Source organism: Vicia villosa, linkage group LG4 (genome assembly GCF_029867415.1).
Source record: "Vicia villosa cultivar HV-30 ecotype Madison, WI linkage group LG4, Vvil1.0, whole genome shotgun sequence".
In the NCBI taxonomy this organism is placed as follows: Eukaryota; Viridiplantae; Streptophyta; class Magnoliopsida; order Fabales; family Fabaceae; genus Vicia; species Vicia villosa.
This window is the reverse complement of record NC_081183.1, coordinates 128,717,006-128,789,094: the sequence shown is the minus strand read 5'-3', so window position 1 is coordinate 128,789,094 and position 72,089 is coordinate 128,717,006. Positions and strand designations below refer to the sequence as shown.

The following is a 72,089-nucleotide window of genomic DNA, read 5'->3' as shown; positions in this document are numbered from 1 at the left end:
TCACAACCTGATCACTCTAGGAACAAATGCTTAGACACAAGCTAAGACTTTCTTAGAGTATCCTGACCACCACGTGATCACTCTAATTACAACTGCTTAGACACAAGCTAAGACTTCCTAGAGTATCCTGATCAACACTTGATCACTCTAGTTACTTACAAATTAATGTAATCAATTCTAAGAGTATTACAATGCTTCTGAAAAGCTATAATCACAACAGTGATATTTCTCTTAAAGTTTAAGCTTAATCTCACTAATATATTACAACAGCAATGTAGTGAGCTTTGATGAAGATGAAGTTTCTGAGCTTTGAGTTGAACAACGTTTCAGCAAGTTAAACAGAATAAGTTCATTCAGAATTCGTAACCTTGCTTCTCATCAGAACTTCATATTTATAGGAACTTGAGAAGATGACCGTTGGGAGCATTTAATGCTTTGCGTATTCCGTACAGCATTGCATTTAATGTTTCACTCTTTTGTCAACTACCTCGAGCCTTGTTTACGCTGTGTCTACTGACGTTGCCTTTAATAGCTTCTAACGTTCCTTTTGTCAGTCAGCGTAGCCTGCCATCTTGTACTTGCTTCTGATCTGATGTTTGTGTATACAACGTTTGAATATCATCAGAGTCAAACAGCTTGGTGCATAGCATCTTCTTGTCTTCTGACCTTGAAGTGCTTCTGAGCGTGATACCATGAGAACTTCAGTGCTTCTGCTTCTGATCTCAAGTTCTTCTGATGCTTCCATAGACCCATGTTCTGATTCTGCTTTGACCATCTTCTGATGTCTTGCCAGACCATGTTCTGATGTTGCATGCTGAACCTTCTGAGACAAAGCTTCTGAGCGCTGATTTGTGCATACTCTTTATATATTTCCTGAAAGGGAAATTGCAATGTATTAGAGTACCACATTATCTCACACAAAATTCATATCCTTGTTATCATCAAAACTAAGAATATTGATCAGAACAAATCTTGTTCTAACAATCTCCCCCTTTTTGATGATGACAAAAACATATATAAATGATATGAATTTGCGATCAGAAAGAGCAGACGGCTAAAGACAATTACACAGCTAAAGTATAAGCATGTGAATATGTCTCCCCCTGAGATTTATAATCTCCCCCTGAGATAGATAATCTCCCCCTGAAAAAAATACTAGAAGAATTTTAATAATAAAAGACTTCCCTGAGTATTTTCAGTAGAGACGTTCACAGTGCTTGATCTTCAGAAGATTCACAGCGTCTGATTCCTGCTTCCATCGGACAACTTCAGAACTTGAATTTCTCTGATCTTCAGAACATTCATGGCTTCTGATTGTTGCTTCCATAGGACAGCTTCAGAACTTTGAATTTCTTTAGATCCTCAGAACATTCACAGCTTCTGATTCTTGCTTCCATCGAACAGCTTCAGAACTTGAATTTCTTTGATCTTCAGAACATTCGCAGCTTCTGATTCTTGCTTCCATTGGGACAGCTTCAGAGCTTGAATTTCTTCTTACATCACTTCATGCTAGATTGTATCAGAACATTGTTGAATGTACCAGAGCATCATCAGAGCATCTCTACATCCTGAAATGTTACAGAACAAAACTAAACGACAAAAGTCAGCATGAATGAGTCAGAACATAGAATATGTTTCAGAACACATAATATGTATCAGAGCCATATAAAATGTATCAGAACAAATAGACATAATGTTTCAGATCATATTCTATCATCAGAATATCTGAACATTCTTCCTTCTTGCTTCTGATCCTGAAGCTTCATAGCACTCAGCTTGCTTCAAGAATCCAAGAGCTTGATTCATCTTGTTGCTTCTTATGTTGATCTTGAATCTTCAATTTCTGCAACAACACAACTTAAAGCATAAAACTTTGCAAGTTCTGTTAGTAATGTGGGGCCTTTTTACCCGGTAACTGATAATATTAATCAGATCATTTATCACATTTTCTCCCCCTTTTTGTCATAACATCAAAAAGAATATAAAAGATTCAGATGTAGAAAACGTCAAAGGAAAGAAACCGAATAATTTTTCATTGATTAAACAAATAGGATTATAAAAGATGTATGCAGGATAAGCAGATGCAACAAACAAAGAAAACTACAAAGACTAAGACCCTAGCTTAGACAAAATCTGCGCCAGTATGTCATGAATCCTGTCAGTGCTTGCAGTTTGCCTTGCCATGAAGGAGCGAAACTCAGCATTGGTGGCTTCTTGCGTGTCCAAACGAGAAGGTTCACCAGATGATGAAGCGCCAGAACTTCTGCCAACAGGGACAGCAATCTCAGCAGGGCGATCTTCTGGAAGGTCTTCAGCTTCTGCACCTTCCATCTCAACATCTGAGTCTGACTCAGAAGCAGCCTCAGCATATTCTGGTTCGGGCAACTCAGAAGCTCCAACTTCCAACGCCTGAAGAATAGCTGCTAGGTTGGTTGGAGGAGTTGGACCAGCAACTTCTGCAGGATAAACCACTTCTGGAAAGACCATGTGAGGAGCGCTTTCAGAAGGGTTCATTATGAACCAATTGAACAGCCATTGAAAATCTCCAGTCAGCACTGGATACCTTGGTCTCCATACCACGATGTCTCTGCAGGGATTTCCTTCTTCCATCTCATCTGCAGGTATCCTTTCTTCAAGAACTCTTCTGTTCCTGATGAGATGGGGATAGCTGCTTTCACCAACTTCCAAGAGAAGACCACTAGCACCAGGTGCTTCTGTCATGATCCTTCTCTGGACATCCGTAGCCCTAACCAGAAAATCCTGGCGAAAGGCTTCCCAGAGGTTGCAGGTAGCATACTCATCCAGATGATTAAGGTGAGCAGCACCCAGAATCTCCAACCAGCTATTTACATCTGAGTGTAATAGCTCTAGATAAGCATGAGTGGTAGGTGTAGGAGGGTTAACAGTGAATCTGGAGTCAGGAAACACAAAACTGTAGGGGTTAGGTGTTCTGGTGGGAAAAGGGTGTGAGAGCGGTGAGGAGATATCTGTGAGATGGGTTGAGGGGGAAGGGATATCAGATGGTGAAGATGGTGGTTCCAGAGAGGTGAATGAAGAGGAAGAGGTGGTGGAGGTCTGTGAAGAGGGAGGTGATTGAGGGATACCTTCAAGGGGTTGATACACACGTCTAGAGTAGTTTCCAGACATCATAGCTTCAAAGGGATTCACCTTGAGAGGATCGTAGGTGATCCTTACCCTTTTTGGTTTGTTTTCAGGTTCATCAGTTGCCTTTCTCTTTTGTTTGCGATCAGTTTCTTGATTTGATGAGCTTGACGAAGGATTCATGGTGACTTTGCAGATAGTGAAAACCGCTAGGATTTATGATATGAATGCAAAGAGAGAGAGAGAGAGAGAGAGAGAGAGAGAGAGAGAGAGAGAGAGAGAGAGAGAGAGAGAGAGAGAGAGAAAAGAAACTGAATGCAAGAGAGAGAAATATAAGAGGGAAATGAAACGTTTGAAGAGTATAAAAAGAAAAAGAAATAAACTGAAATGATGAATGGCATTTAATGTTACGTGACATGAGGAGAGAGACTTATGACAAATGAAGTGATTAGCACAGTTACCTAAGTAGGCGTCCCCTCAACTGCACGCATGCTTTTCCAGAAATAGTGAACACGTGTTTATTTTCTGGAGAGACTGGTGACATCTGTTTTGCTTTAAAAGAGCTTCTGAATCAACTTAGATAATGAAACGTTAGTAATAACAGAATCACTACTTCTAATTGATTACAATCAGAACTTCTTATAAAAAAAATCCAATCACATTTCAGAAGATACTCATACATAAGATCTTCTCATCTTATCATTCTGGGCATAAATCCATACTGATATTCTTCAGAATGAACTTAAACCTATCTTCAGCAAGGGGTTTTGTAAAGATATCAGCCAATTGATGGTCTGTATCCACAAAGTTTAAAGATATAACACCCTTCTGAACATAGTCCCTTATGAAATGATGTTTAATCTCAATATGTTTAGCTTTTGAATGTAAGATAGGATTCCTAGATAAACATATAGCAGAAGTATTATCACAGAAAATAGGAATGTTACTCTCATATATCTGATAATCTTCTAGCTGACTTCTCATCCAGAGCATTTGTATGCTACAACCAGCAGCAACAACATATTCTGCTTCTGTTGTTAAGAGGTCAATAGTAGCTTGCTTCTTGCTGTACCATGAGATCAGATGACTTCCAAGAAATTGACAACTTCCAGAAGTACTCTTTCTTTCAATTCTATCTCCAGCATAGTCAGCATCACAGAATCCTACTAAGTTGTATTCTTTGGATCTTCTGTAAACTAAACCAACATTAGTAGTACCTTTCAGATACCTCAGAATTCTTTTAACCGCAGTTAAATGAGATTCTCTCGGATCTGATTGGAATCTAGCACACAAACAAACACTGAAGAGAATGTCAGGTCTAGAAGCAGTTAGGTATAGAAGAGATCCAATCATACCTCTGTACAACTTCTGATCTACCTTCTTACTTACCTCATCCTTACCTAGGACACATGTTGGATGCATAGGAGTTTTGGCTTCTTTACTTTCAGAAAGATTAAACTTCTTCAGAAGTTCTTTCACATACTTCGTTTGATGAACATAGGTTCCATCAGAAGTTTGGTTGATTTGAATCCCAAGGAAATACTTGAGTTCTCCCATCACGCTCATTTCAAATTCAGCCTGCATAGACTCAGCAAACTCATTTCCAAGTGTAGCATTAGATGTTCCAAAGATGATATCATCAACATATATTTGACATATTAAAATATCCTTTTTAAAGGTTTTACAAAAGAGAGTAGTGTCCACTTTTCCTCTAGTGAAACCATTTTCCAGAAGGAAAGAACTTAAACGTTCATACCAAGCTCTAGGAGCTTGCTTCAATCCGTATAATGATTTCTTTAATTAAAAAACATGATTTGGAGACTTGGAGTCTTCAAAACCAGGAGGTTGATGGACATAAACTTCTTCATCTATATAACCATTTAAGAAGGCACTCTTGACATCCATCTGATAAAGAGTGATGTTATGTTGAGTGGCAAAAGAAATTAATAGACGAATAGATTCTAACCTGGCCACTGGTGCAAAGGTTTCTGTGTAGTCAATCCCTTCTTGCTGACTATAACCTTGAGCAACCAGTCTGGCTTTGTTTCTTACCACTTCTCCCTTCTCGCTTAGCTTGTTTCTGAATACCCACTTAGTGCCGATGATGTTAAATCCTTTTGGTCTAGGAACCAAGTCCCATACATCATTCCTTGTAAACTGATTGAGTTCTTCTTGCATGGCAATTATCCAGTCTGGATCTTCTAGAGCTTGATCAACAGAAGTTGGCTCGATCAAAGAAACAAGACCTAATTGACAGTCTGCATTGTTCTTAAGGAATGCCCTTGTTCTGATGGGATCGTCTTTCTTCCCAAGGATCACATCTTCTGAATGAGCTGAAGCAAGTCTGGGTGATCTTCTGACTGTTGGCTCTTCAGAAATCCTGAGATTCTCTAAAGATGCAGCAACTTGATTTTCTGATCCATTGCTTCTGAGACTATCAGCTTCTGCAGCTTTGCTTCTTGGTTCTACTGCTTCTGATATATCAATATCAAAATCTGCAAAATTCTCAAACTGCTTTGGTTTTTCAAGACCAAGCTTATCATCAAACCTGATATTGATTGATTCTTCTACAATCAATGTTTCAGTATTGTATACTCTGTAGCCTTTAGAGCGTTCAGAATATCTAAGAATGAAACACTTTTTTGCTTTAGAATCAAACTTACCAAGATGATCTTTAGTATTCAGAATAAAACATACACATCCAAAAGGATGGAAATATGAAATGTTGGGCTTTCTGTTCTTCCACAATTCATAAGGAGTCTAATTTAGAATAGGTCTGATAGAGATTCTATTCTGAATATAACACGCAGTGTTTATTGCTTCTGCCTAGAAATGCTTAGCCATATTGGTTTCATTGATCATGGTTCTGGCCATTTCTTGTAGAGTCCTATTCTTTCGCTCTACAACTCCATTTTGTTGTGGAGTTCTGGGGCAAGAGAAATCATGGGCAATACCATTTTCTTTGAAGAACTCCTCAAAGAATCTGTTCTCAAATTTGCCACCATGATCACTTCTGACCTTTATGATTTTGCACTCCTTCTCAGATTGGATATGAGTGCAGAATTCAAAGAACACTGAATGAGACTCATCCTTGTGTTTTAAGAACTTTACCCATGTCCAGCGGCTATAATCATCATCGATGACTAATCCATATTTCTTCCCTCTGACAGATGTTGTTTTGACAGGGCTAAACAGATCAATGTGCAAGAGTTCTAACGGCCTTGAGGTAGACACAACATTCTTAGACTTGAATGCAGGTTTGGAGAACTTGCCCTTCTGACATGCTTCACAAAGAGCATCTGATTTGTATTTCAGATTTGGGAGTCCTCTGACCAGATTTAGTTTGTTAATCTGAGAAATCTTTCTCAAACTAGCATGTCCTAATCTTCTGTGCCAGACCCATTGCTCCTCAGAAACAGACATAAGGCATGTCACCTTCTGCTTCTCAAGATCTGAAAGATCAATCTTATAAATGTTGTTCTTTCTCTTGCTTGTAAATAGGATTGAGCCATCCTTCTGACTTACAGCCTTGCAAGACTTTTGATTGAAGATTATATCATAACCATTGTCACTTAATTGACTTATGGACAATAAGTTATGCGTTAATCCTTCTACAAGAAGTACATTAGTTATGGAAGGAGAGTTACCAAGACTTATGGTTCTAGAGCCAATGATTTTGCCCTTCTGATCTCCTCCAAACTTGACTTCTCCACCTGGCTTAAGCACCAGGTCTTGGAATGTAGACCTTCTTCCCGTCATGTGTCGCGAGCACTCAGAGTCCAGGTACCATGACATTTTGCTTTTTGTCCTCTTTGCCGCCAAGGATATCTGCAACAGAAATTATCTTCTCCTTAGGTACCCACAATTTCTTGGGTCCTTTCTTGTTAGTTCTCCTCAAGTTCTGATTGAACTTGGGTTTAGCATAATATTTAACAGGAGGAACAGCATGATATTCTTTAGGTTTGTCAGCATGATATTTCTTAGGATGTGTCACATGCTTCTTGGTGTGAACAGTGTTAAAACTCTGTGCATGTGAAGTGAGCCTAATATCATGTGCATGGCCATATTTGAACTGATCATACAATGGCTTGTATGTGATCTTCAGATCATCAATAGGTTCAAATTTATGTGAGGTATCACCCTCATAGCCAAAACCAAACCTTCTGTTTCCAGAAACACCATATATCATAGAAGCAAGATGACTTCTGCCAATACTTCTAGATAAGAACTTTCTGAAGCTCGAGTCATATTCTTTCAGAATATGATTCATGCTAGGAATGGATTTTTCTGTTTCAGAATGAGATCCACTATCTTTGGATAGATTTAAAACTTTTTCCTTCAGTTCAGAATTTTCCACTTCCAGCTTCTTAGTTTCAAATTCAAACTGCTTCTTCAGCTTTTTGTATTTGATGCTAAGATGAGCCTTGAGTTCCAGAAGTTCTGTTAAACTGGAAACTAACTCTTCTCTAGATAGTTCAGAAAATACCTCTTCAGAATCTAATTCTGATGTAGATTCTGATCCATCATCTTCTATAGCCATCAGCGCGAAGTTGGCTTGCTCTCCTTCAGAGTCTGATTCTGATTCTGATTCAGAATCATCCCATGTTGCCATAAGACCTTTCTTCTTATGAAACATCTTCTTGGGATTCTCCTTCTGAAGTTTTGGACACTCGTTCTTGTAATGTCCAGGATCATTGCACTCATAGCAGACAACCTTCTTCTTGTCAGATCTTCTGTCACCAGAAGATTCTCCTCGTTCAAATCTCTTTGAACTTCTGAAGCCTCTGAACTTCCTTTGCTTGCTCTTCCAGAGTTGGTTTACCCTTCTGGAGATCATGGACAGTTCATCTTCTTCTTCAGATTCTGATTCTTCAGGATCTTCTTCTCTAGCCTGAAAAGCGTTAGTACATTTTTTAACATTTGATTTTAACGCAATAGACTTACCTTTCTTCTGAGGCTCGTTTACATCCAGCTCTATTTCATGGCTTCTGAAGGCACTGATAAGCTCTTCCAAAGAAACTTCATTCAGATTCTTTGCAATCTTGAATGCTGTTACCATTGGACCCCATCTTCTGGGTAAGCTTCTGATAATCTTCTTTACATGATCAGCCTTGGTGTAGCCTTTATCCAGAACTCTTAATCCAGCAGTTAGCGTTTGAAATCTTGAGAACATCTTCTCAATGTTTTCATCATCCTCCATCTTGAAGGCTTCATATTTCTGGATTAGAGCAAGAGCTTTAGTCTCCTTGACTTGAGCATTTCCCTCATGGGTCATTTTCAATGACTCATATATATCATAGGTCGTTTCCCTGTTAGATATCTTCTCATACTCAGCATGAGAGATAGCATTCAGCAAAACAGTTCTACATTTATGATGATTCTTGAAAAGCTTCTTCTGATCATCATTCATTTCTTGCCTTGTAAGCCTTACGCCACTAGCTTTCACTGGATGTTTGTAACCATCCATCAGAAGATCCCATAGTTCACCATCTAGACCAAGAAAGTAACTTTCCAGTTTATCTTTCCAGTATTCAAAGTTTTCACCATCAAATACTGGTGGTCTAGTATAACCATTATTTTACTCAGCAGAGCCAGATGTAGATGCAGGTGGATCTGTTGGAATTTCACCAGCCATCTTTTACTGAAGCGTTTTTCTCTTCCTGAATCTTTTCTAAACACGGTTAAGTGCTTGCACCTTAGAACCGGCGCTCTGATGCCAATTGAAGGATAGAAAAACACTTAGAAAGGGGGGTTTGAATAAGTGTAGTCTAAAAACTTGAACGATAAAAACAATTTGCACAGTTATTTTTATCCTGGTTCGTTGTTAACTAAACTACTCCAGTCCACCCCCACGGAGTGATTTAACTCACCTGAGGATTTAATCCACTAATCGCAACAGATTACAATGGTTTTCCACTTAGTCCGCGACTAAGTCTTCTAGAGTATCCTGATCACAACCTGATCACTCCAGGAACAAATGCTTAGACACAAGCTAAGACTTTCTTAGAGTATCCTGACCACTACGTGAGCACTCTAATTACAACTGCTTAGACACAAGCTAAGACTTCCTAGAGTATCCTGATCAACACTTGATCACTCTAGTTACTTACAAATTAATGTAATCAATTCTAAGAGTATTACAATGCTTCTGAAAAGCTATAATCACAACAGTGATATTTCTCTTAACGTTTAAGCTTAATCTCACTAATATATTACAACAGCAATGTAGTGAGCTTTGATGAAGATGAAGTTTCTGAGCTTTGAGTTGAACAGCGTTTCAGCAAGTTAAACAAAATAAGTTCATTCAGAATTTGTAACCCTACTTCTCATCAGAACTTCATATTTATAGGCATTTGAGAAGATGACCGTTGGGAGCATTTAATGCTTTGCGTATTCCGTACAGCATTGCATTTAATGTTTCACTCTTTTGTCAACTACCTCGAGCCTTGTTTACGCTGTGTCTACTGACGTTGCCTTTAATAGCTTCTAACGTTCCTTTTGTCAGTCAGCGTAGCCTGCCATCTTGTACTTGCTTCTGATCTGATGTTTGTGTATACAACGTTTGAATATCATCAGAGTCAAACAGCTTGGTGCATAGCATCTTCTTGTCTTCTGACCTTGAAGTGCTTCTGAGCGTGATACCATGAGAACTTCAGTGCTTCTGCTTCTGATCTCAAGTTCTTCTGATGCTTCCATAGACCCATGTTCTGATTCTGCTTTGACCATCTTCTGATGTCTTGCCAGACCATGTTCTGATGTTGCATGCTGAACCTTCTGAGACAAAGCTTCTGAGCGCTGATTTGTGCATACTCTTTATATATTTCCTGAAAGGGAAATTGCAATGTATTAGAGTACCACATTATCTCACACAAAATTCATATCCTTGTTATCATCAAAACTAAGAATATTGATCAGAACAAATCTTGTTCTAACACAAGGTTCAGTGACTATTCCATGTACCATTGGGGATAGGTCTTTCAAGAAAGCTCTTATCGACTTGGGAGCAAGTGTAAGTCTCTAATACGATGAACTGACTTTATTGAAAATGTCGCGGTTAAGCATGAGTCGCCACCGACTTTTATTTTATCCAAATTAAATCAGAAAGGCTAAAAGAACATGAGAAACCTTTTAAATAAAAACTGAGTTCGGGGGGTAATTATGCAAAGGGAAGGTGTAAGGCACCCTTTGCATCCATGGTTTTCCATGGGCTCTTAATTGCTTTGCTCTTTGTTTTCAGAAATGTAGAAGAAAAGAATATGGACTTTAGCTCGTAAATGAGCGTAGCCATCTTGAAGGCAACCAGAGGATACCTCAGCCTTTCGTAGGCAACTTCCGAGGGTCGAGGTCATATTAGTGTATCGAAGGCAGCATCATTAGGGTCGTATGACCTTTGTATTTATCGAGGCAGCATGGCTGAGGTATCCTCGTATTCGAGGGACATGGCTATTCTGCAAAAACACAAGGCAACAGGCAACAAGGCAACAGGCAACAAGGCAACAGGCAACAAGGCAACAAAGAGGTTACCCCAAAAGCGTGCGTGGGTGCAACAATCACGTGATTTGATTCGGTTATTTATCTTATAATTAATTATTCTAAGTTGATTACAGGCTTGCACTCCCTAGAATTACTAACCACGACAATTAATATTAACAATTAAAATAATAATGGGGAAAGGGAAATTGAAACCAGCGGGATAATAATGCTATAGGTCTAACACAAGTAATAATTAAGATCAGGTTTTAGGGTTACCGACTATTCGAAGCTTTGGCATTTGGCAAACCCTGAAAGGTGGGAAAAATAAGAAGCAATAGTAGGGTGAGTGCATTATCGGTTCGGAGGCAAACATGGCTATCCCTAAAAAATAGGAGGATAAAAGAAATTAAAATAAATAAATAAATAGGCACGTAACTTTGAATTTGATCTGATATGGTTGGCGGTCGAAGGAAACCTCGGGGTTAACCCTGAAAATTGGCAAAGGCAAAGGCAAAAATAGATGTGAGTGTATGCGGAGTTCAAAAGGTAAACCTTAAAATAAAAGGAAACAAAATAGACTTAAAAATTAAATTGAATACTTAGCTTCGGATCTTGATCAGGCGCGTAGTCAGAGCGTATTTAAAGAGCAACCCTGAAAAAGAACGCACAAAGAAATATTCCTCAGTGTAGGCATGATCTTCGCCAACCTTGATTAGGGTACGAATGAATTTACAAAAAACAACATAATCGGTTTAATTAATTATTGGTTTTTTTTACCTAATTAATTAAATTGAGGGAAAAACAAGTTTCAATTAAATTTTCTAAATTTCACAATATTGATAATTAATTAAATAATTTAAACAATTTAAATTAATTTAAATATTCCCCCATCTAATAATAATTAAAATAAATATCTTTATTTTAAATAGTTTTTATGAAAGAAAGAAAATTAGAAATAAGTTTTATAAAAACAAATATCAATTATATAAAAAAAACAAAAAGGAAAAAAACAAATTATATAATTACAAAAAGAGATTGGAGTGACTCGGCTTTTGATCCGGTATGGGTTGGCTGAGGACGTTCATGGTGTTCCAGCGTTTCTTCACCCATTAGATCTGGAGAGAGAACAATTTGATGGTTGATCATTGGGGACGCATGGTGGTCATGCGTAGGTGAGGAGCGCATAATCCATGAAGCAAATGTGGCTAGCAAATTGGTAAAATCAAAAAGAAAGGCGTGCACCCCCTGGGAATCGAACCCCAGTCTTTTGGGTAAACATCAATATGCCTCAACCATCTGCGCCACGTTTCGTTTCTTGTTAATGGGATTCCTGCTGCAAAATATATATAAAAACGAAATAATTCAAGATTTTTAAAAAAACTGGACGCGCGCCATGGCCCTTCGTCTTCTTCCTTGAAATCTTCATGACCCTATAAATTACACCCACGCCCATAGTTCGATTGCAAACTTTCCCCTGGACACCGTGATAGCTTTAATTTGCTCAGATTTTACCTCTTTCGAGAAACCCCAACTTGGAGCTTAAAAACCCTAAACATGGTAGATTCTCATACCTGTCCTTAAAAAGCAATTAAACTGCCCAGAACTTATCGAAACACATCCATGAATACAAGTATACATTCAAAATCAGTTAAATATGTATGTATGTATGAATTCGATTGAAAAATCAAAAAGGCAAACCGTGAGTGTGAAAGGTGATGATTATGAATGCCTTGAACCTTGATATCGGTTGGGATAGGTTCGGAGAGAGTCGGAGAAGCTGATTGGATCCTTGGAATCCCTTCAATTGGCCTGGAATTTTTATTTTGATTTTTCACTTTCCTTTGAAATTTCAAGACTTTTTCATATGAACTTGTCTGCGAAAATTCCACCTCTTTTTTCATCAGGGTTTGTCAAACATATATAATGGATGAATTTTAGGTTATAACTTGGAGCAAATTTCTACTAAATCATGAAATTGGATTTTTTGAGAAAATTCATTGAATCTTTCTCTTTTTGTCCAATATTTGATTCAATTTGTTTCAATCATTTATTTGGCCGATTAAGAGAAATATATTTGATTGATTCATTAACTTAAAATCAAAGCAAATAATGTTTCATATTTATTTTATTATTTTATATAATTTATTCATGATTTAAAGTGATATAAACCATAAAATAATTAATAAAAATAGTAAAAACAACATGACTCTTATTTTGGGGCGTGCATGGGCTTATGATAGAGATTCGATGGAAAGAATATAGGCCCATTTGTAAAAATAATCATTTTGAACCAACTTTGTTTCACATATTTCCTTCAAAACCGCCCGACTTTGACAAGGCATATCTCCTTCAATTTTTGAGGTATGGAGAAGTTCTAGGACTTTTTAGAAACCTTAAAGAGTCCTCTAACCAATGTTTTTGGTCTCATGTCAAAATAATTTTCCATGCTCTTTGTATGTTCTTTTGAAGAAAATGACTTTTTGTTGACCTTTGAGAAGGACCTATAATGTTTTAGTCCATATCTCTCAAATGAACCATTTTTAGACTTGGCATGTGAGAGACAAATTTGTAGATGAATCAATTTCCTTCAGAACGAGCTTTGGATGGGAAATTTTTTATGTTCTATGTGAAAGTTTATGGCTGGTCAAAGTTCAGTTGACTTTCTCCTAAAAAACCCTAATTTAGAAACTTTTGGAATTGTTGATTTCTGATCTTTCCTTGATGAACCATGATCAATTCTTGATCAAATGGTGAATGATACTTCAATATGAGGATCTTGACAAAAAATCAGGAGTTTTGATTGTACTTTGACCACAGTTGACTTTTAGGTTAACCTAGTCGACTATTAACTTTCTGAACAATTGAATGACCAATTCTTTGAGCTGAGACTTGATACTTGTTATAGAGATAATGTGAGATGTTGTAGGGCATATGGAATGCCTTGGAGCCATAGATTCATTGATTTTCCCTCAGAATAACAAAACCCTAATTCTCTGATCTTTGCTTAAGAGAGTGTATCTTGGAGCTTTGTATCTTATTTTGACTTTGGAATAGGAGACATAGCATGGGCAAATTTTGGGGTATGACAGCTGCCCCTGTTCAATTTTCTTGAACCTGAAGATGTAGAGTGGTTTGTATACCAGTGGGTATCTGAAGGTGGAAGAGAATTGAACACTAGAACACCCAGAAATTTGCCCTAGCTGAAGTAGGGACTTTTGTCGGAGATGGGCTTAAAGATGCCATCCATGCCTTGATAGAAAGTTTATTGGAGATGGGCTTAAAGATGCCATCCAAATGTTGAGAGACTTGATTGAGATGGGCTTAACGATGCCATCCATCTTGATAGGCTTGAGAATCAGAATACGTCGTGCGTTAGATCGTATCTGAAGGATATACTTAGGATGAGTCGTGCGTTAGACTGAATCCAATTTGCATCCGTGGATGTCTGGAAAACCGTGCGTTAGGCTGAAGGATGATTCGTGCGTTAGACCGGGTCCTATGTGTTGATGGTTGTTAGAATACACCGTACGTCAAGTTGCATCCTAGGATGGGTCGTATGTTAGACTGAATCCTTTTGAATTAAGAAGTGTTGGTTGGAGTTTGATCGTGTCAGCGCCGTTCGTAGTAACTGAATTAGACCTTAGAAGGATGATCGTGTCTACACCATTCGTGATGATAGAATTAGATCTTGGGAGGAGGATTATCTCTGAACTATCTCTGGAGAATACCCGGAACTAAGTATCAGAATTAAATCTTTGTCTTGATTATCTCTGAACTATCTCTGGAGAATACCCGGAACTACGTATCAGAATTAAATCTTCGTTTTGATTATCTCTGAACTATCTCTAGAAGATATCCAAAATTAAGTATCAGAATTAAATATCTTGGTCTTGATTATCTCTGAACTATCTTTGGAAGATATCCAAAATTAAGTATCAGAATTAAATATCTGTCTTGATTATCTCTGAACTATCTTTGGAAGATATCCAAAATTAAGTATCAGAATTAAATATCTATCTTGATTATCTCTGAACTATCTTTGGAAGATATCCAAAATTAAGTATCAGAATTAAATATCTGTCTTGATTATCTCTGAGCTATCTTTGGAAGATATCCAAAATTAAGTATCAGAATTAAATATCTGTCTTGATTATCTCTGAACTATCTTTGGAAGATATCCAAAATTAAGTATCAGAATTAAATATCTGTCTTGATTATCTCAGAGCTATCTTTGGAAGATATCCAAAATTAAGTATCAGAACTAAATCTCCATCTAGAAATGAGCGTCAGAATTAAATCGTTTGACTTGATTATCTCTGCGCTATATCTAGAAGATAATATTCATTTGATTGTAGAAGTAGACTGCAAAAGAAACATTAGTTTTATGCATTTGTAATTTTTTGAAATGAATGAGAGTGTTATGCATATGCAATGAGACGTATGTATGTTATGTATGAATTTACTATGATACATGATGTATGAACATGATTTATGCTATTTGGAGTATCTCGATTGAGAAAATAAATCCTTCTGCTGTCGTAATTTTGATGTTTGATCTTATCTTGAAGATGCTCAGCTGGGATTTATGATTTCTGCTTGGGGGTGCTCAGTAGCTTGATGTACCCTGATTGGGGATTAGAGATATTAATAAACCATGTTGGAGAAGAGCAAATTGTTGGAGAACCGATAGTGTTGAAGATGTAAACTCTGTTGGGAAGCCATCTCTTTGTTGGGACGAGAGCATTTGAAGATATCTTAATGATTACTCTGTGGGGATATGATCTTGTGAACCCGAATTTGTGGGGAGACATGAATGCTTTGAATATTTCCCCCAGTGATTTATAGCTATTGTCATTCTTGGACTTATATTGATTAGAACACACCGCTGAGTATTGGTCAAGATATCAAACTGGACTTGCATAGATTTGCCCCTGCTAGTAGGGACTTTTGGAACGATTCGCCTCGCGAGGACTTTATGAGATATGCACTATGGGCGACATGCCCCTAGTAATCGTAAACTTAGGATGATGCCCCTGATTGTTTTGGCACCCTTGAGAGATTATCCGAGTCTTGACTTGATTGCCCCAAATTGATCGGGAAATAGCTTGAAATCCACTTGGGATGTATGCCTTTAACTTTTTGGCATTTGAGAGATTATTCGAATCTTGACTTGATTGCCCCAGATTGATTGGGCAAAGCGTGCCATGCCTCTTGTATACGTAGGAGACATTGCTTCTCGGAGTAATCTTGTCTGTCGGGATAACTTTCAGTCATTAGTTGTACCCTGTGCAAATTCTTTCTGTTGCTAACGTTTGAAATTATGTAGCAGAATTTGTTTAATAATGAATTCATGAGATGCAATGCATACGTTTGTCTTGAGTTTTTTTGAAAAACAGTAAAACAGGAGATGTAAAAGCGTGACATTTGTAAAAACATGCTATTTTTGTAGAAGCAAAATATTTACTCAGCATGTTAGTAAACCTCAAGGAATCGGGATACCTTTTTGGTGACAGTATGCTTTCGAACTAACCATGCTTCAATTAGGACTTTCAAGGGTTGTAACGTGGCTTGGTTCACGGTTTAAGAAACAAAGGATAAAGGCTCAAAGTTTATTTGTACCCACCCCTCTTCGTGATGATCTTCAATCCTAAGCTCAGTTAATTCAACTTACGCATTCAGGTTCCAAGAGGCTTTTGGATTTGCACCTTTGATAATGACGATAGTTCACAAGCAAAGAGAACTTTTGAGATGGCAGTCACTTCTTCCTTTTGGTAGTCACAACATTGTGTTGTTCAGGAATTTATTCACTTCTCTTTTTCATCTTTTTGATATCCCTAACTTTTGCCTGAACTGTCTATTTTGAGCTTACAGTCAGCGGGGTGCCTTGATTTTTGCCTAGGTCATCTTTTTGATTTTTGACTTAGCAGGCTTTTCTTTGTATATATGTTTTTTTCATTTTTTTCTTTTGAAAGATATTGACTGCCTTGCTTAATGATTGATGAACCATCATTGGCTTTTGATTGACATCTCCAACGCTTCTTTGATGTGTGTGGATGAACGCTTGTGATTGAAACCTTTGTTGAAAGGTGTACTGAATGATTCTCTTAAAATAGAATGCACAGTCAAATTAACTAAGAACTATCCCGCCCCAGGTTATGATCAAGGGTTTTAATTAGTACAAGAAAGAAACTTCTACTTCTTAGGCTCAAACGGGGTTGACGAGGGATTAACATCCTTATATCTCCACTGTTTAGGAATTGAAACAATGCCTGTACATCATCAACATAGTCTGTTCAAAAGCATACTATATGAGGTTGCGGTATCATTTTCGTCATCCTCCCTTAAAAGGCTTATAGCTTAGCAGGAGTTGAATATCACAAAACATATGCAAAGTAAAGACATAATTTAAAATGAGTGACAGCGAAATAATTTATTCAAGACAAACATATGCAGTGCACTGATGATGATTATTAAAACAGATAATGTCTATCATAAGTCGAATGTTTAAACAAACAGGAAAGAAATTGCAAGTGAAAGTAAATCTAATGATCTAAAACTTCTAGCCATCCACAACATTAGCAATCTTGTTGTGATTAGGCATGGGAGCAATGATCACATTAGGAGTTGCAGGAGAGTCAAACTCAATTTCACCAGCGTCGATCATATCTTGGATCTTATTCTTCAACGGCTAACAATTCTCTGTGTCGTGGCCAGGACTATTAGAATGATATGCGCACCTCACATTGGGCTTGTAACTAGGAGCAGAAGTGTTAGGATTCTTAGGAGGATCCCTTAGGGTGATCAAATTTGTCTTTAGTAGATGTTGTAAGGCTTAAGCTAGCGATATATTGATCTTTGTGAATTGACGACTGGGTGTATCTTGTTTGTTTTGACGACCTTGTTGAGGCGTCGGTGTGGAGCTCAGGACTGCCCCAATAGATTGATCATGGTTTATCCTTTTCTGCCCATACACAGCATTGGAATCTGACCTCCCATTGAAATGCTTCTTTGTAGTACCTGAGGATGTAGCCACTTGAATCTTACCACTTCGAATGCCACTCTCGACACGTTCCCCAATCAGTATGAGTTCAGTGAATCCAGATGATGAACTTCCCAGCAAATGACTATAGAAAGGACCAGTCAGTGTACTCATAAACATATCGACCAATTCTCTGTCAGCTAAAGAGGGTTTGACTCTTCCAGCTAGATCTCTCCATTTTTGAGCATACTCCTTGAAACTTTCCTCGAGTCCCATAGACATGCTTTGTAGTTGCATGCGAGTTGGTGCGAGGTCAGCGTTGTATTGGTATTGCTGATAAAAAGCAACAACCAAATCTTCCCAGGTACGGATGTGGGTACTCTCCAGTTGATAGTACCATTCGAGTTGAGTTCCAGATAAGCTCTCTTGGAAAAAGTGGATCCAGAGCTTCTTATCAGCAGTATGAGGTTGAATCTTCCTTACATAAGACCTCAAGTGTAGTTTAGGACAGGAGACTCCATCATACTTAGCAAAGGTCGGAGTCTTAAACTTGGGAGGGATAACAACTCCAGAGATGAGTCCTAGCTCTTCGAAATCCAGTCCAGGTATCTTCTGAATTTCCATGGCTTTCATACGCTCCTCCAGCAACTTGTATTTGTCATCAGGATGTTCATCCTCATGGTAATAGTCCTCTTATTCTTCAGAGGGCTTGGCAGAATCATGGTTACTTTTTGCATCAGTTTTGATACTAGCATCATCATCTTGCTCATCCTCGTCACTGTCTTCAGAGGTTTCGGCATCCCTGAGTTGCAAGATCGGTCTAAGCTTTTTCACCTGAGTCTTCTTACCCTTCTTCTTCTTCTTTTTAGTCAGCATGGCTTTCAGCTCTTCTTGCCCCTTGGACAAATTCAGAATCAAGGCTTGGAACTCAGTGTTTTGAGCTTGGAGATCCTTAACTGATTGTTCGAGATTCATGATGCTGAAATAAACAGCGAGGAAGGATGAGAAATCCATCATAAGAAACCTGTTATGCGATGTTATGAATGCAAATGCAATGTTTCTCCAAGGATCTTTAGGAAATTTAGTTCACGACATATAGAAATTAAATTGGTCGCAGCCTTGTCTGAAGAACTCTGACTTTCGTCTTGGAACATCCTTCTTTGAGAATCAAGCTCACCATATCGAGTGGGTCATCGCCTCTGATTCGGGATATCTCTGAATTTTAAGGTACATGGCTAGAGGAAAATAAATCCTCTTGCCCCTTGATAGGTATGATGTCTTTTAAACTGGAAGGCTTACGGCCAGAGGAAAATAAATCCTCTTGCCCCTTGATGGGTACTGTGCCTCTGATTTGGCAGACAAATGGCCAGAGGAAAGTAAATCCTCTTGCCCCTAGATAGGAATTCCGTCCTTGATAAGAGCACCTGAAACTGTGCGCCCTAAATCCCTAAGATCCTTGAAAGGGTTAGTTAAATTAAGTTATGCTTATGATGTCATGATGTCATGATGTTATGCGAATGCAGTTCATTAGGCATAGTGTGAGATAGTAAGGACAAACGAGTCCATTCAACAAAACCTGCGAGGAAACGAAGGTTAGTAGCAAACACAAACAAGTCACACAAGTCACACAATTCACACAAGTCACACAATTCCCTTAGGCTCGGCTTGCATGGAGTTTAGATCATGTGAGGTACCCTTCCCCAAAGGTATTTCTAAGGATAGAGATGATATCATAAATGGGTTCTACCGAGTTACCCAGAATTGTCAGCCCTCCTAAAGCACCCTCGAACATGATACATACATACCATGCAATGATACTTTGAGAAAGGACCTATCTGAGTTGTAGTATCGGGTAGCGACTATGCTCTCAACATACATCAAGAGTAGTCCCCCCACTACGTTCCTAAAAGTCAGGATGGGTTAAAGGTAACTAAAGGTCCTTAAGCTCCGACTCACCCACGGACATCCGCATGAACCTCTCTCATACAAGAGAAGCATGCAAACACCCATAGAGGCCTAACTTAAGCGTGAACTCTCATATTGACCAATCCTCCACATACATGAAGGAGGTCGCCATGACTATGCCACTTCCTATCTTAGATGTACTTGAATCCGGGTGTAGGATTCGTCCTTCAGTTAATTCCCAAAACAGCCCTGAAAAATAAAGCAAGCAAAGCAAACAATAGAAAACATTTAAAGTGTTCCTAAACTTTTAAGGTAACCCCTCTTTTTATCGAAAAATCCCCAGCAGAGTCGCCAGTTCTGTAATACGGTGAACTGAATTTATCGAAAATTTCGCGGTTAAGCATGAGTCGCCACCGACTTTTATTTTATCCAAATTAAATCAGAAAGGCTAAAAGAACAGGAAAAACCTTTTAAATAAAAACTGAGTTCGGGGGGTAATTATGCAAAGGGAAGGTGTAAGGCACCCTTTGCATCCATGGTTTTCCATGGGCTCTTAATTGCTTTGCTCTTTGTTTTCAGAAATGTAGAAGAAAAGAATATGGACTTTAGCTCGTAAATGAGCGTAGCCATCTTGAAGGTTTATGAGAAAGAATATGAAAAAAGAATTTTTAAAGCAAGGCAAAGCAATTAGGGGCAATTACCTTATAGTTTTGAAAAAAATAAGTTCTTTTAGCCTTTCAGGGTGAAAGGGTCTATTCTTGCCATAAGAGGGCAGGAAGCCTTTCATTTGGAGGTTGAAGGGTCGTCGCAATGTCGTTCGCCATAAGACTGTCCCGTGCCATAGGGAGGCAGGTAGTCTAAGGGAAGGACCAGAATAGCCTTTTCGTAGGCAACCAGAGGATACCTCAGCCTTTCGTAGGCAACTTCCGAGGGTCGAGGTCATATTAGTGTATCGAAGGCAGCATCATTAGGGTCGTATGACCTTTGTATTTATCGAGGCAGCATGGCTGAGGTATCCTCGTATTCGAGGGACATGGCTATTCTGCAAAAACACAAGGCAACAGGCAACAAGGTGTTGCACCCCAAAATTTGCCCTCTTTAGTTGAACTATAAGTTATCAAGGACGTTTATTTCATCGCTTAAAAAATCAAGAAAAATTAAAGAGTTTTCATTGTTTTGAGATTGTTAAGTCAAGAGGTTTGTGAAGTGAATTGCAAAAGAAGAAGTCATGGTACAAGGTTATGAGCTTAAGGTGAGCATTGTGTTTAAGGCCTCATTATACTTCCAATTTACTGGTGGCTTATTGTACAAGTTTGGTTTGAATTAAGGAAGTGATGTTGAATTAGGGTGCTATTGATTCGAGGGTGAATTCGATGTGATGATCTAATTGATTCTATTGCTCAAATTTTGTTCAAGACATTTTTGTTCATCAAGAATTTAATTCAAGCTATTGAGAAATGATTCTTTTTAAGGATTGTGGGTTAAGTATGTTGTTGTTGCAATGCCCTTATGGAAATCGGAAAATGTTCAAGAGTTGGATTTAAGTTCATTCATCACAATTACAAAATTCCAATATCCATTACAAAAGTCGAATTACAAAAGTCAAATTACAAGGAGCATTCCACAAAAATATTGTTAGCTTATTGTTAGTGTTCTTAATCCTGCTTCACAATCTTCAAGACCCTTCATCAAATATCTCAACCTTGATCCATATTCTTTGGATAACGCATAGCCAAGCCAATGCAGTCAAGATTCTGCCGCCAAAGCCAATAAACCGACCCTGCACCAAGGTCCCCACCTACAAAATAAACCAGCCTGCAGATAAACCGAACCGGTTTGAACAAGTTAGTCAACAGCAATCCAACACAAGTAAAACCGATTCAGCCAAGATGGGAGTAGCAATTAAACAAAAACTCAGTTCACGAATAAACCGGATTCACAACAAGAAAAGAGAAGAGAAATTGATAATCAAAAAAGGAGAAGCGTAACAGAATTTCCGGAAAGGAGAATCATAACAGAAATTGGGGGGAGAAAAAGTATCGGGAACAGAATGTAACAAACCTTCATAACAGGAAAAAACTCAGAATCAAGAAACTCTCTTCAATCATCATCTTCATCCACCTCTAACAGCCTTCATCTCCACGCTTCATCCTCTTCATCTCCATGGAATCACCACCAAGGATCTCTCTCTGAACCGTACCATAATTTACAGAAAATCTTCAATAATCCATCATCATCCTCGCTTGAGATTCATCGCAAGAACAGTAACATCTGCAATCTTCTTCCTCATTAATCTGCAAAAAGCTTCATCAACGCAGCATCAACATCGATTCAACCATCGCTTCCATTCAATCATCGTCGCTGCAAACTTCGACGTCGTTCATCATCAATCATCACCTTCGAAACAAATCGTCATCATCCTCGTAGCAGTTCTGCAACGACTTCAATCATCATCATCATCGTCGTCGTAACAGCTCTTGCACAACGTCACTGAAAACAACAACAACGATGCATATCGCATCGCAAACAGAACATTGACGTCATCGAGTGTACGGAAGTGGAAAGAAAAAGATTGGAGTCGGAGAAAATTGAAGAGGAACAGACGAATCTTACCAGAACTCTTGGTGAATCTCTGGACTTCTCTTCATCTTCATCAAATTGGAAGAAGCACCGGACTTCTCCGGTAGGTGAACACCTTCACTCCCTTGCGTGTTGCGTTTTTTCATGATTATTGAGAGAGGAGATCGAAAACGAGAACGAGACGGTGAGAAATGATGAGTGAGAGTTGAGTTCGGAGATGAGATCGAGAGAACGGAGAGGGAGAGTTCGTGGTGGCCGGAAGGCGTCCACGGCGGAGCGTGACCGGAGAAGCATTCATCGGAGACGAAGCTTGAGCCGTCGCCGTTGCTGTTCGAAAGAGATGAGTCTGAGAGTGTTGAACAGAGTGGAAACGTCACAAGTAATTTTGACCTAATCCTCTTTGTTAATCATTTGTCTTTCAATTAATATTAACTGATGCACTAATCTGATTTTAATGTTACAATCTAAACGTGATTAAGCATGGGTTAATAATATTTGATAAAGTTTGGATATGGAATCAAATTTGAATAAAAAATCTCCATGGACCTTGGGCCAAACGAAAATTGCTGTTACCACACCGAAGAGGCCCATGCACCATTCTTTTTTTTGGCTACAAGAAATATGAAATAAAAAACAAGTTGTTGGACAATTTCCTTGGGCTCAGCGCCTGAATCTCTCCCTGCTGCACCACTGTTTCCAGCAATAAACCCCCTTGATCCACCATTTTTCACGTTCAGAATTAGTGCTTGTTTCTTATTTTTGGTAGGTGATAAAATGACATAAAAAACAATATTTGTTAGACTTTTGCATGATAAAAAAATAAATAAAAATATGTAATCTTTTCTTATTAGAATTGGATTTTTGTTTTTCATGTTTGTTTTAGATGTTAAAAAATATATTTTCTTTGTTAGAATTTGAATACTTTGTTATATAGTTTTGTTCTATTATTGTTAGATGAAAATGCCATAAAAAACAATTTGCTCATGTTAGATTTTATTTTAGAGTTTACTTAGAATTTAATTGCTATTATTTTCTATGGCGGGTGCATGCTTCCTTGTTACTACTGATTTGTTTGCTGAGATGTGCGAGGTGCTTCGAGAGAGCCTTCGATTGCGATTCCACTTACTTGGTGTTCCACTTTATTTGTGGGACACGAATTCGCTTCCAGTGCGATTGATTTGAGTCGTGTTCCACTTTATTTGTGGGACGCGAACTTATTCCCGATGTGATTCACCTGATCTCTCATTCATTGAGATGTATATCCCTGTACTGTCTGGATTGTATTTCTTGCAGGTTGCTTGTGTGGTTGTGTTTAATACGCACCACATAGTGGTTGTGATTTATTTTCACACCGCTCGCTTTGACGCTTATGCTGGACTCCTGGCTTTGTTGGATGTTAGATTACGTGAAGTTTCTTAGTTCTGCTTGCGTTGCTAGCTCACTGTGGATTTGCTATCCGCTCGGTATCCCCTCGTCCCTTTTACTCTTTCACGCACCATACGATGCCATGAGAAGTAGGGTAGGCATGCAACATCATATTTGCCATGAGAAGTAGGACCTAGGCATTCATCTGGCCAAGCCCTCGAAAGAGGCTCTGTTTTTGTTTGTTTACTGTTTTCAGTCTATTTCTAGTTATTGTCTTGTTCAACCGTCTCGGAGGACTTTCCCCGTGGACGGTGGCTTCGGAGGACTTTCCCCGTTAGCTAGAACATTTATTTCTAGTTATTGTCTTGTTCACCCGTCTCGGAGGACTTTCCCCGTGGACGGTGGCTTCGGAGGACTTTCCCCGTTAGCTAGAACGTCTCCCTAGTTCCCAGGTCACTACTTCGGTAGTTTGCTTGCTTTACGAGCTGAGCTCGTTTGTGTGTTGCATTTGCATTGTTTACTACTACGGTAGTTTGTTTGTTTCTCGAGCAGAACTTGATTGCATGCCATATGTTTGTGATACTTGTTCACTATCTCCTTATCTGCTATGCCTGTTAGTATGATATCTTTGTGATGCTTGTTCACTATCTTCTTATCTGCGATGCCTGTTCGTATGATATCTTTGTGATGCTTGTTCACTCACTTGCACATGTATGCCTGTTACATGTTGTTTGCGATGCCTGTTCGCTTTATCACTTGTGATGCCTGTTCACACGCTCACATTCGTGTATGCCTGTTACATGATTGTCTTTCTATCTGCGATGCCTGTTCGTATGATATCTTTGCGATGCCTGTTCGCATGTTCTTATCTGTGATGCCTGTTCACATGCCATGTTTGCTAGGATCTTTGTGACGCTCCTTGTTTGCATGCTCCCTTAGGGTGCTCGGTTCCGTTTCTCTAGGAGACGCGGATCGAGATAGAAACAGAAACTTTTGAGCCGAACTACGGCGCTCTGATTTCTCCACTGCACATTGGAGGTACGTAGGCACAGGGTACGAACACCCTAGCGAGCGAACTTTTCTCTTTTCCTTTATTTTGTTCGATCTTTTCTCTTTTCCTTTATTTTGTTCGGCCTTTTCTTCTTATCTTATTTACCTACTATTTGCTTGTTCCTGTTATCTAGATACCTTCCATTGCGTGTTTCCCTTAACACATAGCATGATACACACACACACACACCCTTAGATTAGAAACTAGTAAGAATGGATCCTGTGGAGTACCACAGACGTGAGGGGTGCTAATACCTTCCCCTCACGTAACAGACACCCTTACCCTTTCTCTGAGACCATTGCTTGTTATTTGGTTTTCTTCGACATTTTCCATTCCTTATTGTAGGATAAATAGATGTTCGATGGCGACTTCATTGTATTTGTTTCGATGAGTTTTCCAGTTGCTTCACAAGGCAACAGGCAACAAGGCAACAAAGAGGTTACCCCAAAAGCGTGCGTGGGTGCAACAATCACGTGATTTGATTCGGTTATTTATCTTATAATTAATTATTCTAAGTTGATTACAGGCTTGCACTCCCTAGAATTACTAACCACGGCAATTAATATTAACAATTAAAATAATAATGGGGAAAGGGAAATTGAAACCAGCGGGATAATAATGCTATAGGTCTAACACAAGTAATAATTAAGATCAGGGTTTAGGGTTACCGACTATTCGAAGCTTTGGCATTTGGCAAACCCTGAAAGGTGGGAAAAATAAGAAGCAATAGTAGGGTGAGTGCATTATCGGTTCGGAGGCAAACATGGCTATCCCTAAAAAATAGGAGGATAAAAGAAACTAAAATAAATAAATAGGCACGTAGCTTTGAATTTGATCTGATATGGTTGGCGGTCGAAGGAAACCTCGGGGTTAACCCTGAAAATTGGCAAAGGCAAAGGCAAAAATAGATGTGAGTGTATGCGGAGTTCAAAAGGTAAACCTTAAAATAAAAGGAAACAAAATAGACTTAAAAATTAAATTGAATACTTAGCTTCGGATCTTGATCAGGCGCGTAGTCGGAGCGTATTTAAAGAGCAACCCTGAAAAAGAACGCACAAAGAAATATTCCTCAGTGTAGGCATGATCTTCGCCAACCTTGATTAGGGTACGAATGAATTTACAAAAAAAACATAATCGGTTTAATTAATTATTGGTTTTTTTTACCTAATTAATTAAATTGAGGGAAAAACAAGTTTCGATTAAATTTTCTAAATTTCACAATATTGATAATTAATTAAATAATTTAAACAATTTAAATTAATTTAAATATTCCCCCATCTAATAATAATTAAAATAAATATCTTTATTTTAAATAGTTTTTATGAAAGAAAGAAAATTAGAAATAAGTTTTATAAAAACAAATATCAATTATATAAAAAAAACAAATTATATAATTACAAAAAGAGATTGGAGTGACTCAGCTTTTGATCCGGTATGGGTTGGCTGAGGACGTTCATGGTGTTCCAGCGTTTCTTCACCCATTAGATCTGGAGAGAGAACAATCTGATGGTTGATCATTGGGGACGCATGGTGGTCATGCGTAGGTGAGGAGCGCATAATCCATGAAGCAAATGTGGCTAGCAAATTGGTAAAATCAAAAAGAAAGGCGTGCACCCCCTGGGAATCGAACCCCAGTCTTTTGGGTAAACATCAATATGCCTCAACCATCTGCGCCACGTTTCGTTTCTTGTTAATGGGATTCCTGCTGCAAAATATATACAAAAACGAAATAATTCAAGATTTTTAAAAAAACTGGACGCGCGCCATGGCCCTTCGTCTTCTTCCTTGAAATCTTCATGACCCTATAAATTACACCCACGCCCATAGTTCGATTGCAAACTTTCCCCTGGACACCGTGATAGCTTTAATTTGCTCAGATTTTACCTCTTTCGAGAAACCCCAACTTGGAGCTTAAAAACCCTAAACATGGTAGATTCTCATACCTGTCCTTAAAAAGCAATTAAACTGCCCAGAACTTATCGAAACACATCCATGAATACAAGTATACATTCAAAATCAGTTAAATATGTATGTATGTATGAATTCGATTGAAAAATCAAAAAGGCAAACCGTGAGTGTGAAAGGTGATGATTATGAATGCCTTGAACCTTGATATCGGTTGGGATAGGTTCGGAGAGAGTCGGAGAAGCTGATTGGATCCTTGGAATCCCTTCAATTGGCCTGGAATTTTTATTTTGATTTTTCACTTTCCTTTGAAATTTCAAGACTTTTTCATATGAACTTGTCTGCGAAAATTCCACCTCTTTTTTCATCAGGGTTTGTCAAACATATATAATGGATGAATTTTAGGTTATAACTTGGAGCAAATTTTTACTAAATCATGAAATTGGATTTTTTGAGAAATTTTATTGAGAAAATTCATTGAATCTTTCTCTTTTTGTCCAATATTTGATTCAATTTTTTTCAATCATTTATTTGGCCGATTAAGAGAAATATATTTGATTGATTCATTAACTTAAAATCAAAGCAAATAATGTTTCATATTTATTTTATTATTTTATATAATTTATTCATGATTTAAAGTGATATAAACCATAAAATAATTAATAAAAATAGTAAAAACAACACGACTCTTATTTTGGGGCGTGCATGGGCTTATGATAGAGATTCGATGGAAAGAATATAGGCCCATTTGTAAAAATAATCATTTTGAACCAACTTTGTTTCACATATTTCCTTCAAAACCGCCCGACTTTGACAAGGCATATCTCCTTCAATTTTTGAGGTATGGAGAAGTTCTAGGACTTTTTAGAAACCTTAAAGAGTCCTCTAACCAATGTTTTTGGTCTCATGTCAAAATAATTTTCCATGCTCTTTGTATGTTCTTTTGAAGAAAATGACTTTTTGTTGACCTTTGAGAAGGACCTATAATGTTTTAGTCCATATCTCTCAAATGAACCATTTTTAGACTTGGCATGTGAGAGACAAATTTGTAGATGAATCAATTTCCTTCAGAACGAGCTTTGGATGGGAAATTTTTTATGTTCTATGTGAAAGTTATGGCTGGTCAAAGTTCAGTTGACTTTCTCCTAAAAAACCCTAATTTAGAAACTTTTGGAATTGTTGATTTCTGATCTTTCCTTGATGAACCATTATCAATTCTTGATCAAATGGTGAATGATACTTCAATATGAGGATCTTGACAAAAAATCAGGAGTTTTGATTGTACTTTGACCACAGTTGACTTTTAGGTTAACCTAGTCGACTATTGACTTTCTGAACAATTGAATGACCAATTCTTTGAGCTGAGACTTGATACTTGTTATAGAGATAATGTGAGATGCTGTAGGGCATATGGAGTGCCTTGGAGCCATAGATTCATTGATTTTCCCTCAGAATAACAAAACCCTAATTCTCTGATCTTTGCTTAAGAGAGTGTATCTTGGAGCTTTGTATCTTATTTTGACTTTGGAATAGGAGAAATAGCATGGGCAAATTTTGGGGTATGAAAAAGTCTAATGCCATTCTCCATTTACAAAAGATTGGGAATAGGTAAAGTACAAGATACACGAATGACGCTTCAATTTGCTGACCAATCAGTGAAAAGACCTTATGGGGTGGTAGAAGATGTGCTAGTGAAGATCGATAAGTTCGTATTCCCTGTAGATTTTGTCATTCTAGAAATGCCTGAAGATGAAGAGATACCAATCATTTTAGGGAGACCATTTTTAGAGACAGGGAGATGCTTAATCGATATAGAAGAAGGCACGATGACTTTGAAAGTCTATGATGAGGAACTTAAGATTGATGTGCGAAACACCATGAAATACAAAGATGACATTGCCACAAGTCAACACATTGAGGTAATTGATCAAATTTGTGATGAAGGAAATTCTTTAACAACACAAAAGTTACCTTTGGAGAGAGTTTTGAGTTTATCAATCTTTAGAGAAGAGGAGGTAGTTGATGAAAAAGACAGTGAAGTTTTAGCCATGATGGAAACAACATCATTTGTCAAAACTTCTCGCCACAACCGATGGGAGGAGCTAAGGCAACCGTTAGTGGAGGGAAATAAAGATGAACCAAAGAAGGGGGCTGAACTAAAACAATTACCAGAGAACCTCAAATATGTCTTTTTAGACACTGAGAGTAAGTGCCCGGCCATCATAAGTTCCCACCTTGAATTCCTTCAAGAAGATAAGCTTGTCAAAGTTCTTAAAAAGCATAAGAGTGCTCTTGGATGGTCCATTAAAGATTTGAAAGTAATAAGTCCAACAATTTGCATGCACAAAATCGTAATGGAAGATGATCACAAACCGGTTGTCCAACCTCAACGACGACTCAATCCAGCAATGAAGGAAGTGGTTAGAAAGGAGGTGGTAAAACTTTTGGACGCAGGGATGATCTATCCAATATCTGACCGTTCATGGGTGAGTCCAGTTCATGTGGTGCCAAAGAAAGGTGGAACGACCGTGATTAAGAATGAAAAGAATGAGTTGATTCCCACGAGGACAGTTACAGGGTGGAGAGTCTGTATCGATTACCGAAGATTAAATATGGCAACAAGAAAAGATCACTTCCCGTTGCCTTTCATCGACCAGATGTTAGAAAGGTTAGCGGGTCATGACTACTATTGTTTCCTCGATGGCTACTCGGGGTATAATCAGATAGCTGTGGCACCAGAAGACCAAGAGAAGACCGCGTTTACATGCCCTTTTGGTATTTTTGCCTACAGAAGAATGCCATTCGGGTTATGTAATGCCCTGGCCACATTTCAAAGATGCATGCAATCTATTTTTGCCGATATGCTTGAGAAGCATATGGAAGTATTCATGGATGACTTCTCAGTTTTTGGTAAGTCTTTTGATAATTGCTTAACTAACCTTGCTCTTGTTTTAGAAATATGCCAACAGACCAACTTAATCCTCAACTGGGAGAAGTTCCACTTCATGGTGCATGAAGGTATAGTTTTGTGTTACAAAATTTCTCATAAGGGAATAGAAGTTGACCAAGCGAAGATAGAAGTCATAGCAAAATTGCCTCCTCCCATGAATGAAAAAGGTATTCGAAGTTTCTTAGGGCATGCGGGTTTTTACCGTAGATTCATAAGAGACTTCTCTAAAATAGAAAAACCTTTAACTACGCTTTTAGTTAAGGACAAAAGCCTTTATTTTCGATAAAGAGTGTGCCGTAGCATTTTATACAATAAAGCAAAAATTAGTGTTGGTACCAGTTGTTGTAGCCCCGGATTGGTCTCTACCTTTTGAGATCATGTGTGATGCAAGTGATATTGCAGTAGGGGAGGTTCTAGGACAGCATAGAGAAAAATTACTACATGTTATTTACTACGCTAGTCATGTGTTGAACCCTGCACAGATGAACTATGCAACTACCAAAAAGGAGTTGTTAGAGGTTGTTTATGCCTTTGATAAATTTAGGCAATATCTGTTGGGTTCTAGAGTCATTGTTTATACTGACCATGCTGCCTTGAAGTATCTTTTTGCTAAACAGGACTCTAAACCAAGACTGCTAAGATGGATCTTACTCCTTCAGGAGTTTGATGTGGAAATTCGTGACAAGAAAGGGTCTGAAAACACTGTGGCCGATCACTTGTCTCGAATGTCACCTATTGAAGAAACAGAAGATACGCGCCCAATAAAGGACGAGTTCGCAGATGAACATATCCTCGCTGTTATTGGTGTGCCTTGGTTCGCCGACTATGCGAACTATCTGGTAGGTGGTATTATCCCTGATGATTTTGACTATAACCGAAAGAAAAAGTTTTTACATGATTGCAGATTCTACTTGTGGGATGATCCATTCTTATACAAGAAGGGACTCGATGGTTTGGTTAGAAGATGTGTACCCGAGGAGGAACAAAGGGATGTGCTAAAAGCATGCCATGACTCCGAATATGAAGGACATTTCAGTGGTGATAGAACGGCTGCAAAGGTCCTACAATCTGGTTTATATTGGCCCACGTTATTCAAAGACGCTCAAGGCATTGTGAAAGAATGCGACAGGTGTCAAAGAACGGGGAATATCTCAAAAAGAAATCAGATGCCTCAGAAGGGTATACTTGAAGTGGAATTGTTTGATGTGTGGGGGATCGATTTCATGGGACCTTTTCCACCATCCTTTGGGAAGAACTACATCCTGGTAGCTGTGGACTACGTCTCTAAGTGGGTTAAAGCAGTCGCTCTACCTACAAATGATGCTAGGGTGGTAGTGAACTTCCTCAAAAATAGTATTTTCTCAAGATTTGGGGTTCCCAGAGCACTCATAAGCGATGAAGGCACCCATTTCTTGAATAAGTTGATGGAGAATCTGCTGAAGAAGTACAATGTGAAGCACAAGATTGCAACTGCATATCATCCTCAGACCAGTGGTCTAGTGGAGGTATCGAACAGGCAAATCAAGCAGATTCTCGAAAAGACTGTTAGCGCTTCGAGAAAGGATTGGTCTCTGAAGCTTGAAGATGCACTATGGGCATACAGAACAGCATTCAAAACCCCTATAGGTATGTCTCCGTATCAATTAGTTTATGGTAAAGCTTGCCATCTACCACTCGAACTTGAGCACAAGGCGTTTTGGGCCACCAAATTCCTTAATTATGATATTATGAAAGCTGGAGAATCCCAAATTCTTCAACTCCATGAATTAAAAGAGTTTCAAAATCAATCTTATGAGAATGCCAAAATTTATAAAGAAACAACAAAGAAATGGCATGATCAAAAGATTCAGAAGAAGGAATTTTGGGAAGGGCAATTGGTGTTGTTGTTTAACTCCAGATTAAAATTATTTTCTGGGAAACTAAAGTCAAGATGGTCTGGACCATTCGTGGTGCACAAGGTATTCCCTAATGGGGCTATCGAGCTTAGGAATGATAACAATGGAGACACTTTCAAAGTGAATGGGCAAAGGGTGAAACCATATAATCCTGGACAAGGAGCGGTAACAATTGAACAGGTTCGTCTCGCATGATGAGATGAGCGACCGTCGAGCCATGTGACGTTAAACAAAGCGCTTCGTGGCAGGAAACCCACGGGTTTTCTAATATTTTTCCTTTTGTTTTGTTGGTGTGTGCGTGTGTTTTGTGCAGGTGCTTGAAGTGGATACCACAAAAGTGGGAATTTACAAAGAGATGCATCAAGAAATAGAGAAAAAAGTACAACAGCACGAACAAACACGGCCACCCGTGCTTAGGCACACGGCCCATGCTGATTTGGGAAACTCTCTCCATACAAAAAAAAGGGAGGAAACACGGCCGCTCGTGCTTAGGCACACAGCCCGTGTTGGTTTGGGATCCTCTTCCCATACAAAAACCAGGGGCGACACACGGACACCCGAGCGTGGACATACGGCCCGTGTTGCTGTGCGCAGAATCGAAAAAAAAAAAGAATTTTTGAGGAATTCTAAATTTTGAGTGGGCCCCACGCATTTTAAAACACTCTTTTACTCTAAACAACTCAGCATTCTTCATCTCCTTCCTCCATAACCCTATTCTTCTTCAACTTCTCTAAACCTCCATAACTCCCTCCATCTTCAACCTCACCTTACTCCATCATCAAAGATCCAAATCAACAACTTCCTTCACAAAAGTTGGGCCGTTTTTCGCCCTCTACACAGTGACAGTAATCTTTTTCCGTTTCTTCATAAATCAATTTTCACTAATTTTTCAGGTACCCATTATGCCCCCAAAGAAAGCTGACAGAGGAAAGGCCGTCGTTGTCGAATCTTCAAGGCCCAAACAAAGAGTTCGACGAACACCTAATGCACACAACATTATTTTTGAAAAGGATGAGCATGTCCAAAGGTATAAGACTCTCTTGACTAGGAAACTTGTCCCTACTAGGTATGTGTGTGATACCACTACGAATGCATTAGGAATCTTAGATGATGTGACACAAATGTTTAACAATTTAGGAATTCTTGAATTTATGCATAATGATGCGCCCACATACGAGCGCATTACTTTAGAATTCCTAAGCTCTGTGGAGTTTAATTTAGATCCAAAACTGCACTGGGCACTCTTTTGAATATTTTGGTACTCTAACCTTTCGGCTTTATAATGAGGACCACTCTATGTCTGTAATTCAGCTTGGGCAATGCCTCCGGTTACCGTTAGTGGGACACGGGGCAGTGCCAAATGAGTTTTCTGCATCTTCTTTTTGGTCCTCTATTACAGGTTTACCGCAATATGAAGCCCGAACCGCTAAGGCATCTTGTTCGGACGAGGTGACAGTACAGGTGTAGCAACAAAAAGAGAACTCTATTTACTGTATGCTATGGTTAATGAGGAACCGGTGATTGTGGCTGCATTTGCGGCAGATCATTTAGGTACCATGGGGCGTGCCGGTTCAGGTGGTATTTCTGTAGGAGGCATGATTACACAGGTTGCTGAATGGTGTGGATACCAGCCGGTAATGGATGGCGAAACTCCACTGCAAGCGTTGAATAAAATTGATCTAAATGCTCTATGCACGCAAGGGATGCTCGAACCGTCTCGAAATGGCTACATGTTGGTAAGACGGTCTCGCAAATTGTTGCGAGTACCGAATACTGAAAGGACTAATGTTGATAATAATGTGAATTTGTTATATACTAATGTTGACCCCGAAGAGGCGAGAGATGATGTTGTGTATGCAGATGAGGCAATGGAAGAGGAAGCACCAAGAAGGGAGAGGGCTGCTCCCCACACTAGGACCTCACGACATCAAGGTGAGGGATCCTCCTCTGCTGGCTGGACACCTTTAGATATCGAGCAGTTCCGTGCTGAGCAGACTCGCCAAGGTGTGGAGATTGAGAGAATTGTGACCGAGAAGCTCCGTCAAGGGGTTGCCATTGATGACATCCAAAGAATGATGCAACAGATGATGTTGCATTTTCCACCTCAGCACCCGCCTCCGCAGTAGACTGTGAGTCCTTCCCGCACTTAGGCTGAAACATTGGGGACAATGTTCAGTTTAGGTGGGGGAGGGGTCCTTTTCGTATGTTTTTCTTTCCTTTTTCGTAATTTTTTTCCTTTTTCATGTGTGTTTATTTTAAAGTACTGTCATTTTTGTGTGTTTCTGTTATTGTCTAGTTTTTGTTTTTGTGGCTTTGTGTGGTATGTCTGTTTTGTTTGTTACAGATTGATTAGCAGCCACCGAATGACTGATGCAATTGTAGTAAGTGGATGAGAGATGCAACCTAAACTTGTTTCTTCAAGGCACCCTGGAAGTTGATGTCATCGAAGAAAAATACCTGTTGGATGCATCGTGTCGCTACTAGATTGAAAAGGGTGGATAGCACTTGAAGCAAAAAGAAATTGTATGACACTAGGAGTAGTCTGGAACCTGTAAGCAAATCTATCCAACATGGTGAGGTATATCAGAGCCAAACACTACGAATTCATCATGAGGGCATTCAGGTATGACTTTATCACTCTGATTTTGCGTTTATTCTACTGACACACCATGATATGAGGACACACACTGAGGCACTTGTTTGTTTTTACCCATGAGCCTTCACAACCACCCTTGATAATATGTATCCCTTGTGAACCCCTGTTGAGCCATCTCCCTTTGTTTGTTTTAACCACATAAATTAACCCCGAGCCAAACACTCCTTACCCATGCTCGGTATTCATGTTGCGTTGTTTTCCTAAATTGTGCAAAAATAATAAGTTTGGGGTCGAGCGTGTAGAAGAGGCAAGTGCAAATGAAAAGTGAGACATTTAAATGTCAATAAAAAAAAGTTAGAAAAAGAGCAAAAGCACTTGCCTAAACAAATAGACTCGAGTGCAAGAAAAACATCCATGTCAAAATTAATGGGTTGATGAGTCTAAGTATATAGATCCCTTGTGAAAAAATTCATGCACAACAAAAAAGAGAAGAGAAAACACACGACAGGAATATCGAGCCGCAAACCATTAGTACACCTCTTTCTTTGTTTATCCCACCGTACCTAAGCCCCATTACATCCGAAAAAGACCTTAAAAATTGTGTGAATTTTGTCTGTGCAGTGAAAGTAGAATCTATTCAAAGTTAAGAGCTGATATTGCATATCTTGATTTATGAGTGAAACACTTTAAACACGAGAGATTTGGTGAGATTGTGAAAAAGCTTGCAGGTGATGGGGTACTCTGATGTGAAAATGCGATAGGAAGTCTGGTATAGTACGCTGGAAGCTTGATTAAGAAGGTAGAAGCACTATGCGAATAACATCGGTGACATTGAGGAAGAAAGAGTCCAGGGTGACCTCTATAAATGTCTCTTGCATCACTTGAGGACAAGCAATGAGATAAGTTTGGGGTTGTGATCAGTCACCATTTTCATATAAATTTCATCATGCATTCGGTCCACATCTATCAATCCGGTAACACTTTGTTGTGAGTTTTGTGGAAAATGTTTAAATTCTTGCATTTTATTATGATTGTTCGTTTCGTTATTTGTTTTAATTATTTATTTAAGTTTTAGATGTTTTTATGCCGTTTGGTTAGTTGTGTACAAGTTTCAGGTTTGAACAAGGCATCTTAAGTGTCAAAGCAACTAGGAAGGAAGGAGGAGCAAGAGAAAGATAAAAATTACAAGTGCTAGGGTCAAACACGGCCGGCCTTGCTTCAGCACACGGCCCGTGTCAGGTCTCAGAGGAAGCTAAATACAAAATCCAGGGAGCCAGCACGGCCACCCGTGTGTCCTAGCACGGCCCGTGTTGGTAGAAAGCTTGCTGCATACATTTTCCAAGGGGCCAACACGGCTGGCCGTGTGGCTTGGCACGGCCTGTGTTGGCAGGCGCGTAAATCTCCAATTTTTGAGTTTTTGGCACTGAAACTTATATCCAAGGGCATTTTTGACTTTGTACTGGTTGAGGCTTGTATGGAGACTATTTAGGTTTATGTTTTAAGTTAGTTTGGGACACTTTTGGAGAGCGTACAATAGAATTCCAGATCAAGGGTTTGAAAGATATATTCATCAAGGTTTTGGAAGACGAAGAGATTCAACGGTGGACACCATTGAAGATCAGAGTTTTCCTAATCTTTGTAATGTCTAAACTTTTCAATTTCTGTTTCTTGAATACTATGAGAGGCTAAACCCCCTAATGCTAGGGGGTGTCCCTGATTTGATTTGTAACGACTCTGAATATCGTATTTCTTTAATCTAATGTTCGTATTATTCAATTTGATTGTATGATGTTTTTATGCTTTCTTTGTCGGACAAACAAGAATTGATTTCCGGTTAACAATTGGTAGGACTACGGTTGTTAAGGTTTTTATACAATTAAATCTTATAGTTATCACCTAGGACTAGGGATACCGTAAGATTATTTAGAAATTCTTGATTAATCAAAGCTTTGGTTTAATCCTATCTTTCTAAGGACTTAGATAATAGGGTTGTAAACCAAAAGGTTTTCACTAAGGACTTAGGAAAACACCCTTGGGAATAAATAGTTGCATCATATGAACTTGTTAAAGAGATCTTTTATTCAGAGGAGTTATAAAGCATATCATACACCTACCTTAGCATTATTCTCATATTTTAAAAAGTTCAATTTTAATTTCAGCTTATTTATTTTATTTCTGCTTATTTCATTGATAAAAAAGCACCCCTATACTCTTTTGTTTAATTGACTCATTATAATAACTTATATTTCCTACGCAATCCTCGAGATCGATACTTGTGGTAAAACCCATTATAACTACATCGGTGAAAATAGTACACTTGCTATTTTTTAGATCACTTATCAAGCTTCACAATACTATTATCAATCATATTCATCATATAGTTCCTAATCCATTCTACCATAGTGAGTATTCGTTTATCCCTAGCTTGTAATATGGTACTATTGAAAGATTCACTTAAGTTATTCATCAAAACATCACACTTAGGGTAAAATGAAAATGAATGCTTACACCACAGTTTGGTTGGCACTCCCATCAACCAATCGCATGCCTTCTTATCAAGTTGTTTAAGCTCATTCATCTTCTTCTCCTAAGCCTGGAAGTATGTCTCCTTTGCAGCCCCCATTAAAAGGTCCCTAATGGCAGCTCCACCACCAAATTTCTTCTTGAAATTTGCATACAAGTGTCTGAGGCGGACCCTGTGTTCAATTCGCTCAAACATCTCCTCAAGAACACTAACAAGCCCCTAAAACCAGCAACACACACAACAGAAAAAGCATATAACATTAGCACCATTCTATAAACATATTAACTTCATAAAAATGAATAACAAACACTTTTTACCTTTTGTTGATCTAAAATAAAAACATACTTTCTCCCTTCTCCAATGTCTTCCATTAGCAATTGCATAAACCATCTCCAGCTTTTCTTTGTCTCAGTCTCCACCACACCAAATGCCAAAGGATAATATTATCAGTTGGGTCCCTTGCTACAACCATTAACAACTGACCTCCATATTGTGTCTTAAGATGACACCCATCTACCCCTATAAATGGTCTACAACCCTTGGTAAACCCTTTCTTGCATCCATCAAAATAGAAGTAAAATCTACCAAGTCTTGGTGGTAGTGTTAGATGTGGTCTCTCAGTGTTTAGCTTGACAGTATTCCCAGCAAAATGTTTTCTCAACTCAGCTGCATAATGTTGCACCCCAAAATTTGCCCATTTTATTTTACTTTTAATTGGCTTAGACTTCTCCTTTCATCTGCATACCTCCATTAGGTCATCTAACACTCATTCATCATTAATCAATAAAATTGACTTGAGACCAAGGATCATGGAATAAAATAGGGTTTAACTTGGTTTGAAATGTCCACTTGATTCTAATGGAATTCTCTAGGGGTAAGGATCAGAGGGACTGAAGTTTTAGCTCGTGATCAAACAGGGACATCTTTCTCATCAACATACAAAAGTATCCTTCATCAAAAGTTTCCAATGATCAAGAATTAAGGTTTTATTTCCCTAAACTTGAGTTTGATAAATCAACTAGATCTTGGTCCTACAATCATCGTGAGCTCCTTCTCAATACTCGGGCTATAGCTACATTTTGAAAAGAGAAAGAGAAATTTGAGGCATTCAAAGAAGGGCTGACTTTTGGTTGACAAAGTAAACTATGGAGATTTGACTTGTTGTTGACCTACGCTCACTAAGGCTCTCTTGGTGGAATTTGAACATTGATGCATTTGCTAGACACATTAATTAGTCCACCCAAGTAATTATGAAAGATCCATTCATTGAAATTCAAATGCAAAAGGAAGAGAAAAAGAGGGAAAGTGTTTATTACATTACTGGAATTGCAAGTTATCCATACAAAGTCCAATGGCATTCAAGATCCCTTGCAAAAATAAGAAGAGAATTCATTTTGAACTCAAATCCCAAAGACTCATGATAATTACAAAAATCACATTGCATATTCCATTGAAAGTTACAAAAAGAAGTACACTTTATTTACAATCTCAAGTTCATCACATTACATTTTACAATTCCAACTCATTACAAAATCCAATTCATCCCAAATATCCAATTCAATACAAAAATATTATAACTACAAATCTATCTATTTACATAGAGATAAGCATTACAAATTTTGTTCTAAGTCTATTATAAACAGCATCTGTATTTTATTTCTCTTGGCTTTCCATGACAAGTTTCATCATACTGATCCACGAGCTTTATGCCCCTTGCACCTCTTCCTAACCTGCAGCAACCAATACCCTGCATAATACATAAAAGCCGACTCAGAACTTGCAGCCATATCATTTCAACCTGAACCAAGACATATATATACCAAATTGTACATACATTCCAAGCTTACACATCCATCAATTCGAAACAGCCACATCAGTTCAGTATTAGCCAAAGTCTCAAGCCTGCACCAACAGTTTGCAAATGATGTTAACCAAATTGGCTTTGATGAGGCAAAACCTAGAAAAATTCTCAAAACTATGGATGTTTGTGGTTTAATAACAGCTCAGATTGCAGGTCATTTGCAGAAGTATAGAAACTATTTGAAGGGACCATCTTGTGGAAAAAAATCAAACAAAAGTCCAACTGAGTGTATTAATAAAACAGAATCACAAACTGAAGATGCTCATTCAATGTTAGAACTGGACCAAACTTGTCAACTCAATTCAACCCTTCAAAGTGATAATATCTCTGAAACACAAGAACATTCAACCGATGTTACTGATTGTCAAGATTCTGACATCGGCTATAATTATGAAGCACAACAACATTCAATTCATGTTACTGATAATCAAGTTTTGACATTATTAGCAAGGATTTTCCTGGTGCATCTGACTTGCTCTTAGATTTAGATGATGAGTTATTATCATTACTATTTTGAAGTATCTGAATGAGAAATACAACTAGTGGTGACTAATTCTTATCAAGACATAGATAGAAGAAGGTCAAGGGTGGAAGATATATTCATTTTATATTCATACTGTTATTAACTATTTCACCTCTGCTAACAGTTCTACACTTCTCATAACATAATCATAACCACTTTAACCAATTCCTAACAACCTAACCAATCATAACCATAGTTAAAACAGAAACAGTCTCTAACAAACCCTAACCATCACCAACAGAATGCAACAGAATTCATAACAAACTAATTTTTCTAACGCCCCAATCTTTTAGTTCATACTAGATTAGGTTCCTTCCCTTTTCTTTTCCTTTTGCAACTCTTTAAAACATTAAAAAAGGACGACGCGAATCATGCTATTACTTTTTTCATAGTGGGAAAGAAATGATTGGGGTGTAGGCCTCGATGTAGCTCTTTTCTACTTAGTGGGAGAAATGATTGGGGCGTAGGCCTCGGTGTATTTCTTACCGCTATTTAGAGAAATGATTGAGGCGTAGGCCTTGGTGTATTTCTCTAAACACTTAAACTTTTAAGGCATGATTCAAGTCACAAATGAATCCCCCTTAGAAGACATCCAATCAAAAACATCTTAAAACACTTAATAAAGGCTCAGACCTAAACAAAGTAAGGAAGTGATGCGAAGCCTTGTAGTGGGTTTTGTCCATCATGGAATTACACCTAAAAAATACAAACCAATCTTCTCTCTTCTCTCTCTTGCCTTCATGGCTTTCTTTCCCTTTAATCGGACATGTTGTTTCCTTTCGATCGCAGATGGGTAACGCGTAAGACTCCACTCATCAAGCTGCTATCCTGACGCTAGATTGCGAATGTAACTTCGTCCACTAAAAAACACAAAAATAAACAAAAACATGTGAGCCGAACTACGACGCTCTGATTCCTGAAAAGGATACGTAGGTGTCATACCCCAAAATTTGCCCACGCTTTTCAAAAATTCAAAACTATTTTAAAAATTGGGTTTTATAAAAATTTAGGGTTCATTTACATTGATATCCTATTTTTATAAATATTCGATTTAAAGTCTATTTTAAAATATAACCGTTTACCCTTAAATTGTTATATTTTAAGAGATAGAAAGATGTTTGTCTATGCTTCATATACTTTCCATTAGCTTTTTATTTCAAATAAATAACATAGCCCAATTGGTAAGAAGGAAAGATTTGCAAACAAAAAGTCACGGGTTCAATTCCCGCTTGGTGTATTTCTATGTTTTTTAACTATTTTTTATCTTTTTTTGCACCTTTAACTATTTTAGGATTGTTTTGACCTAATTTTTAATCTATAAAAAGGGCACCTCTCCACCATCTTTTGTCATCAACATTTCTCTCAATCAACAATTTTCTAACAGTATCCTACAAAATCAACAATCACTAACACAATTTTCACATTTTTTTAAATTGTTTTTCATAAACTTTCTCAAAATATTTTTTCTTTGGCCAATGATGACACGTGACCTGATGAGGCCTCCCTTCTCTTCAAAATAATTTTTATTATTTTGGCCGATGATTAACATGAGGCCCCGATGTATGTTTTTATACTAACTTTGACCTTTGGCCATAGGCCGATGATTAAAACTTTCAACATGAGGTTTCCTAATATATTTGCTTCGACGCTGTTTTTTATGTATAACAATTCATTCAATATCTAAATAACAATAACCACTTTTTTAAAACTTTTTTTACACCATATGATGCATAGCCGGCTATTCTTTTTTTTACACTAACAATTTAATACTCAAGACATACATACCCATCCATTACAATAACTTTCATCCAGGGTTGTATATGAATCTGTAACATATCAAAAATCCAAACCTGTATCCATTTTATGCACTAATTTCATCATCACTTTATGAACATGTATATACTTTTTAAATCAATTGTTTTTGCTTGTTGTCCTTATTTTGCAGAGAAGGAGAAGGAGTATATAAGAGCCTGCCCAAAACCAAAACCACAACCCAGAACACAACGTCAAAAAAAAACTCTATTATTATTAGACAAAATCGATACAAAGCAAGACATGTGCAATATCCATGAATCATACAACCATCCACAATTTTCCTGCAAAAAGCTTATAATCAAATTCAAGCGTTCTAAGCAGAGCGATATTGTTCCAACCTGCAAAAGGATTCAAGCATTAGAACTACCATTATTTTTTGTTGTTGTTTCTGTTTGTTGTATCTCATGTTTCAGAAAAAGAGAAAAGGAGGCAGACACGCGATTGGGACGAATTCGTCGAGATGGAAACACGTTTGAATCCTTCTCTCCAACGCTTCATCTTTAGCACGTCTGAGCGAATCCTCAACAAAGCAACCTCTCAATAGAACTCAGTGGATACGCATCTGCAGCACCGGAGCCAAATCGCGTGCCTACATCATCGTTGTAATTCCATCGGATCAGACTACTCAACACAGAGCCAAAAGATAAATTTTAGAAGAAACGAAATAGATCGAATAGAATGAATCGGAATCTCCCGCAGAAGAACGCAGACGCTCAACCCAACCTCTGTACGGTCTCCCGACCCAAGTCGTTGAAGGATCTCGCCGGAGCCACCACGGATCCTATTCCGGTATGCTCCTTCCTATTTTTTTAGTTTTGTTTTTGATTAATTGTTTTTGTGTTGTTCAGAGAAAAAAGATGAAGAGGCTACAAAGTAGAATGGAGGAGAAACGAAGGATGCGTTTTGGAGAACCTGAGTGTTACGACCTGATTTAAATTTTTAACTATTCTTTCCTAAAGATAAGGGAAAATATGAGATAAAACCTAATTAAGAGTTTTCTAGGTAAGTCGAGAAATTAGGACACCCTTAATCCATCTTAAGGTTTAAGGTGTCTCTTATGCAAAGTTTATGATAAACAGTTTGTGGTTAAAAGGTGCATAGGGTAGAGAATAAAATCTCAAACCTACTTAATTTTTGGGGAAGGGGACTCGTTTCGGTTGCCCGAATGCCTACGTACCTCCTTAACGAAGGATTTGAGTCAACGTAGTTAGTAGGTTTGTTGGTGTTTTTTATGGGATTATATGAATTATTAGAATTATATTATTGAAGTGTTTTAGCAAGATACGTACTCGCAGTTCGTGGTTATCGTAGATCGCAGTTAATAAAATAAATTGGTATTTTGTATATAATCCCTTTTTGTATTTTTTTTGTATTAAATAATTAATATTAAATGTGTTAAATAATTTTTAATGTTTTAATAAATGGAATTTTGAATTATGTTAAGAGGTCTGAATTGTTGGTCAGCTGTTTTAGATTAATTTTGAATCGTCAAATAAGAATTGTGATCTTCATCAGAATAAAATTGCGCTAATCGGCGAAATAATCGATTCAATTGTAGTCTTGATAAAGAATCGTGGTCTTTACCAAAATTAATTCGCTAGAGGCAAAGAAACTTGACTTAATTCGTTTATCGCATTCTTAGCGATAGTGTTCGAGTATTGCTCCAGGCATAAACTGAATCGCACATGAATTCAATTTAATGTTTTTAAATAATTTGATTGGTACGGCATTAGCAGTCGACCAATTAGAAGACATGGTGAAATTGTCATTCACTTGTCGTATTATTCGCGAAAGATTGAATTTTTGTTATATTTTTATTATTATTAATTTAATAATTAACTAACTAATTAAAATAAATAAGTGATGATAAATTTTTTTAATTAAGTAGAACAAAGGGGTGTGAGATATAAATGGAGGGTGTACCAAATTACACCAACCCAAATTTACTAAACAATAATTATATTAATTAATTAAAAAAAAGATATATGCAGAAAATTCATATGATAGACCACGTTTTTGGAGAAGGGAAATAAATTCTAGAAATTATATATAATAGTCCACCTTTTTGGAAAAGGGAAAGAAGTTCAAGAAATTTCATATGATAGTCCACATTTGAAAATGTCAAGCCAATTTTTAAAAAAAATAATAATACGCGTGTCAGCGTGATTTCCTATTTATTTTATTTTTAAAAAAAAAGAATTAACAAATAAATAAATAAATAACACATCTTATCTTAATCTACTTAATATAAATCTAAGGTTGTCATGATGACAACCCTAGACACAATTCTAACCCTAATGCTGATGTGGCATTATAATAGAATTTTCATTCTTTACAAAAATAATAATTTAAATATGTAATTTATAAAATATAAATAATAATATCACATAAATACTTAAATTACATCTTTTTCTATTTTGTAAGACTTGTAACACCTATTACTATAAATAATAATACCACATAAATATTTAAATTATATTTTTATTATGTAACTCTCATTATTATAATTCTCAATTGTTTTAATATAAAATCTTTAATTTTTCTATTAATAGCTCTTATTTTAATTTTTAAAACAAAATGTAGATATAAAATTTTAGCCCAAAAAAGTTTCTATTAAATAATCCTTCTACAATATTATTTAAATTCTCACCTTTTTAAATCCTATTATTTTAATTCTCAATTATTTTCATATAAAATCTGTATTTCGCATTAATAGCTCTAATTTTTAATATTTAAAAAAAATTATTTTTATTAATTTTATGGATTTTTAGTAACACTCATGACCTCTCACATGCTCATTATTATATTTAAAATGAAAATTTGTATATGTAATTGATTAAAACCATTATAATTAACAATTAATACTAAAACAAAATTATTATTATGAATTAAATTTGATAATTACAATAATAAATTATTTAGTTCTTTATTTGAAATTGCAACTATATGTTGATAATAATATATTATATATGAAAAAAATAAATGCATTTTTAATTACTACTCAATAAAAATTTAAAATAAAAAAATAAAAAAGACATGTTATGCTATTCACAAATAATTCTTTTGTTAATTTTCATCTTTTGTTTCTATAATAAAAAAAATTAAAAACAAATGTTCAAATTAGAAATATTGAACAATAAACATATTTTAATTATAATTGATTACAAAATTAAAGCTATTCTTAAATATTATTTGTAACTCTTCTAATAAATTATATTGATAATAAAACGGTAATTCATTAAATGTTCTTGATGATAAAATGGTAACCCATCAATTTGTTTTCAATTTCTTTAATTATTAAAAAAAATATTCATATAAATAGGTCTTATTTAACTTCAGAGTCCATATGGAAATGAGATCTTCTTTTTATATTGTGTTGATATTTTTATTATTTTTTTCTTAGTTCTCACTTATATTTTAACTGTCTTTTGATTGCAGAAGGATTGCAAAGTTGAAGCCGAATCGTTGAAGCTGTGTGAAACGTTGAAATTCTCATGTGAGTTTTGTTTTTGTGATTCGGTTTGTAGGTGATGAAAGTGTGTGGATGTGAAATCCAATTTGATACTGATGCGTGTTGTTCTTTCTAAAATCTGCAGGGGAATTTAGTTTGATGAAGATGATGAACATGTGTGATAGGTTATTTTGAAGGAATTGTCCGGTTATGCAGAATTTGAAGGTAAGGTTGAGGAAGTTTTTGTGTATGGTTTTGTGTTGATTTGAAGGTGCGGGTTCAATGAGTTTAAGGTTATTGAAGCTGAATTTTCAGGTTCTATGGATGGTACTCTAATGGAAGGTCAAATTATGGAGGAATATTTGTGCAGAATTTTATGGTGAAGGATCAATGAAATTTGGAGGAAGAAGTTTGAACAAATGAATTTTTAACTGTCATTGACTCAACTTAATCTATGTATCAATTATTTAAATATTTTATCAATAGTGTTAAGTAATAATTTATTTTAAGAATCAATATAATATTTCGTTATTTACTTTTATAATTTCTTCTTCTTTTTTATTGTTTATTTGAATATAACTATTGTTGTTAACTATTGGTTTTATTTAATAATAATAATAACCTTATAATATTTTGCTAACACTATTAAATAATAATAACAATAATAATAATATATTTGACTTTAATTAAGACATTTTAAATTTAAAAATCCATAAATTTAATTTATTTTTTTTAGCAAATTAATAAAATAAAAACTCATAAAAATAAAAATCATTTGCAATTTATATTTTAAAAAATATGAATATTATGTAACTTTTTTTGTTTTTAATAAATAGTTAAGAAAAATTCTTTTCATATTATATAATAATACTCAAATAAATATTTAATTACAACTTTTTATATTCTGTAACTCCTAATATTTAATTATGCTAATTACTCATTTATTATATTGACATAAGTTTTAATTACTTATTTGATTGGTTAACTTTTTTGTTATTTATTATTTTTGTATTCATATTCATGTTTGTGTATATATGTGTAATATTGAGTTATCATTGGTGGTGTTTGACGGTGTTCTTCACTTTTTTTTAATTGTTTTTGTTTCACTTTACATATGTGTCTTGCCATTTGTTTTGTGGCTTAATACAAACTCGGGTTATTCTATTACAAATATTAAAATTTTCGTTTATATTTGTATAACTTTTGTTAGTTTCATATTTTAACTATTTTTATAATTTGTTATTTGTTAATGTGAATATGACTTTTTTTCTATGTGAATCAGAAGAAGATGTTGATAAAATTATATTACGTTATTGCTGCTGAGGGAGTATAATATTTGTTTAGGTAAGTACATGTCTATAGTCCTATTATTTTTCTGATTTAAAACTCTTATTTTATTGATATTTTTTTGTAAGTTACTTATTCTATCTTTCTTTCTCATTTTTGTATTAGTTTGCTAAATATAACTATTTTTCACGTGAACCATGAGTAAAGATATATAAGACTTTTATTATTTTAATTGTTGCATCATTGCTACTCTAGAGGTCTATGAGATTGTATTGACATAAATACATATATTTTTAATCGTAATATTTTCTTATTTCTACGACATTACTATTGTTAGTGTTATATTTATTTGATCTAAAGTTGTTTTTTTCATCTAAAGAAGAATAGTTCACTACAACAATGATACTCAATAAAAATAAAAATATATTTTTATATACTCTTATTATTTAAAAAATCATTGGTAAAAACAATTTGGTAAAATAAAATATGAATATAACAACTAAAACCAAGAATATCGAGACAAATAAATGCCATAAAAATTGAAAGAAAAAAAAATCGCTAATGTTTCTCTTACACACTCTCTCTCCTTAAAATGTATTTTTTTATCAACAATTCATATATTATCCATATGAAAAATATCATCATGAGAGAAAGAAAGCAGGAGGGAATCCAATTCCTACCTGAAAGATATCTTGAGAAAGAAAGCAGGAGGGAATTCAATTCCTACATGAAAGATCTCCCGAGAAGAAGAAAAAAAAAAGCAGATCCAATTCCTAAATAAATGTAATGGCATGGTAATTTATAAACATTTTCTGCATTGATTTATGATAATCATTTGCTGGTCAAGACTCGTGATATTAAATTTAGTTGAATTGTATTCATGCCTTTTTATAATTAATAGGGTCATTTATATTGTCTAAAAATTTCAAAAATATAATAATTAAGAAATAAATTATATAACAAATGAAATGTAATATGAAAAATGGACAATTAAGTCATTGTAATAGATTACACAATCTATATTTATAGAGTTGAAAGTTTGCCATTTAATTTTTTTCCATATTTTTAACAAAAAAAATTCTACAGTAAACAATTTTTATATTAAATAACTCATTATGTGTATTTCAATTATATTTTATATTTATTTTTTATTACACAAAAATTTAATTTAAAATAAAACAACAAATATAAAAATATTTTAAGATCAATAACTGCGCAACGCGCGGGTCACATTCTAGTTCTAGTATATATATAAATCCAAGGTTGTCATGATGACAACCCTAGCCACATGTCACCTAGGTAACAACTCTAAACACAAATTCTAGCCACATGTCACCTTGGTAGTAACTCTAAACACAAACCCTAATTGTATTTTTACTAATTTATCCCTACATTAAAAATAAATAATAATAATAACTATAATAATAATAATAAATATAATAATAATAAACATAATAAAAATAATAATTATTATACTTATAACTAAAATAATAATAATAATAAATTATAATATAATATTCATTTAATAATAAAATAATAATAATAATAATAATATAATATAATATTCAACTACCACAATTAAAAATGCAATTATTTTTAAAATTATAACTATCTATCTATTATGCACCCAACTATAATATTTAACACTATATTAGAAATATATGAGAAATAAATAAAAAAATTATCTAACAACAATTATAATAATAATAATAATAATAATAATAATAATAATAATAATAATAATTAATATTCAGTTCCAAATGAAATTTTTTATTAAAAATATTTAAATTTAATTCCTTTTTAAATCATATTTTATTTTAATAAATACTAAATTTGTAACTAATACACTATATTGATGCTAATATATAAACATTAAAATATAAAATAAATGCGTTAAAAGTTACTACTCATATTAAAATATAAAAAATGATTTAATAGAAAGTAAATCTTTATTTCAGAAATAAATTAATATTAAAATATAATTTTTTTAAATATCTTTAAATCTAAAATATGCTAATGTAATTTAAAATTATAATAATATTTGACATATATTTCTCTTTGTCATATTTTCTCCATATTTTTGTTTTTGGAAAGAGAAAAACTAAATATTCGTATATAAAATATAATTTTTGGTAATATATATTCTTATGATTTAACTAAAAATATCACTCAATCTATAGTTCCATTTTTAAATTATTACTTTATAATGTTTTATCTACTTCAATTCTTTAACATATATTTTATAGTTTGAGAAAAATATTTTGATTTTATTCTATTAAAGTTTTAAAAAAAAAGCTTATAAACTTTAAACTATCATAAAATTTAATGTTTAGTTCTATTTTTGAATTATTATTTTATAAAAAAAAATTCTAATTCAATTCTTTAACATATATTTTTTGGTTAACTTATAAGTATATTTAATTTTTACATTAAGCCAATCTTTAAGTAGTTAAGCGTTACATATTTAACTATGTTATATTTTTATAACTGATATTTGTGCACAAGTGTTATAAAAAAATATTTGTGTTATTTTTTAAATATAATAATATTTTTTCTCAAATATATTATAATATTTACACTAAATAAATTATTTTTTATTGAATTTAACTTGGTGATATCAATATATGTGATGTTATTATTTTTTTTATATTACTTATCTTATTTCTAATAATGACTTTTTTTCGTTTTTTTTAAGAAAATAAAGAAAAATATCAACTTATTAATTGTACGTTGGTTTGAATTATTATAAATTTAAAACCATTTTTTAATATTTCATAACCTTAAATCTTAAATTTAATTCTAATCGTTATAATGTGAATTATTATAAATTTATAATCATTTATTTATATTTCATAACCTTCTACTCATTAATTTTTCAGTTATTTTATCCATATAACAATACACTAAAGGTGTTGTAAAAAAAACTGTCTAATCACCTTCTATTTGAATTCTATACATTCATTACAAATACCTTAAAAAATGGTCTCCAATCTCATTTTTTTTCTACCATTTCTCTTTTAAACTACAAATTTTCTCTTTCAAGAAAGATCCATCCAATCATGATCATTGTTGTGCATATGTACTATGTTTAATAGAAATTTTGATTTTGATTTCTTTCTAGAAGCAATCTTTTGATCATTGATTCCATAATCTATATAACATTTGTATATAATTTTTTCTAACTTTCTTTATTTATTTTTTTTTAGTTAGTATGAATATAACTAATTTTATGTGACTGGGGAGAAAAGATAATAAAGATTCATTTTGTTGTTTCTATTGCATCTTTAGTACTGAAAAAATCCGTGAAAAATGACATTTTATGTAAGTATATCTCTAGCTATTATATTTTTATACTAAATTTCAAAATATAAAATTTATTTTGAGACTATTTTAAATATAAGAAATAATATTATATATAATAAAATAAATATTATTTACAAATTATAAAGTTAATTTATATTAATATATTGATAATAACTATCTTTTTTATATATTTATTTTCATCATTCTATTTTCAACATTTTTAATATATTTATTCATTTAATAGAAAAGCAAATATAAGATCTTAATTCTAAGTTTTTATTTTTATTTTATATGTTGAATTTTTTTTCTTCTTGATATAGTTAAACGAGTTTATTTCTTCTTGCTATAGTTAAAGGAAGAATAAGAAAAGTATTTAATTTTGAAGATTTTTCCTTTTTTTTTCCTCATTTTTCATTCTCCGGTCTTATTATATCATATATGTGATTTGAACCATTACTATTTCATGATTATTTTTTTAATTTTCAAGTTTGGATAATATTTGATTATAAGATAGAATTTTGCTTTGACAAAGTCTAAGAGAAGATTTGCCTACTAAATTATTTATGTTTACTTTCTCTTTGCTACTAAGGATCTTATTTTTCTTTGTTTCTTTTCGTTGCTCATTGTAATTACATCATATTAGTGCCACAATTGATTATAAGATAGAATTTAAAATTGGAAAAATCTAACTATAATTCGGATGTACGTAGATATATTATTTATGAAATTATCAATTGTTAAAAAACACATTTATAACTTTTATTATTCTTATTTTATATAGAATTGTTATTGCAGTATTGATTTTATAAGTGTGAATGAATTTTATAAAATTTATGATTACTTTCTTACACGTGAAAGTAAATGTATTATATGTGACTATGTAAAAAAAACTCAAATAGACTATGGCTTTTATTATGATACATCATAAGATGATACCTTTCTATTTTAAGGATATAACTTATCTTAAAGCATGGTTTAATTTGTGCAACCCTTTAATATAAAAGTTAAAAATAGTTAGGCATATATTAAAACTTTATTTCTAAAATTTGAATATGAATGTATATATTTTTTATACTAATAAAGTAATATATTACAATCCTAATATTTTTACTATTACTTATATCACTCTAAATTGCTTTTTAAAATTATATTCAATTTTGTTATTTTCCCTTTTAGATAGATGTTATAACTTAAACATTTTACTTTAGTTTTATGCGATAACCAAATATTTAATCAATTGATATCATTCTATAATTTAATTTATAAATGAAATTTATTAACTCTTCAATACTATATTAATATTTGTAACTTTAAGTTACTATTATATTTTATTATTATTATTATTATTATTATTATTATTATTATTATTAATAATAATAATGTGTGTTTTTTACACAATCATTAAATTTTGTAACTTCAAATACTATTAAAATAATTGAAGAGTCATAAATTAATATCAGCTAAGAATATATAAAAATTGACAAGTGAGTACTGACAAATATTATAGTATTTGAAGAGTCATAAATTATTGTGGAGTAACTTTATTCTTAACTTAAAAAATTATATGTATAATTTGATAAGTGAGTACTGACAAATATTATAATATAAATGAGTTATTATTAGAAATTATATATAATAAAAAATTATATGTTTCTTAATATTTATTGAATATTATAAAAACTACTTCAAATTATTTTAACGTTTATTTATTTTAAAAAATTGCTAAAAAGTCTCTTTTAATGTTTTAAAAAAAATACAAACTCAGTATCTTTAAAATTATAGAGTTAAATCACTAAATTGCGTACCAAATATCAAAATTATATTAATGGTATATATTCATAAATTTTAGACAGTTTAAATCAATAAGAATTTTACTACTTATAAATAATATAACACTTTTATTTATATTTTAAATAAATTAATAAAAAATAAAAAAAGTTACGTCAAGAAGTAAAATATATTTCAAGTTCTAATTAAAATAGACAAATTTAATATATCATTTAAATGTATTGAAAATTTTATAATTGACAAAAAAGTTAATTATCTTCAAAATATTTATCATATTTATACTCTAAAATTATATAAACTCACATTTTAAATAATTTTTAAGTTTTTTTTACAAAATATAATATTTAATACAATTATATCATAAATTTTAAAACTTATTTATTTTATAAGTAAATATTAAAACAACCATTTATTAACAATTAAAAATATTCTTTAGTTAATAATATTCATTTCTTTAAATTTATACATTTTAAATTATCATAGTAATTTTTTTCTAATTTAATGTCTTTCACGTTAAAAAAATAATAGTATAATTGTAAGTATAATATAAATAAATGGTCTACAAGAAAATTTTATATACAAATAAAAAATTAAATATCAACTATTATAAAAAAATTTAGTTTTATTTCTAATGTATCCGTGCGAAGCACGGGTTGGCGATCTAGTTTTAATAAAATCATGTATTGCTCCCATATCTATCTTATTCTCTCTCCAAACAACACATTACCTGCAACCTAAAACAAGTAGAAAACAAGAAAAGAAAACTAAAAATTTTCACGGCTTTTACCTTTGTTTTCCGTCTTTCGCTTTCCAGAAAAAAAACTTGTTCTCTCCTCTTCTATTTTCGGAAACGTTCCCTATGGCGGTTGGAGGCTGTGATCGATCGGAGCTTTGAAGGAGGTGTTTCGGTGTTTGTCGGAGGGCATAGGAAAACGCAAGCGGAGAGAGGCTGGTCTTGGAGGTGATTCGCGGCTGAAAAAGGATGGAGCGAAATCCCTCTACTCCCTCGATCCAACCTTGCTGCGTTTTTGTTTTAATGTTGTGAAGAGGTTGTAGTCTTTTCTTTTTTCGGTCCTCCTCTCTTTCTGATAAATCCCAATGTGTGATAGAAAGCTAATCCTACCAAGTCTATAGAACTAGGGTTTCAATAATAAAAGGTAAAGATATTAAAATTAAAGGTAAGAAAATAGAGATAAAAATAACTTTGTTGATTTCTTTGATTGATTTTCAAGTGTCAAAGATCCAACATATATATAATAATACTAATGGATAATAAACTAAAGGCTCAATACTAATTAAAACCCAATTCAACAACATTTAAAGATTCTAAGAACATTACAAAATAAAATAATAATATAAATTATACTCCTAATTTAATATCTAAAATATTTATTTAATCATAATTCTTACTCTATCATTACTCACCTCTTTAAAAACAACCTTGTCCTCAAGGTTGTAAAATAAGACTATCGAATTCTAAATTAATTAATTTTTTTTATATAATAGAAATTAAATTGGAGTGTTAATGATAAAAAATGGGTAGAGAAATTTGGAGGAACATGTGACTGGTCATGAAAAAATGTTCTATTAAAGAAAATATAGAAAAAAAAAGTTTCTTTGATGGGACCATAAGCATTTCACGTGGGGGTGAGGATTTCAAACAAACCTAGCACATCGGTTTTTTTTTTTGATAAGCAATATTGATATATTAATTAAGGAAGATGTGAGTACTAGGGGTACACACAACCCATTACAAAGACAATTATAACCCAACATAATTATAACAACTTAAGGACTTCGATAGGTGCTTGAAACCAATGGAACAAAGGAATGGTACTTCTTGCTTTAGCCCCAATTGCCAGCCACAACCAAGAAACAACTTTGATACTTGAAATAACTTCATCTAAAACAATGTTAGTATTATTGAAGATGAAGTTGTTTCTTGAGTTCCAAATCGACCATAACGTAGTTAGCCAAACTAAACCCCTCATCTTCTTTTTCATTCTTCCTTTCAAGCCGGTCACAAAATGTTCCAAATGTCCAGCTGCTCCAACCACATTGTTCTCCATTTGCACCTCCATCCACAAACCTATCTTTTCCCAAATAATCTTAGACAGATGACAATTAAAGAATAAGTGATCCAAATTTTCCACATGTTCTGAACATAATATGCAAACTTTATCCTCTTCCTTGTGAATGATGTTCCTCTTGGCAAGTTGTTCTTTTACCGGCAACCTATTTAACAAAAGCCTCCATCCAAAATTTTTGACTTTCGAGGGCACATCCGTTAACCATACTGTGTTGATTGCTGCCAAAACCGCAGGTTCTTCTATCCTCTCCTCCTCTTTCTCCCGCATGAATGATGCGCAGCTTTTGACCGAAAACACCCCTTCACCATCTGGCCACCATTTAATTCCATCCATAACCCCTTGTGCCGGCGAAATTCCACCCAGAACCTCTATTAATTCCATAGCTTCCTGTACAGCCATCGGGTTTTCCATTATGGTAACTGTATCCACCTGAAAGTCCCAGCACCACCGAAGACCCTGTCGACAGCCCATCTCGCTAACCATACCCAATGGCTTGTTTGACATACTGAACAGGTTCGGAAACATAAGATTGAGGGGTGTGCCACCAATCCACCTCCCATACCAGAACAATATGTGCTCCCCCGAGCCTAAACCAAAAGAAATATTTCCTGCAAAACAGTCAAAATTGTTATTTTTAAGAATACTTGCCAACATCATGTCTTTCCACCACACCGAGAATTTCTTATTCGACTTGAAATCTTTTCCCATGATAACATCTTTGTTAACATCTCCATATCTTGCTCCCAGAATGTCCCTCCACACCGATGCATCTTCCTTCAAAACGCGCCATTTCCACTTTGTCAGTAATGAATTATTCAATTGGCCAATGTGTTTTATGCCTAATCCACCCCCCGCTTTCGGTTTACAAATATTATGCCAGCTGACCCAATTAATGCATCTTTTATCTTCATTACCACACCAAAGAAATCTACATTGAATACTAATCAATTCTCTTATAACTTTCACCGGAGCTCGATAGAACGACATTATGTAGATTGGTAAACTGGATAAAACTGAGTTAAGAAGCGTGATTCTTCCTCCAATTGATAACAGTCATGATTTCCACACTGATAACTTATTCTTGAAACCACTGATCACTCCTTTCCAAGCCTCCGTTCTCCTCGGATTAATACCAACCATAATGCCCAGAAATTTGAATGGGAGATTCTCTCTACTGCAACTCAGAAATTGGGAGGCAGATTCCATAAAATTTTCCTCCAGGTTCACCCCTGCCACTTTGCTCTTGTGAAAATTAACCTTTAGACCAGAAATCAATTCGAAGCCTCTGAATATTGCTTTGATGCTGCGAATGTTGTTCCAATTACCTTTACCAACAATTACCGTATTGTCCGCGAACTGTAGAATCCTAACAACCCCACTATTACCCACACAGTAACCTTCAAATGACCCTGAATCTGCAGCCTTATTTACTAGCACATTCAAGCCTTCTGCCACCAATGTGAAAAGGAAGGGAGATAAGGGGTCTCCTTGTCTAAGACCCCTTTCCACCGCAAAATCCACCGTGGGACACCCGTTTACCAGAATTGACAGGGAGCTGTTAAAAATACAAGCATCCATCCACTTGCACCAATTAGTTCCGAACCCAAATTTCTTGAACAACTCTCTCAAGAATTGCCAACTCACACAATCATATGCCTGTTGAAAATCTACTTTAAAAATAAAGCACTCCTTCCTTTCCTTCTTGGCATGATCTATCATCTCATTAAGAGCTAATACCCCGTCCAAGATCTGTCTACCCGGAACAAATGCTGATTGAACTGGAGAAATTATTTTGTGCAGAACCTTCTTAATTCTGTTGGCCAAAATCTTGGATATAATCTTGTATAAGCTTCCTATAAGACAAATTGGACGATATTCCTTCAGCCCCTGTGGATTGATATTTTTTGGGATCAAGGCAATAAACACAGCCGTTATTGCCTTAGGCAGGGCAGCGTATCTGTGGAATTACTGCGCGAACTTATATATGTCTTCTTCTAGAAAGCCCCAGCATTCTTGTATGAATTTGAGGTTAAACCCGTCTGGGCCAGGACATTTATTACCATCAGAATCCCACACAGCTTTACGAACTTCTTCTCTTGAGAACTCTGCTTCCAGTGAATCTCTATCCTCAACAGATAAACTTTGGAACCCTGCATTCTCCAAGATAGGTCTGACCATCATCGGCTCCTTAAATCTCTCCATGAACACCTTTACCACCTCATTCCTAATACCCTCCACATCCTCGATTATTTCTCCTTCCTCTGATTGAATAGCCACAAGATTGTTTCTCCTTCTTCTTTCTTTTATAACATGGTGAAAATATCTAGTATTAAGATCACCCTCCTTTAACCAATTTTGCCTTGATTTCTGACGTAATAAGCTTTCCTTGTGATGAAGATGTTTCCATAAATTCTCTTTCGCTTCTGCACAAGCTGAGCCCGTGATATCATTGTCATTTATCAGCATTGTGGCCTTTTCAATATTCAAATCGATCAGACCGAATTTCTCCTTGTTCCATACTTTCAGCATAGTTTTGAGTCTTCTGAACTTTTCTTTCATAATAAATGCTTGATTACCCCTAACCTGAATATTCTGCCATGACGACGCCACAAAATCTTTGAAAATCTTTCACATCGAACCAGCAGTTGTTTACTCTGAATGGCTTGGGACCCCAATTCACGTCCCTTGCTTTAAACCATATTGGCGTGTGATCCAAGATATCCCAAGCCCATGAACTCTGCCCCACGATCCTCCACTCATCAATTAGATCCGATGATAGCAAAAATCTGTCTAATCTACTCTTTGAACTCCCATCCTTGTTAGACCATGTGAATCTTTTCCCAATGACCGGAACATCGACCAGGTCCATCAAATCTATGAAATCATTAAACTCCTGCATCTCATTACTCCTATTCCCCAATATACTCCCCTGTCTTTCATTACTCATTCTAATGGAGTTAAAGTCTCCCCCTACACACCACCATCCCGGCCCAGCTCTATTTTTCCACTCCACCAATTCCAACCATAACAATCTTTTCCCATGTAATTGACACGAGGAATATACGTTAACAAAAAAACATACTTGATTGTTGAAGACGGCGCTTATACCCAGGGATCCTACAGTTTTGAAGCTGAAGATAGGAGAAATAATGCCTTTTTTCCACATAATAATTAGACCACCTGATGCCCCGATGGAATCCTTTGCTGACCACTCAATGTCATCTGCACCCCACAAACTTCTGATAAAACCATCTCTAACCGCTTGAGATTTCGTCTCCTGTAAGAACACCATATCCGGCTGGTCCACCTCAATCATCTTCCTCAATTTCCTCCTTTTGATACTACTGCCACACCCTCTGATATTAAAAGACAATATATTCATGGCAAACCTATTTTTTTCTCCCTCCTACTAACTATTTCTTCTTCGTCCCTCCTTTCCAAGCCCCTAATCGCCTCTACATACATATCCTTTCTCTCCCCACCTGAAATACCCAAAGCCGCCACCTCCTGCCAAATTCTATCCGCCAGATCCTGAGAAACTCGCTCTCTGCTACCTCCATACTCCGGAGATCTTCCCGGATTAACAATAGAATTGTTGCATAAAGTCGTTGCTGCAGAATATTGGGGTGAATCTATATGAACGGATGGCTTTATTGAGGATTCCCCAATTCTTAGGGTTCTGGGACGCGCCAAGATTGAGAAGAAGGATTTTGAGATTTCAAAATTAGAGTTGTGAGCTGGTGGTTGCCACGTTTCTTTGCCTTTACCCCTCTCTAATTCCCTCACTAAACTCAGTGCCTTTTCCAACCGAAAGTTACCATCCATACTTTGGGCCTTTTTTGCCCCCACAAATTGGGCTTTAGCGCTGGGCCTCGTTTCTTTATATGTTTCCCTAATATCACCCACTGAATTTGCCTTCTGTCCCCACTTGCTTAACTTTACACAATCTCCATCATCCCACTCACCAATTCTCACCCCACCCTTCTCCTTTGACTTTTTGGCCATGAAATTATCGTACACCTCATCCAGCCTCCTCTTTTCTGCCAAAAAATTTTCATTTTCCAATGCCTTTTGAAACATCCCATCTACACACTGTTCCTCCATCCCTTTTGTACTAGCATTTAATGTTGTTTCTCTCAATACACGCCTCCTTGCCGCCAATCCAATGGAATCTGCCAAGGACTCTTGGACAAAAGACAGTAGTCCTTCATCTGATGATTTGCTATTCCACTCTCCCGACTCCTCACCGGAGCTCTCGCCTGAAGCTTCCTTAGACACCCTATTTTCCTCACCTTCACTCGTGGCAATCCTCATAGGGCCGTGGCCATCTTCAACAATATTGATCCGGAACACGTGATCATTAATGGATATGTTAATAGCTTCATTCAGAACCAAGCAGTATTTGGTTCTGATCAAAATCCTAGCGACATCTAGGTTCTTGTGATTATTTGTATCTTCATCTGCACGAATAAAGGAACCAACCGTTTTTGCCAGAAAATCAAACACTTTGTCTCTCCAAGCATGACATGGCAACCCATACACTCTTAACCATGTGACCCTTTCGTTGTCTACATCACTCTCCTTCCATGGTCTAATTTCCTCAAACCATTCCTGTATCCAGTCTTGTGCCTCAGCAACAATATTCTTTATCAACCCTTCCTCACATTCTTCCAATAAGCATAAATTAGCACCCATTGGAGTCACTTTAACCCCAAAGTAACCCTGTTTGGTGAATCTTTCTTGTATATTATAAGTATCTCCCGGACGTTCAACCACCCCCACGAAAGCCTTATGAAATCTGCTTAGATCTTCTTCCTCCATATTGAATTCTCGGTGTACAAACGATATCTTTTTCGCCTGAACTTGTCTATCCACCACTGTTTTATTGGACTGTATTCCACCAACCATATGTGCATATGTTCTTCTTTGACCATCCTTCTGCATCGCATTGGTATACTGCCCTCCAATAGGCACCCGCTGATGTTGTTGATGTGCTCCCATAAGATTTGCTTTATTGATCTCCTCACGACGTTGCACCTTACCAGCACCTCTAAAGCTTCGGGGTTCCCTATTAAACTTCGGAATGTTGGCATGTATTTTTTTGGAATCTATAATGATGTTGTCCAGTTTTATTTCTAACATTCTCGAATCTTGAACGTTAAAGAAACGCACAAAACCGTAGCGTTTTCCTTTCTTGTCTCTCCTGGGTGGGAAAATAACCTCATCTATGTCCCCAAACACCTTGAAAACGTTGTACATCTCCTTTTCCCCATACTGATCAGGTATTTCAGTAAAGAAATAGGATGTTGTTGTCGTTTTCTCCCCACTGCCTCCGCCCTTTTTCATATCCCAACGCTTTCCGCTGTTACCTTCGTTATTCTTCTTCCTCGAGACCAATCTCCATTCCATTTCACTGTTTTTCTCCATTGATGTTAACTAACCAATCACAAAGTGTTACTGGGAAAATTTTTAAGTCGAATAATATTTTAGAAGTGTGTTTTTTAGAGAGAAGTCGGACCTTCTCTCACTACATTTTTTTTTATCCTTAAATTCTAGCACATAGGTTTTGAATAAGTGCTGGTGGTTTTGGTAAAGGAAATGGATTTTGACACGTGTCGAAATCTTAAAGGTGTTGAATATATTGATGGGATCAAGGAAAATAATGGATATACTTTTCTTCTTTCTCTTTCCTGATTCTGATCCGTCTCCCTCTTTCAACATTTCTTCTTTCTCCATTTTTTTCACCAACATCATCTTCTTTCTGTTTCTTTTTTTCTTCAAATAAAAATAATAAAATTGAAAACCATAGCAAAGATAAACGTTATAGAATCGCAAAAATGGTGGTGGTTTTGCTGGAGGCCGATTCAAATCTAATAATTTTTCCGGAGGAGATGACAACAGAGATGATATCGGAAATGTTAGCATAGATTTCGTCAAAAATGTAGATTGAGGTGTTCCTGGAAAAGTCATCGGAAGCAATGCTGAAAATTTTGTCAGAAGTTCTCACGGGAAGTTTCAAAAGTGATGTCAGAGTTGTTGATGGAGATGTCCTCAAAGCTCTTGCCGGAGAAGACGTCGGAGTTATCGCCGGAAGTGATGCCAGAATTGTTGCCGGAACTGTCGCCGGACATGAGTTGTGTTAATCTGAAGTTTTTTTTCTTCATTTTTTTGGCTGATCTGTTGAAGTTCGATTAACAAAATAATTTTTTCTCAAATTTTTGTGTTCATAAAAAATTTCTTGAGACTTTTTTTGAGATCTTTACTTGATATAAAGAATAGATGCTTGATATTTCTCTTCAATAGCTTTCTTGTTATTGAGGTATTTTTCTTGTGCCAGAGATATTTTCTAAAGACATTCTTAAAAAATTTCTTGAACTGAATCTGTGGACAGGTGAGTTTGTTGGGAAATGGTGTAGGATGGATGTAGATGAGGTGAAATGGAAGTTGTTGCTTGTTGATGGTGATATTTGTGGTCTTTTGGAAAAGCGTTAGAATGATGAGATGTTGAATCTGGTTGCTCTAGTGTGGGTTGGTAGGGAGGAATAAAAGGAGTTGAGATATTTTGTTGGTAGAATGGTGTGTAATGGTCATATGTAAGATGTAGATGTGGTGTGTATCCATGATTATAGGATAAATTTTGAGATGGAGTTACAAGAGAAATGTTTGTGGAATAGGATGGAAATGAAGGAGTAACAGTGGTGATGTTGGGATGATATGGATAAAAATGAGTTGTGAAAGATGGCAGAAATGGAAATGCCATAGGAGGTTTTGGTGTTCAAGAATTAAAGCACCAATTGATAGGAAGCTAATCCTACCAAGTCTATAGAACTAGGGTTTTAACAATAAAAGGTAAAGACATTAAAATTAAAGGTAAGAAAATAGAGATAAAAATAATTTTGTTGATTTCTTTGATTGATTTTCAAGTGTCAAAGACCCTACATATATATATATATATATATATATATATATATATATATATATATATATATATATATATATATATTATATTTATATATATATATATATATATATATATATATATATATATATATATATATATATAATAATACTAATGGATAATAAACTAAAGACCCAATACTAATTAAAGCCCAATTCAACAATGTAACACCCTTCTAAACCCCGTGGCAATTTAAATGAATATATCAGAGTAAAAAAACATAAACACAAGGGTGCCACAATTATTTAAAATAAATAAACCAATCATGGTCAAGGTCATGCTTCATTAGGAAACGATTTAACAAAACACAATTATGTTTATCACAGCGGAATAAGAAACATCATCAACGTAATCAAATGGAAATAAAATCCAACACCAAATAAAATAGAGAATTCTCATAAAATCTCTATAACTATCGTTCCCCAGTGTTACAAGATCAGAGCATGACCGACACGACCCAACATAAACGGATAAACTCTACGAGTCATCCTCACCAAGCACTAAGGCCGCTACTCCTCAATCTGAAAATGACAACATGTAAGGGTGAGTCTCATTCTCAATTAGTAAATATTATGCAATTCATAAGCATCAAGCATCATAATATACCGTCCACCCAATTATACACATTTAGATTCACATATATTATTCATCAAATCACACAATAATAGATTACGATACAAAACACAGAAATCCACACAATCATGCTATGACAAAATGCATATGACACAACTGACACTATGCATGTGGTACCAAAATTCGTGAATCACATTCACAGGACTTCTCCCCTCGATACTGCCCTTTAATCGCTCACACCCCACATGGGCACACGATTAACCTCATCGCTCACACCCCCATGGGCACACGATGACTGCTTACTAATCTCCGCACAATGGGAATTAGCCACCAACGATCCACTCATCAACGGGATCCATCATCAAATGCATATGAATGAATGAAACACACATAACATACTTAAACATCACCGAATCACGATAAACAACTCACCTCAACATCACATCACCGAATAAGTATGTACATGTTTTCAACATCATTCAAATAGCCATGCGTTCATCACAATCACAATATCAATCACAACCAATTCATAATCACATCAAACACATTGTCACACTTATCTCATATGCACACAATGTTCAACTCTCATCAAGTAATTAAATTGAGTTTTAAAGAAATAAAGTCGTCCACCACCCATATTCATCATTCATCATATAAAACATTTAATTACTTGCACAACGCCCAAAACGGCACTAAGAAACGATACACGGATCAAAAGATACGTCATTTTAAAGTTTTAGAAAATTTTACACTCAGCGAATTAGCCACCAAGGTTCGCTCAGCGAAGCAAGGCAGAAGCGAATCCTTCAGACCTCCGCTCAGTGGACCTCTAGCAACGTCCAACAGAAGCAAACTACGTTAGGACCTCCGCTCAGCGGACCCCCCTCCGCTCAGCGGACCTGCGATTTCAACAAACCCCAAGTCTGCGACAGACCCTGCGATTTCACACCCTTTTCACCCAAAAACGATTCCAGGCATCACATACAGGCATACAATCATCATATATTCAATTATACACCACAAAACATCATTTAAACGCATTATTAACCAAATAGTTCACACAATTATCATCAATTCAATCCAATTATAACAACCTAACCTAACAACCCCAATGTCTAATTGAATCAAACCATACATCAATCTACCTATTACCTAAGATCACATAAGAGATACTAAAAGGAAGAGTCCCCCCTTACCTCGATGAATCTCTTGAATGCTCTCCTTCCGGTTCCACGTTCTTGCCTCTTTCTCTTCTCTTACTCTTTTCACGTGTTCTTCCTTTCTCCCAAATGATTCCTTTTTCTTATTTTATGAAAAATAAAATAAAATAAATTAACCACAACTTAGTAAAAGGCCTAACCAATTAGCACCCCTCTTTTACTAACATCACACCATAAGCTCAATAGCTCTTACTCCATCATTTTCCATTTAAATCCAAATAAAATACTAAAATTCCAATTATTTAATTTAAATCCAAATTAAATTAATAAACTGAAATTATGGGATGTTACAACTCTCCCCCACTAAAAGAGTTTTCGTCCTCGAAAACATACCTTAGACGAAAAGTTCCGGGTAAGAGTCCTTCATCTAGCTCTCTAACTCCCATGTAACATTTCCACCGGCTGGTCCTCCCCAAACCACTTTCACCGTTGCTATATCTTTACCTCGCAACTGCTTCACTTTACGGTCCTTAATCCTCATATGTAATGTCTCTACAGTCAGATTATCTCGCACCTGTATATCATCTACCTGAATCTCATGAGACGGATCCGCAATGTATTTCCTCAACTGAGATACATGGAACACATCATGCAAATTAGCGAGTGCAGGCGGTAAAGCAATCTGATAAGCAACCTTCCCAATCTTCTTAGTAATCTGAAATGAACCAATGAAACGCGGAGTTAACTTCTTAAGGCTCTTCCAATGCCAGTCATCGGAGTAACTCGCATGAACACATGATCTCCTTCCTTAAATTCAATATCCTTCCTTCTTTTGTCATGGTAACTTTTCTGACGACTCTGAGAAGCTCTCATCTTCTCCTGAATCATTTTGGTCTTTTCAGTAGTTTGTTGCACAATCTCCGGTCCAACCACCGCATTCTCTCCAGATTGGCACCAACACAACAGAGTTTTACATCTCCTACCATACAATGCTTCAAACGGAGCCATACCAATACTCGAATGATAACTATTGTTGTAGGTAAACTCAATCAAAGGTAAATAACTATCCCAAGCACCACCTTTTTCCAATACACATGCTCGCAACAAATCCTCTAACGATTGAATCGTTCTCTCTGTCTGACCATCTGTCTGCGGATGATAAGCAGAACTCAACCTCAACTTAGTACCTAAGGCTTCTTGCAATCCAGTCCAGAACTTAGAAGTAAACCTCGGGTCTCTATCTGACACAATACTAGCCGGAACACCATGCAAACTCACTATCTTCTCAACATATAACTGAGCTAACTTCTCCATTGGATAATCCATTCTTATTGGAATAAAGTGAGCAGATTTCATCAACCTGTCCACAATTACCCAGATAGAATCACAATTCTTGACCGTTCTAGGTAAACCAGATACAAAGTCCATAAAAATTCCATCCCACTTCCAATCTGGAATAAACAACGGCTCCATCAATCCAGACGGTTTCTGATGCTCAATTTTCGACTTCTGACAAATTAAACAAGCATAAACAAACTCAGCAATTTCCTTCTTCATTCTAGGCCACCAAAACAACTTCTTCAAATCATGATACATCTTGGTAGCACCAGGATGAATACTCAATCCACTTCGGTGTCCTTCTTCCAGAATACTCTTTCTGATCTCAGCAACATCGGGTACACACACTCGGTCTTCAAACCTTACAACACTATTCTCGTCAATTCGGAATTCACCTCCTTGACCTTGGTTAATCAATGTCAACTTATCCACCAAGCTAACGTCAGATTTCTGTCAGTTTCTAATTTCCTCATGGATACTATTAGTCAACTTCAACATCCCCAACTTAACACTATTAGAAGTACTTTCGCATACTAAACTCAAATCTCAGAATTGCTCAATTAAATCCAATTCTCGCACCATTAGCATAGACATATGCAATGACTTCCTACTCAATGCATCAACAACAACATTTGCTTTACCAGGATGGTAATTCAAACCGAAATCATAATCTTTAAAAAATTCTAACCATCTCCTCTGCCTCATATTAAGTTCCTTCTGATTGAAGAGATACTTCAGACTCTTATGATCGCTGAATACCTCAAATCGAGAACCATAAAGATAATGTCTCCACAATTTCAACACAAACACCACAGCCGCCAATTCCAAATCATGAGTCGGATAATTCCTTTCATGAATTTTCAACTGTCTTGAAGCATAAGCTACTACCTACTTATCTTGCATTAAAACACCACCTAAACCCATCAGTGAAGCATCACAGTACACATTGAAAGACTTTGCAGGATTAGGCAAAATTAAGATCAGAGCACTTGTCAATCTCTTCTTCAATTCTTGAAAGCCTTTCTCACATTCTGAATCCCATAAAAATACTTATCCTTTTCTTGTTAACTTAGTCATTGGTAACGCCAACTTCAAAAATCCCTCAATGAACTTTCTATAGTAACCTTCCAGACCAAGAAAACTACGAATCTCTGAAGCATTCTTCGGCGTCTCCCACTGAGATATTGCTTCTACTTTCATAGGATCCACCGCGATACCATTCTTCGAAATTACATGGCCAAGAAAACTTACTTCCTTCAACCAGAATTCACATTTAGACAATTTCGCATACAGCTTCTTCTCCTTCAATAGCTCCAATACCACTCTCAAATGCTCTGCATGATCTTCATCACTCTTCGAGTAAATCAGAATGTCATCAATGAACACTACCACGAACTTGTCAAGATACGGGTGAAATATCCTATTCATATACTCCATGAAAACACCAGGTGCATTAGTAACACCAAATGGCATAACAGAATATTCATAGTGTCCATACCTCGTTCGGAATGCCGTCTTCTGAATATCTTCCGCCTTCACACGAATTTGGTGATATCCAGACCTCAGATCAATTTTGCTAAACACACAAGCTCCAACCAACTGATCCATTAAATCATCAATCCTCGGCAAAGGGTATCGATTCTTGATTGTCACCTTGTTCAGTTGTCTATAATCAACACATAGCCTCATTGAACCTTCTTTCTTCTTAACCAACAGTACCGGCGCACCCCAAGGTGACACACTAGGACGAATAAACTTCTTTTCCAACAATTCCTCTAATTGTTTCTTCAGTTCAGCCAATTCCGACGCCGACATGCGATACGGTGCCATCGACACAGGACTAGTTCCAAGAATCAATTCTATAGCAAACTCCACTTCTCTTTCAGGTGGCAACTCACTAACATCTTCTGGAAATACTTCCGGATACTCATTCACTACTCGTAGTTCACCAGTATTATCGCCCCCTTTCACTTCCATTGAAGAGCACAACATAAATACCACCGCTCCCTCATTGACAGCTAAATTGATCTGTTTGACTGACATAGTCAAATCCTCAACACTAACCTCTTCAGGAAAGATAACCGTCTTCGTAAAACAATTGATATGAACTCGATTAAATTGCAACCAGTTCATCCCCAAGATGACGTCAAGTTGCTCAAGAGGAAGGCACACTAAGTCCATTCCAAAATTTCTACCAAATATGTCAATAGGACAGTTCAAACATGCGGATGAAGTAGTTACTGAACCCGACACAGGAGTGTCAATAACCATACTTCCATGAATAACAGATATTTCTAATCCCAATCGTTTAGCACAATCCAATGAAATGAACGAATGAGTCGCTCCAGTATCAATAATGGCAACTAAAGGTGTGTCATGGATAAAACACGTACCTTTAATCAGACGATCTTCCGGGGTAGTCTCTGACCTAGACAAAGCAAAGACCTTCCCACCAGTCTGATCCTTCTTCGGTTTAGTGCACTGTGGACTGATGTAACCCTCTTCGCCGCAATTGTAGCAAGTCACGATATTCATCCTACAATCTGACGTAAGATGACCCGCCTTACCACACTTGAAGCATTTCTTATCCCCACTTTTGCACTCATTCCTTCTATGCCCAGTCTCACCACAGTTGTAGAACCTAATGGGAGCACCAGAATCTCCCCCATTAGGCCTATTCCAATTCCCAGCTCTAGGATTTCCTTTACCATATGGCTTACCTCTATCCATAGGCTTCTTACCTTTCTTGTCAACCAACTCGCGAGAGTGAGATGACTTCAGCTTGAGGTTATCCTCTTCAAAGATCCTACTACAGTCCACCAAATCGACAAAGCGTCGAATCCTCTGATACCTGATTCCTTGCTTAATCTCATCACGAAGACCATTCTCAAACTTGATGCACTTCGAGAATTCACTAGCTTCATCATTGTTGTAGTGAACATGATACTTCGCCAACTCAACAAATTTCGAAGCATACTCTGGTACCGTCATATTACCCTGAGTCAGCTCCAAAAATTTGATTTCTTTCTGGCCTCGAACGTCTTCAGGAAAATACCTCCTCAGAAACTCTCTCTTAAACACAGCCCAGGAAATAGCTACACCATCAGCATCCAATTCAGCCCTAGAAGCCATCCATCAGTCATCAGCCTCTTCGGACAACATATGAGTACCATACCTCACTTTCAGGTTCTCAGCACAATCGATGACTCTGAAAATCCCCTCGATCTCCTTAAGCCACTTCTGAGCACCTTCAGGATCATGCGTACCCTTGAACAACGGAGGATTGTTCCTCTGAAAACTGTTCAGCTGCCTGTCAGCACCAATCACAGCTCCATTTACATTCACTCCCAGTACACCAGCAATCATGCCCAAGGCCTCAGCGATAGCATCGTCGTTTCGTCCACCTCTTCCAGCCATTGCTCTGCTAATCCACAAAACAATCCCATTAGAACCAAAAGTATCGACAATGATAACTCGCACTCGTCAAATACAAGGGAAAGACTGACACTAAGACTCTGGTCACAACAACCGACTATGTTGTGATACCACTATTGTAACACCCTTCTAAACCCCGCGGCAATTTAAATGAATATATCAGAGTAAAAAAAATATAAACACAAGGGTGCCACAATTATTTAAAATAAATAAACCAATCATGGTCAAGGTCATGCTTCATTAGGAAACGATTTAACAAAACACAATTATGTTTATCACAGCGAAATAAGAAACATCATCAACGTAATCAAATGGAAATAAAATCCAACACCAAATAAAATAGATAATTCTCATAAAATCTCTATAACTATCATTCCCCAGTGTTACAAGATCAGAGCATGACCGACACGACCCAACATAAACGGATAAACTCTACGAGTCATCCTCACCAAGCACTAATGCCGCTACTCCTCAATTTGAAAATGACAACATGTAAGGGCGAGTCTCATTCTCAATTAGTAAATATTATGCAATTCATAAGCATCAAGCATCATAATATACCGTCCACCCAATTATACACATTCAAATTCACATATATTATTCATCAAATCACACAATAATAGATTACGATACAAAACACAGAAATCCACACAATCATGCTATGACAAAATGCATATGACACAACTGACACTATGCATGTGGTACCAAAATTCGTGAATCACATTCACAGGACTTCTCTCCTCGATACTGCCCTTTAATCGCTTACACCCCACATGGGCACACGATTAACCTCATCGCTCACACCCCCATGGGCACACGATGACTGCTTACTAATCTCCGCACAATGGGAATTAGCCACCAACAATCCACTCATCAACGGGATCCATCATAAAATGCATATGAATGAATGAAACACACATAACATACTTAAAACATCACCGAATCACGATGAACAACTCACCTCAACATCACATCACCGAATAAGTATGTACATGTTTTCAACATCATTCAAATAGCCATGCGTTCATCACAATCACAATATCAATCACAACCAATTCATCATCACATCAAACACATTGTCACACCTATCTCATATGCACACAATGTTCAACTCTCATCAAGTAATTAAATCGATTTTTAAATAAATAAAGTCGTCCACCACCCATATTCATCATTCATCGTATAAAACATTTAATTACTTGCACAACGCCCAAAACGGCACTAAGAAACGATACACAGATCAAAAGATACGTCATTTTAAAGTTTTAGAAAATTTTACACTCAGCAAGGTTCGCTCAGCGAAGCAAGGCAGAAGCGGATCCTTCAGACCTCCGCTCAGCGGACCTCTAGCGACGTCCAACAGAAGCAAACTACGTTGGGACCTCCGCTCAGCGGACCCCCCTCCGCTCAGCGGACCTGCGATTTCAACAAACCCCAAGTCTGCGACAGACCCTGCGATTTCACACCCTTTTCACCCAAAAACGATTCCAGGCATCACATACATGCATACAATCATCATATATTCAATTATACACCACAAAACATCATTTAAACGCATTATTAACCAAATAGTTCACACAATTATCATCAATTCAATCCAATTATAACAACCTAACCTAACAACCCCAATGTCTAATTGAATCAAACCATACATCAATCTACCTATTACCTAAGATCACATAAGAGATACTAAAAGGAAGAGTCCCCCTTACCTCGATGAATCTCTTGAATGCTCTCCTTCCGGTTCCACGTTCTTGCCTTTTTCTCTTCTCTTGCTCTTTTCACGTGTTCTTCCTTTCTCCCAAATGATTCTTTTTTCTTATTTTATGAAAAATAAAATAAATTAACCACAACTTAGTAAAAGGTCTAACCAATTAGCACCCCTCTTATACTAACATCACACCATAAGCCCAATAGCTCTTACTCCATCATTTTCCAATTAAATCCAAATAAAATACTAAAATTCCAATTATTTAATTTAAATCCAAATTAAATTAATAAACTGAAATTATGGGATGTTAGAAACAACATTTAAAGATCCTAAGAACATTCTAGAGAACATTACAAAATAAAATACTAATATAAATATACTCCTAATTTAATATCTAAAATATTTATTTAATCATAATTATTACTCTATCATTACTCACCTCTTCAAAAACAACCTTGTCCTCAAGGTTGTAAAATAAGACTATCGAATTCTAAATTAATTAATTTTTTTTATATATAATAGAAATGAAATTGGAGTGTTAATGATAAAGAATGGGTAGAGAATTTTGGAGGAACATGTGACTGGTCATGAAAAAATGTTCTATTAAATAAAATATAGAAAAAAAATGTTCTTTGATGGGACCATAAGCATTTCACGTGGGAGTGAGGATTTGAAACAAACCTAGCACATAGGTTTTGAATAAGTGCTGGTGGTTTTGGTAAAGGAAATGGATTTTGACACGTGTCGAAATCTTAAAGGTGTTGAATATGTTGATGGGATCAAGGAAAATAATGGATATACTTTTCTTCTTTCTCTTTCCTGATTCTGATCCGTCTCCCTCTTTCAACATTTCTTCTTTCTCCATTTTTTTATCCACATCATCTTCTTTCTGTTTCTTTTTTTTTTCCAAATAAAAATAATAAAATTGAAAACCATAGCAAAGATAAACGTTATAGAATCGCAAAAATGGTGGTGGTTTTGCCGGAGGCCGATTCAGATCTAATAATTTTTCCGGAGGAGATGACAATAGAGATGATATCGGAAGTGTTGGCATAGATTTCGTCAAAAATGTAGACTGAGGTGTTCCTGGAAAAGTCATCGGAAGCAATGCTGAAAATTTTGTTGAAAGTTCTCACGGGAATTTCAAAAGTGACGTCGGAGATGTTGATGGAGATGTCCTCAAAGCTCTTGCCGGAGAAGACGTCGGAGTTATCACCGAAAGTGATGCCAGAATTGTTGCCAGAACTGTCGCCGGACATGAGTTGTGTGAATCTGAAGTTTTCCTGTTTTCTTCATTTTCTGGCTGATCTGTTGAAGTTCGATTAAGAAAATATTTTTTTCTCAAATTTTTGTGTTCATCAGAAATTTCTTGAGACTTTTTTTTGAGATTTTTACTTGATAGAAAGAATAGAGGCTTGATATTTCTCTTCAATAGCTTTCTTGTTACTGAGGTATTTTTCTTGTGCCAGAGATATTTTCTAAAGACATTCTTAAAAAAGTTCTTGAACTGAATCTGTGGACAGGTGAGTTTGCTGGGAAATGGTGTAGGATGGATGTAGATGAGGTGAAATGGAAGTTGTTGCTTGTTGATGGTGATATTTGTGGTCTTTTGGAAAAGCGTTAGAATGATGAGACGTTGAATCTGATAGCTCTGGTGTGGGTTGGTAGGGAGGAATAAAAGGAGTTGAGATATTTTATTGGTAGAATGGTGTGTAATGGTCATATGTAAGATGTAGATGTGTGTAGCGGGGAAAATCTGATATCGAAGCCATAGGATTGACTCGAATCAATATTCCGTTTTGAAATCGCCACCGCGCTTTATTTTTTCAAAGGAAAAGGGAAAAGAACGTAAAACCCAAAGTTTTGTTTTTAAAACAAGAAAGAGAACTCAGGTTCGGGTGTTGATTATATGAGGGGAAGGTTTAAAGCACCCCTCATATCCGTGGTACTCCACGGGAACCTTTTTGAAAATCTGTGTGTGTGTGCTAAAAAGGGTTTGTTTTATTTTTAAAATAAGCTCGGCAAAGCGTTAAGCTTTGGGCCTACATACCTCCTCGGTGCAATGGAGAAGTCAGAGCTAATGTAGTTCCGCTTTTGGGAAAAACGTTTTTAAAACGAATAAACACTTTGTTGTCGTTAGAGAGAAATACTCAGCCATTGATCTTGAGCATGAGAACAAACAAGTTCTTTGCATCGCAAATGAAAGAAGGGCGCCAACTCGGATAAAATCAACGAGTATGCCACTAGCTCTCTCACGCGGAAAAGATCTTGTTATTATCAATCAATTTCAACATCGTGGGGTATAACCACTCGTTTCGACAATTAACGGTGTCTAAACTTTTGAAGAAAAGCCACTAGGGGCGAAAGATATTTTTAAGAAAAAAATTTTGAAAAGGTTGCAAACATAAGAAGGTTTTTGAAAAAGGGAGAAAATTTTGAAAATTTAAGAATGGGAAGGAGATGAAGAGGCTATCCTATTGCGTAAAATAAAAGCTAAGGAAAGAAACGGCCTAACCAAGTAAGAAGCCAACACTTGACATTAAGAGCCAAGGTAGTTTTTCCATCCTTTGGATTTATCAGTACCAACACATTAACACTTGGGGATCCAGATGAACTTATTGTCTTAGCACCATTTTTCATTAAGCACATTAAGATTCTGACGAAAATCGGGCAGAGTAACGGCTGTTTTCGGGTAAAATCCTTATATCAATGCCTTGGAATTAACCATCAAGGGCTTTCAAGGAAATACCTGCACACATAAACATACAACAGAACAATGCCAGACAGACAGAACAATCACAGGATAGTAATAGAATGAGTCCAGAGGTACTAGGTCCATAAGTCCGAATCTCCAAAGCGCTAGGGATAGTAACCGATAGTCCAAAGAGAGCCTTATGTATTTTTTAGATTTTTGGTTATTTATTAATGTTTTAGCAAGTAAAGATAAAGTATGGTCCAAGTGGACAAAGGAAAAATGGCGGAAAGTAAATATGATGAAATGATAAAGTAAAGCGATAAGGCGAGAAATATAAAGAGCGGTAATATAAAGAGCGGTAATATAAAGGTGCGGAAATTAAAGTTAGTTGTTAAGTGTTAAAGATAACCATCTTGAAACTTGTCAAGTATGTTATCAAAGTTAGTAGGAAGATCTATGGTGAGTGAATGATGTACTCGGATTTAAATTCAATGGGGTTTATCAGAAGCTTGATAAAATCATAGCGACTACACGATAAAAACCTCCACAAGTCTTAAATCAACCGCATACAATTCTCTTCCATGTTTGATCTTTTTGATTCGGGACACGAAATATTGCGCTATGTTAAGCAGATCGCCAAGTGATTTATGTAGAAATCACCCTACAACGAGGCCGGTCAAAACTTTATGTGCTAATGTATGCGAGAAGAACGATATGTAGATCGCCTTCCGAAAGCAATACCGCACGAAAAGAAAATAGATAACGATCTAGTCTTCACTAAGAATCCATAAGAATTCTCAAAGTATTAAGACTTTCATCGATCAAAAGAAAAAAAGGAGAAGAAGAAGATAAAATGCATAAAGATAATCAACTCACACTATCATTAATATCATTCATCTAATATTATGGATTTGGTTCTTTCAAACCTATCAACATCCTAGATCCAATGATATTAATGAAATGGAGGAAGAAGAATAAAATTCACAAAAGATAATCAACTCACACTATCATTAATATCATTCATCTAATATTACGGATTAGGTCATTTCAAACCTATCAACATCCTAGATCCAGTGATATTAATGAAGTGGAGGAAGTAGGAAACCAAAACAAGCATAAAAAAGGCAAAAAACCACATTCTGCCAGCAGGAAATCGATTTCATGCAGAGGGAAATCGATTTCCATAGTGCAGTTTTCAAAAAAAACAAGTCACGCTCAGCAGGAAATCGATTTGAGCCTTAAGGAAATCGATTTGACCAGTGTAAAAATCAGCAAAAACAGCATTTAGAGGCATAAAACTTGACTTGAACAAATGTACAAACACCTTATGATCAAACATCAATTGGAGCACGAATTCTCCATCAAATCACCATCAAATAGCACCAATATAGCATCAAAGATGCATCACACACAAGCAACAAAGATCTACATCATGATATACAAAAAGGATGAAGAAAATTTACCAAATCTTGAACAAAACTTGGATCTACTTCAAGAATCACCAACACAAATCTTGATCTCTCAACAATTGAAGAAAAAAAAGTGAAATGGATGGTGGCTTAGCTCAAAGTTTGTGAGGTTCAAGATGTAACTCACAAACTTTATGAAAGAATGAAGAGCTTTGGTGAATTTGGTAGGAATGAGGAGAGAAATTGCAAGAGGTTTTTTGGCTCTCAAAAGCTTGAGAAATGAGAGAGTAGTGGGCTCTATTTATAGGATGAGAGCAAGAGTAGTGGTAGTTTGGTCTTTTTGCATTTGGGTAATTAGCTTGTGTTT

The 72,089-nt window shown here is 35.8% G+C and overlaps 1 protein-coding gene and 1 long non-coding RNA gene across 2 annotated transcripts; both read right to left on the bottom strand.

Annotated features, from left to right (window-relative positions):
- Positions 1 to 37,826: 37,826 nt before the first annotated feature.
- On the bottom strand, positions 37,827 to 51,599 carry LOC131599657 (uncharacterized). Its single transcript, XR_009282877.1, has 3 exons — positions 51,141 to 51,599; positions 38,160 to 38,227; positions 37,827 to 38,072 (listed from the first exon to the last, which is right to left on the bottom strand). It is a non-coding gene; the product is annotated as an uncharacterized LOC131599657 (long non-coding RNA).
- Positions 51,600 to 55,021: 3,422 nt separating this feature from the next.
- LOC131597858 (uncharacterized) lies at positions 55,022 to 55,825 on the bottom strand. The gene has a single exon (XM_058870521.1). It carries the CDS (start codon positions 55,823 to 55,825, stop codon positions 55,022 to 55,024), a length of 804 nt encoding a protein of 267 aa, XP_058726504.1.
- Between the last annotated feature and the right edge of the window lie 16,264 nt (positions 55,826 to 72,089).

Excerpts from the sequence above, each read along its gene's own strand:
- LOC131597858 (XM_058870521.1), bottom strand. The coding sequence starts at position 55,825 with ATGAATATATTGTCTTTTAATATCAGAGGGTGTGGCAGTAGTATCAAA.